The following is a 72,089-nucleotide window of genomic DNA, read 5'->3' as shown; positions in this document are numbered from 1 at the left end:
ACTTGCAGGAACAGAGAGTTTGCTCAGACTAAAAGTGACTAATAGTTCCCTTGAAATATGAGGGAATCATGTGGCTCCTCCACAGCCCCTATTTACCACCAGCCCCAGTCTCCCTGGTACCTTCTGATTAACAGGGCCTTTGAAACCACATTGTATTACAGGAAAATATGAGTGTTGAGTCCTTGAGGTTCTCTATAGCTGAAAGTTGCAACTATAAGGGGCAAGTCCTGCAGTTTTTGTCAGGAAGTGCAACTAACATGGTATTTCTGGAGCAAGCCAGATAGTTCTGGTGCAGAGAACCAATTTGTGCTGGTGTCATGCAAAGAAGGGTTGTTTTAAAAGTTTTTCCTGCCTGGAGCCATGACTTCGACATGCATTTTAACTGGGTTCAAGAAACTACACTTGCTCAAAACTTATTTCAGAGTTATTTGGAAACTCAACAAACAGTTTTGGTTGAATAGATTCTTTAAGGTTTCATTTAAGGCTGGTGGAAGTCATCTTCCTGGCTGAAAGATGCAGCATCTGAATCATACCTTACACAGAGGAACCCCAGTTGAAATCTCATCTCCCCTAGAGAGAGGGAAATGCAGAGGTGTCCATGTTATGAAGCACTCTGAAATAAAATGTTTTCAGTTCCTGCTGCTGACCTTCTTTCACTGTATTCACACAATTGGTGTTTTAATTTTGCAGGAAATTAGACCCTTGAGAGGTCCACTTAATTAGAAGACATAAAATTGACTGAATTATGCTATCATTTATTTTTTAGGAGAAAGCTTTAGTTAATTGAGAATGGGGGAGAAACGTAAAGCCATGTTTGACAGCAATGCATAGACCTAGAACTGGTTTAAAATCAGATCTTTCTTGTAAGCCACCAGGTTCTATTGCAATAAAAAGGTAACCTATTACAGTTAAAGTAGAACTGGTATAATTTTTATATAATATATAAAGTAAACAAACTCGATGGGCTAATATAGCAAACAGTTTGGAATTAATTTGGTAAATTCTGAGAATATGAATACATAAGTAAAATAAGAGAAAAAGGTAGGTATTGGTGCTTCTTTGGAATTTTTTTCCAGGGAGTAGCTTTAAAACTTTCTCTGCCATTTGCCAACCTTGTAAGCAAGGGTTTTAATGCTCTGTATTTTTAAATCTCTGTCTTGTATCTGAAGTAAATCAATTTCAAGGACATGAAGGCAGAAAAATTAAATTCTTAGAGCTGCATGGAGTATTTTGCATGAAATAAATAAAAAGGTTATTTCAGAAAGATAAAGCATTTGTAAATCCAATTCAAAACAAAGTAAACTAAACCAATGTTTGTGGTTTGTTTTGCTTTATTTCCTGTTTGGCAACCAGATGGAGTTATTTGCACAGGACAATCTGGTGACAGTAACTCTCCATAGTTACATCAAAGCAAAATCCAAACTAAAAATCCCATTCTGTTCTAGGATGTCCACAATCATTCTTTGCATCACAGTGCATGAAATAATCCAGCTAGGCAGTATAGTATGGGAAAATGAAGGTATTCATGATAAGGAGAAATGTAAATCTTTTTTTTTCATTTTTACAGTTGCCTGTGAGTGATTAGCTGAGAAGTCTAGCTTTACTTAGTGGACAGTCAAATAGCAGATAACACCTAGATGTGAGATGTACTCCACCACACCACTAGTTGAATTATAACAATTTTCATTTTCCTAAAAATCAGATGTTTTGGAAAAGGAATCCAGAAACAACTTTTTTTTTTCACTTTAGGCTTGCATTTTATCTCTTCTGCCCTACTTTTGATAGCTTTTTTTATTCTCCTTCTATCTGAGCATCTATGTTTAGTTCTGATACAAAAAGTATTCAGTGAGAAACTGAAGCTATTTTCAATGGAGTTCTTACCTGTCTTTTAATCTATAGTACTAGACAAAATTTAGAGTCCTGTAGAAAATTTAAATTCAAAAGAGAAATTGGTGTTAGATACTGAATGCAACAGCATTTGGATTTCCCCCTCCCACACCTCAGAAAATTACAATAGCCTGTCTTCTGAAATATAGCAGACATCAGTCTACATGAGACTGCTTTCTTGCTCACAGCTATGAGCTTCTTTTAGTCTCTGTCAATCAAAAGTAATGAAGAGTGGGATGCCCTTCTGTTTCAATGTTTTCATGTACGATTTTCCCAACTTGGCCCACTCTTCTCTAGCAGTACCTGTCAGAGCCACACTGTCAAGAGCCTTCTATTCCTGAGCAAACTGATATTTCCCCTTCATTTTTGGGAAGATGGGAAGGAAGTACTTGATGGACTATTACAGCTATATTAAGTGAAGACTGGTACTTAATCCCCCAAATTCTGCACTGGTAAATAGTAAACTAGCTGTGGGAAATTGTCTCTCTGCAATAACAGTTGCCATATTGATCACACACTGGGTGTTATGGCCCAGCCCATCTGATCCCATCTCCCAAGAGAAATTGATACTTACTCCCTATGGAGGAGTTCAAACAGCACCTGAAATACTGGGAACAATTTAGCTGCCTACATTGGTGCCCTGATTGCCAATACCATTCTGGGTATCCAGAGAAAGGCTAAACCAGCCATTGTACCACCACCCTTACATGGAGCAACTGGACTGCACTGGTTGCCCAGTGAATTCTTCTGGAAAGAAAAGTACACCTAGCACTGGTAGAAAAAACTATCAGTTGTCTTGAGGAAGATCTATGAAACAAATCCCCATCCAAAACACAGCCACCAAAGGACCACCCTACCACGGACTCTCATATAATAACCAAAAGTACACTCACGTCACTGACGTTACTCCAAATGGGACAGAGGCTGTGGAAAGCAGCATTGCAGAGGTCCCTCACTCACTGCATAGCTAATTGAGTGAGTGGCCAGTTTGCAGAAGCCAGAACTACACAGATAGTGTTAGAGGGGGATGAAGGGAAAAAAGTGACCTATAGGCCATATCTATACCTACTCCTGAATGGCAGCCACAAGACTCTGTGGGAATGCATAAAACAATGGAAAACAGCAAAGGTGGAAACATTAGGATAAACACATCAGGTCAGCTGAGGTATGTCAGTGGGTAGTCACCAGACATATTGAACACCCATGTGAGTTCATTATGTGTATGCACCCATCCCAAATAACAGAGTCACAGGAGAAAAGCACAACACAAAGTCAGTCGGTGTGTCAAGGGAAACAGTGCAGCCAGTATGGATTTTGTGCAGGAAAACCCTGAGTTGTTGGCCTTCTGGAGTTCTCTGCGTATATTAAATAGGCATGTGGCTAAAAAAAATTCATCAGACTCTTCATAGAGATTTGAAAAAGAATTTTATTATTAAAGAAAACATTTGCCACAGGACTGGAGGGAAGAAAAAAATCTTTCACATCTTAATATGAATCAAAACACAAGGCTTAATGAACACTTTTCAGGATCAAGAGGAGTCAGCAGTCAAGTCCCTCAGGGACTGATGCTGATTATTGCTTCATTCAGCTTCTTTATCAACGATCTGAAGAAATCACTGTACTGTGAAATCTGTGAACCTGTAGCCAATTCCACTCTTCCGGGTGGCCAAAAGACAAGTCATTGGCCCAGAATGCTAAAAAGTCTTGACAAATTTGTAAGTGGGTAAAAAGGTGGTAGATGAGTTAACAGAAAAAGCTACAATAAGGAAAAACTCTCCTAAAGCTTGCATGCACAGTGTTGCACTTATAAAAACTTGGTTATAATTAAGAAGGATTTTAGATTCATCGCTTGTAGTTCTCTGATATCATTGTACTGCAATAGCCCAAACAAGCCAATCAGATGTTGGACATCAACAGAAAGGTGTTCAGAGTAGGACATCACTGGGCCATTTTAAGAAATTTTGACATGCCCACACTGGGACTGCTATGCCTAGTTCTGCTTTCTGCATCTGAGGAAGGAGACAGAGCTAGAGGAGGTGCAGAGAGGAGCAACACATACACAGTAGCAGTAGAGACTAACTGTTCTAGCTTAATTTTCATTTCCTCTAATTAAGAGAATTATTATCTTATTTTTGACATCTTCCCTTGGTCAGATGAAAGAAACAGAGATTAGTGTTTACTGATTTGGATTTTAGACTGTCTAAATTATATTGTAGCTTTAAGCATGTACTGTCTGTTTTCAGTACACAAATCTATTCTGATTAAAATTAACTAAGTGTGGTAGAGAAGCCTGAATATCAGTGAAAAATGGTGGGATTCAGCCTCTTGAGTCAATCAAGTCTGCTTTTTAGGTGCTCTTAAATGCTGTATAACAAATTAAGACTACATCATTAATTGTTTTAGACATAAATGTCTACAATTTTTAATTATGCAAACATTTAAATTAAGTAAAATATAAATGCACAGCAGCAAAATCTCAACATACCTTTGAAAAAGTTAGTGTTGGACACAGATTTTCAGGTTAATTCATTTTTTATATTTAACTTTCTGCTACAATGTCAGGAGGAAAAAATAATAACAAGAGGTTCATGTTTGAGAATGAAAAACTGTTTTAAACTTCCCATCTTTATATTTTAATTTCCCTACAAGCATTAATTTTTCAAGAAATGGGGGTTTGTCTCTTCCCTCGTATTTTTCATATCAAAATTCATTTTTAAAGTTTGACAGGAAAGACCTGGAAATATTTTTTTTTCCACAGCTTGCATGTTATAAGGCATTTCCAGCTTCCTGATCTTCTAACCCATGCATTCTAATCTAAATCTGGTAAGACTGATAAGAAGATAACAATTGTCACCGCTAGGGGATGCTGATGGCAAACCAACAGAATTGTTTTGTCTGATACCAGTGTCATTTTATTTTCTGTGTAAAAACTTGAGTTTCAGATTAGAACTTTATCCCAAAAGACAACATGTTGGCCAGATATGTTTGATCAAATTTTGTTAGTGAAGTCCTGAAGAAAAAATATTTTAAAATATGGTATGTAAATAATGACCCAGAAGTTTCTTAACTGTGTTAGCACTGTTTCTCATAAATTCAGATTTACATTTATGTAGTCATCTTAAAAAAAAAAAAAATTCTTTCATTAGTTCTAGGATCTGGGTGAGTGGGATGTACAGAGGAGGAAGAAAAACGCAGAAACTGTTTTGGGGGAAATGAAAAATAGAGCTTTTTTTCTCCTGGCAATTTTCATTTTGGAAGCTCTTTAATACTAAAATTAGGTCAAAACCAAATCAATGTAACTGAAGAAGACAAAGATAAAATATTGTTTTACTATTAACATGAAAACTCATCCACAAAAATCAAGTGATAAAATGAATATCAAATATCTCAATAATTTCTGTCCAATCACCAGTGTAGTTTTGTAGTTTGTACATTATTGTGGTGTTCAGGAAAGAATAAATATTTAAAAATGCTATTTTTTGGTGAAAGAGGCCAAGATGACTTTTCTCTGGTTTTACCATTAAGATCTTTTTCTTGGCATTCAAAAGAAAAAAAGTCACCTATATTCCATTTATATTAAAGTATTAGAGTCATTTATCTTTGCTACTACAATGCTGCTTTCACTTGTAGTTTATAGTCTTTGGAGCCAGTTCCTGAGAAACGCTGACTTGATAGTGGAACTAGCAAGTTCTCAAAATTAGGTCAATTTACACGGCTGCTTAAAAAAAGGAGAGAAAAATAACTTTAAACCTCTAACTGTGTTAAAGTTCATGCTTTCACCTAGCAAACATGGAAACCATCCATTGGAATTGAATAAACATCACATGTCACAGTAGAGCTCATGGTTGAGCTGCAGGTTAGCTCTCCTGCTTAGTACTGGAATACAGAAAGAAGAAACAGTGTAGTGAGACACAGACAAAAGTGAGATTATTAACAAGACAAAACTACTTCAAAGTTACGCAAGACACAGCAGTAGCCAAAGTGCTAATTGTATACAAGCCTATTCAGAGACAAGTAAAGACAACATCGTAGTGGTTTAGGATTTACTGCTTTATACCACTCCAAACACGTCATCTACCCTGTTTCACTTGGTACACCACATGTTGAAATGGGAGCAACACCTTCCTGGTGAAAGTAGAGAGAGACAGGTAGGATTTACTAGTAACTGGCATGAGGGTTATATGAATATATATGATCTGAATTATCTGGGTATGTGGAAGTAGACTAGTTTGGCTGCTCTGGCCATTTTTATTGGGCTTTGATAGCAGCAGATGGAATTTACTAAGAAGTCTTTTTAAAATATTGAAGTCATTTCTCTTCCCTGCTGCAATAAAGTTTGGATGTGACATTTACAGTCTATAGGGCAGATCCTGAGAGGTACAGTCACACACTTGCAAGAACTTCATATCCGGCCATTTCACTGTATGAATAAAGAGCCCAGTTCTATAAATCTTGTGAAGCTAAAGTCCCTGTCGGGAGTTCCTTGGCAGCTGCTTTTAAGAATGAAAGACATTCTTAAAAGATTGGACTAGTCTTTCTCTTTTGTAGGTTTTGAACTTCCTATGGAAAGAGAACTTAAATCTCTAAAGCTGTATCTAAAGTATTCCACATTTCTAAAGCTACCATTATATACTAATGTTTGTATCACATTTTTATACACATGTCATATTCATTTAGATTTGCATCAGACTGGTTTTCTTGACAAAAATTCAATGGAACTGATTGAACTGAGCTGTGCGAGACCAGCAGTGTTTGGGAAGTTGCTATTCACAATGTAGTCATCATTGCAGTCTGCTCAAAACAAAGTTATAAAATTTTGAAGACTGCAAGCAGGATTGAAACCAGTAATGAATTTGATATTTTTATATGCAGAAGTATACACAACACATATACACAGAGTGCATCAAAACTAAACATCTAGTCTGTATCTAAGATGTTGTATTAATGGGCAAAACCACTTGTATTTCTCATAATACTGATAACAAAAAAGTATAACGATACCTTATGTAACCTTTTCACAGCTGATGTTTGAGGAAACATAGGTCTTTCACCTTTCTTCCTCTTTTCTTCCAACCTGCCCTTCCCATTCTGCCCCCATTAGGGAGGATTAAAAGAGCTACAAAATGTCTCCTTTATTGCTCAAGGTTTTGGGACCTCTTACCCTGCACAATCCTTTCCATTGCCCAGTCTCACTGCGGGATTTGCAGCCTCCCAATAGCCTCATATGTGTTGTACTTCTGCTCAACCCTGATGCAGGGTTTTCTTAGGAAGGCATAGGAGAGGAGACAAAGAGTCATACAGCCCCACAACTCCCTCCTCCATACTGCTGCTTCAGCAGCAATCGAGAGTGAGGAAAAGGGAAGAAGGGGATGCTGTACAGAAGCAAAAATATACATGGCTTTGCAGTGCTGCATGGAGTGGTACTGATAACATCAACATTAATGCTGACACCTCTTCAGTAAAGTTTGCATTGGGAACAGCGAAAATACATGTTGAGCATCAACAGAATAATGTAGTAGTGTATATATCCACACGAGGAAATCCAGAAATTTGAATCACCCTTTTTTCACATTGCAATAGATTTCCATGTATAAAATTTATGCTCTGTGCACTTCTGTAACACTCTTGAGAAGGTAGAGGGGACAACAGTAAAATGAAAAAAGAGAACAAACTCTCCATATATAGTAAGCCTGATCATAACCATCATTTCTTTTTCTCTGTGTCATAAACAAGTGAGATTCCAAACAGATATCTTTAGCACATTTCTGTTTGCCAATATGTACATAAGCCTGCTAAGGAAGGATGTAATTCACCATCTCTTTAGATTGCTTCTCTTAGACTACCAGTTTTTCCCACTTACATTTCAGTTCAATCTCAGACAGGTAAGTCTGAATTTATCCATTCTCTCCATTTTTTTTTTTTTTTTAGCTTGTAGAATGAAATGGAAGCACAAATAATATTATTTCTGTAATCCAATCCAAAGTAAAATAAAACGGAACACTTTTATTCTAGATGCATAACAATTTATTGTACAATTGTAATGAATTAAGTAGTAAGTTACGTAATTTTATTTCCAGGATGCATATCTATGTGAATTGATCTGATTTTTTCTTCTAGGGCTGGGTATATCCATAACAGTGATATATGAGTGACACAACAACAAGGATAATTCTCCTTACCTGGTTGGTAGTACATACAGTTCTGGTTATGCTAAATAAAAAAATCATCTGGACTTCATCTATTTTTTTAAAACCTTCTATCTCCAAAGCAGAGTGAATGCAATTTTCAGAAGAAAATTAGTTCCCTTCAGCTTTCTAAACTAAAATATGGCCAGAAATTTTTTGCTTGATCTCCACTAATAAACTCTACCACAGGCACAGCCATATCACTGAAAATACTTACAAATCATAGCATCATCCTGATCCAGCCCACCTGAGTTACTCATAGCTGCCTAGGTGCCTTAGAGGGACATCAGAAGGATATCTTGAGAAAACCAAGCCAGCAAACCTGAAAGACAAACATTTATTTAAAACAAACAAGCAAAGAAACCCCCACAAAACTGAAACAATCATCCAAACAAAAATATACACCTCCAAAAAACCCCCAAAACCAGCCCAAGAAAATCTTGACTGGGACCTGAGTTGTGAGCAATGTGATATGGGTTGCCCCATTTAGGTTCATACATGTAGAATCTTTCCCCAGTCATGCCTGCGCACTACAGACTCTTCCAGATTTTGAAATTTAATTCATTCTCATAAAAGCAAGGAGTCAATATGTCTGTGTAGCCCCAATTTCAGAAGAACTTTTAGATCCTTCTGATTAGAACTGAGTTTTGTACTTAGTCTTAATAACTGGGAGGCACAATCCTTGATTGTCTGCCAGAACAAGAAAATTAAGACATATCGTGAGAAGTTTTCAATTGAAATTATTAATGTGAACCTAATTAAATAATAAGGAACATTTTAGTAATAAATGGATGAAGGGGGAAAAGGGCGCAAAGAATTAAAGATGGAAAGATCATACGTGTGAAACCTAAAGACCTTAACAGAAAGGAAGGGAAAATGAAACAGTGGGAAAATTCATACCAGTAATAGCTGCCAGACCTTGCAAACAACATGGGATTTCAGAACAAGATCACTAATCTTACCTAGAAGGTAGCCTCTTTCACTTGAACTACTGTTCATACATGATCATCTTGCAAGGAGTGCTCTTTGATTTTTGAATCAAAGAACTCTTACCTTGCCCGTCTAAGAGCTTCAGGATACTGCACCTAAATTATACCTATTCCAATGCAACTTTCATCCTCTTCCAACTTGCTAAATCTACCCTAAATTCAGGTATCTTATTAAGCCATCACATCTGGAGATTTAAGAGAATAAAAGCCACTTGCAGTATGTGAACAGTTTTATTCCTTGTGGCTCTACCTTGCCAGAGGCAGAGGCACAGTTATATAAAGAGTGTTCTCAAGTGTGAAACAATGTCCTCAACCACCAGTTCAAGCTGCACCTAAGCAGCAGTCTCCCGCTGTTTTAGTACCATGGCTAAATGTCCACAAAGGACATTCTGAAGCTGAAAATTGAGAAAAAGTACAACTGAGGATAAAAAAAGGCATAAATTGCTTTCCGATTAAATGCTCTTGAAGTTAATGGAGATTTTTTCCCATCAGTCAAGGACTGGAAATATTTTCCTAAATATTTTCTTGGTCCTTATTCTTACTAGCTCTTTATAGAGAATAACAAGAAAATATAGAAGTATATCCAATAATGAATTTAACTTGCTTTTGTTAATACAGTTTCTGCAAGAAGTTAATATCTTTGAACATATTCATTTAATTAAATGTATTTATTACTTTAATTTGCTCAACAGAAGCTGGCAAGAATTATTTCATTTAATCTCTAGGCTGCACACCCACACACACTTTGCTGCAAGAATTTTAGATTTAATGTCAGAAATCTGAGTTCTTTTTAATTGCAGAGGGTCATGAATATTGTTTCTCCCCTTTAACTGGTTCCCATCATCAAAGAAGTGTTAAGGAAAGCAGCTGGGACCGCAAATCTCTCAGGAATAGAAAATCAGTACTAGGGAATTGTAGTGAATTTATATTTCTGAGTGATTTGGGGGTAGTAAAGACCTTCCTTTTAAGACAGCATGAATACATAGCTATATCCAGAATTTGATTTCTGAAATGGATTTTTTCATTGCACAGTCATGAAAAATTTTGACCTCTACTGTTTAAAGGTTCTGGTACAGGGACCATTTTGCTTTTCTGATCATTCCTTGCACAGATACTGAAATGTCTGTCATTCTCTGAAACATGAATTTTCTTTGTGTTCCTGAATATTGTCTTTAGGCGCTTAAAAGCTGAATCAATCAATGCTGTTCTACTTCATGGATACATTTTGAGAGGGTTTTTTTAACATTATTAAAACTTTCTACAATGCGAGTATTTATGTTCATTTATTAATTAGTTTGACTCTGTCCATACCATGGCATTTTAACAGCCTGTTCTCAAAGCTGTGGTATTATATTATTGGCTGATATTTCTACCAGTTGTAGAAAGCTGGTGGAAATGAATCCTCAGTTAATTTTTAAATACACTTGCTAAAAGCCTTGCTTTATTTGCAATTTAGAAGATAGATTTGCATCTGACAATTAGACAGGTCAGGTACCTGCAAATGCCTAGTAAACATCCTTATGGCTCCCAGAGGAAGATCCATTATCAAAGAACCTTAAAAAGGAACATTCAAAGGGCTCTGTCAGTGACCTAGGGTGGATTTCACCAGACTGTGCTCTGCTTAGTGCTCCTGGGAGGCTGTGCAGTAACCTTGACAGAGAAGCAAAAAATATAAGCAGCAATTCCTTTTGTGCCATGGGAAGTAACTGTGGCCCATCTGATAGAAGCAAGTCCATAGGACTGCTGCTTCTTACATGATATAACACAGGCAATGAAGGGGTTACATGTCATATTTTTTCCTAGTTGCTGTAAATGTGGTTGGCTAAGGATTCAGGAAATATTTGCTACAGTTCTATGCCAGCACCTGATTGTGAAAATCTGATTAGATTGAATTACAGAATGTATTGTCTGATTTTCATAATAAAACAAAGAAAGGACACACCCTTCTAATCCTATACACACTTCTGGAGCTGTGCTGCATTTCCACACTGAACAGATTTGCACGTGTTCTACTTTCATTTTCTGCCCTTATTCAGTGAAAATATAAGTTGTACTTAAAAAGCATGTCACCATATCAAGTATGACTTTAGCTCTAGTGCTATTTTCTTCTAGCCAATCCTAAGGTTATCTACCCCCAAGCTATCATGTTCTTACACATCAATGCACGATTTACCAACAGCAGTGTAAAACATCATTCTCCCAGCCTAGACAACCCACACCAATAGCCCAAGAACACCTAACTAAACTTCAGCCTGGTTTTATTGTACCATGACAAAATTAAATATAGCTCAAGAAGAAATCTGAATTTTGTCAACTACGGGGAAGTCAGAAATAAATTGTGAAAAGACTTTACTTTCTGGTTGCTTTCAGCCTCTCATTCTCTCTTGCATGAGCACAGTTGGAATATGTTTTCACAGACAGGTTTTCTGTTTGGAGTCAGTTACACGTGAATGTATCGCACCAGTTATTACAGACATGTCTCATGCTCTGGGGAGTTGGGCTACAGTGTAAAAATGGTGCTCTTTGGGACATAAACCTATCAGTTATTTGATGAATATACTGAGCCTGTTAGTCCATCTTGTAGTTTCTGCTGCAAAGTGCCATGCTATCTCAGTGAAGCTGTTACTTTTGTCCCTCTCATTTGTTTAATGTTTCTTGCTTCCTGTCTCGTAAAGGCAGAGCTGTGTCTGCTGTGATAACACAGATCAAACATCTTTGAAACAATGAAGAAACCTAAATGTGCAATGATTTATTTTCAATATATGTGATTCATAATCAAATAACTAGGAAGTGGCAGGTACAACTGTCAAACTGTAAGATTTGAAGTGTAGTCTGCTTTATGTAAATTGAATACAAATAACAAATGAAGCTGGGAAGCTGCAGCATCCTGGAATAATTACCACAAAGCCATTTACAAAAGACAGCAGTAAAAACCATAAATGGGTGGAGACAGGAAGAAAATCCACTGATGTGAACAGAAGAATGATGTGCTTTGGGGCACTGAGGTCATTTCATCAGTTCAATAGGACAGAATCAAACCAGCGTGAGAAACCTTGCAGGAAACTCATCATAACTGTAAAAATAGGATCTCCTGTAATGAAGACTGATACAGGCCAAATTACATCAGGGAGGGAGGAAAGCAAATGGGATTGGTGTCACCTGTCGTCAGTCAGCTCTACAATAGAACCAATAATTTGATTTTTTATTTTTTTTTCCAATGGACCGCAACTTAAAATAACCATGGAAGGTCTGACAGACTTACAGACAATAGAGCTGTACTCTATGGTCATAATTGCTCGGTTACCATATAATACTCATTTTTAAGGTTCAAATCAAAAACTTACAGGATAAGCAGCTTCTAACATTCCATTGAAAACTTGTAAGGGCACAGTGGTTAGAAAGAATCACAGAATCATTCAGACTGGAAGGGACCCCTTGAAGTCATCTCGTTCAACTTCCTGCTTAAAATAAGTCCACTTAAAGCAGGTTGTTCACGTTCTTGCCTAGCTGAATCAATCTCTAGAAAAATAGAGATTCCACAGATGTTTTGGGCAACTTGTTCCAGTGTTTGACCACCCTCATGATTAAAAATAAATAACCATTTTTCTCACATAGAATCATATGTTGCATAGAATCATATCTTACAATCCTCACATCTAGAAGAAAATTCTCATCTACCAACACGTGCCTCTCATCTCAAAAACCACGTGTCTTCAAGAGGAGTCTCACTCCATCTTCTCTGCAAGACATCTGCTCCAGATAGCATTAAGAGCTCCTTCTCAGTATTTTCTTCTCAGAGCTTTCAGCTCACAGCTGGATTTGTTCAAGCCCAGTCCTCTCAGCTTTTCCTCATATATCTTGTGCTCCATCCCCTTGAGCATCTCACTGGTGAGCCCAAAATGGATGCAATACTACAGAACTGGTTACACCATCAATTCTTCACTTGGTTTTCTGGCTACAGCCATGCTAATACAGCCCACATGCAAACGGCCTTCTTCAGTGTAAAGGCACTGGCTGGTTGATGGTCAATTTGTTGTTCAACACAATTCCCAGGGCCTTTCCTCTAAAGCTGTATTCCAGCTAGTCAGCCCCAAACTGTGTTGGTGGACAGCATTATTCCATCTCACATGCAGGACTCCGCACCTGGTAATGTTCGACTTCTTGCAATACCTGCATTTCTCCAGCCCACAAATATCATTCTGAAGAGCAGCTCTGCCTGCTGTCATTTGCTGAGAGCACAGCAAATGTCCTATCTCCGCCTCATCATTCAGTTCATTAAGGCTGTATTACACAGAATCAGCCTTAGAACTGACCCCCGAAGGATATGACTTGTAAGTAGCTGTCAGATGGACTCTCTCCCATCGATTCCTCTGAGATGAGAATGACAGGCCTAAATGAAAAAACGGGCAATTATGGTTCTTTCGCTGGCTGTGACTTGTGAGAGTGGACGATCACATTGGTGGTTTGTAATGCTGACAGCAGCAGGCTGTCCCAGGGCAGGAGCTGCTGGACAGTCCAAGTCCCCAGCTGTGTGTGAGGGAATGAATCACCCAAGAATGATGAGAACCACACCGATCATTCATACAATGCCACACTATTCACTCAAAAAAACTAGCCCCAGTTGAAGCAGTGAAGCTTTCTGCGAGCTGTTACCATTTCCCAGCAGAGACCCACTTTTGGGTTACATCATGTAATGCAGCCCTGTAAGTTGCAAGTGTAACCACCTCTGACCAGAGAGTGTACTGGCAGCACAGCCATTCCCATGGGATTCTAGGGGAGCACTGCTGCAGCAACACTGATCACAGGAAAAGGGATACGTCAGACCTGAGATACCCACATCCTAGGGGTATGCACAGGGAAAACAACATTTTACATAAAATGCTCTTACAGACCCTGGACAGAGGCCACCTAAGGAGGAGCTAGACAACGGTCTAGGCGTAACAATTCCATAGTTATGATAAAGTCCTGCACTTTGGAGAGATGTTTCTGAATTTTAACACACTTACTCTTTGCCAAAAATAACAAAATAAAAGACCAAATAATTCATTGCATGAAGGAGAGGGAATTGTTTTAGTACAACAGACCCACAAAACAGGGAATCTGAGTTCTGTCCCAGGTTTTATAGTAGACTTCCCTATGTAACATTAATCAAGCCTCTCTTGAACCATATACTCTGTAAAAATCTGTCTAAAAATGCTATCATGACTTTACTGAGAATTCCAGAAAGAGAGATAAAAATAGAAAATAGGATTACCTCTTTCGTTACATGTTCCACGTTTATTAAATTCTATTTATTCTTATTAGTGAACACTTGTGAGTCTAATGGTATTTGCAAGTGTTTTGATATATTTGGCAGAAAATGCAAAGTGTTACCATTGTTTCTTAATCAAGTAATGTTAATTCTTTCATAGGGTATTTAGATAGAGGCATTGACAAATCTCCAAACCAACTTCCTCCACACCCCAGCTCTTCCCCTGATGGTGCAGGGCTTACAGTGCTCCCATCAACTAGGCGGATCCTCTCACCAATAATACGAGTGAAGCCATCCAACATTTCACTTTGAAAAAGGAAATGCATTTTCCTGAATATGTGCCAGAATCTACTCCACCCCCAACTCTCTGCACTGCTTAGTTACATATAGTTAAATAGCATGAAAGCTGCAGAATTAGTGATCCATTACTACTCTATCACTGCATTTTCTGTGACAATGACTCACTTTATTGCATTATAAATGAAAGTATGAGAATGGGTGCAGCAGTGAACCGTGTACATAAATGAGCCCATGAATCCTAGGAGATTCTAAAACTTTCGTTTGCACCTGAAAAATAGAGAACCAATAGCGGAAATGAGATAGGCTGTGTTCTAAATATGAAGTATTCAAAATAATGTGTGGAAGAACCACAGAAAACATGCTTTCTATATATTTGTATCTAAAGATAAATAACTTATCTATGATAATAGCTTTGTGAGCTCTACAAAACTAAATCAGTAGACACAGCAGCTAAGACGAATATCATTATATCCAGGGTAGTCCCTGTAAATGGCATACAGCAATGAAATACTTATACAGATCCATGATAACATCTAGTAAATGAGAGACATAAATGCATCTGTCATAATTCCTCTATGTTAGTAACCTTCTAAACAAAACTCAGTAAATCTGGAGAAGTTATTCAAAGAAATTATAAGAATAGGTAGCAAAGGAAGTTACCACTGTCTCTGAATTTACCTCTCTTGTTTACCTAACAACTAAGCCAGAAACTTTCTGAAAATATCAATTACTTGTACAACAAGAGTGGTCATTCATCAATAATGAATACTATTTATGACTACATTTTATTTCACATCAAACCAAAATGGCTGTTCCTTCTGAATTATTTCAGAATGATGAAAAAAAGAATACTTGCCTAAACATTTAATTGAATGTGCTATTCACCCTATTTTTAAAACAGTACCAAACTAAGTTTCAAAATGAGAAGGTTAAAAATTTCATTTGGAGAAGAATGACAAAAAATATTTTTATATTCTGAATTTCTTCCCCTCTGCCACAGTGTTTTTCAGATAAAACTGCATGCCAGATTCAAAATTCCTGAAAATACAGCCAGAACACTTTTACCATCTGGTTTTTGCCCTCTGTTGAGGTAACATCCTTTATGCAAATTTATGTCAGCAAAGATTATATTAAGACATATGCTGAAAAATGTAATAGTTAATTTTTTGGAGATGCTAATCTTTAAAACATTTCGTAGTAAGAATAAAATTTAAGTTAAAAGAGGTAGGTTGTATTTTGAGGTCTCCATATAAATAGAAAAGGATTAGTATGGCACTATCTGTCTGGGGCACTATTGTGAAGTTCCACTGACTGGGTGTTAGGAACATTATGTTATGAGCTGTATATTTCCTCCTATAAGTAAGGTTTCTAAAGAATAATTGCATGGGAGAAAAATAAGAGAGGCTAAAAATAATATTTTTAGTAAAATATCCTTAAGCTAAGTACACACCAAAAGGTTAGCTATGTTTATATCTTAGATATATTTTAAATTACAAAAACAAATTCCAGGTTTTTCTACCAATTATTTATGAATTCAGAAAATTTTCTATTGATTGAAAACTATTTTCTCTAGGCCTTCTCACCAGATGCATAAGTATCTCTTGTCTTAAGGCTACGTGATTTAATCAGGAACTGTGTGTAATACACTTCACAGAAGTAATTAATGCGCGATCAATTTTGTAATTCAAGACTTCAGCTCAGTAATCCATAACACAAGAGAATCTAAAAGAAGGCACTTGTAAATGAATTCTTTGCTTGGAACACACCTGAAATTACCACATTGTTCAGCATCAGTTTTTGTGGAAGAAAGACCAAGAGGTTTCATTTGAATTTTGCTGAGTACTTTGTTGTTAATTTTCATGCACAGACATTTTGCTCATGAGTTTAAGACTCAAAAAGTGTCCTAAAGTGTGGGACTGGAGTTTTCTAGTGGTTTAAATTCCTTGTCCTTCCTGGACAAGATCCCGCTTTCAATTATTGGGGTATGGATACAATGAAATTTAATTGATTTTCTCTTTTGTTCAGAAGATACAAGGCTACTAATACCTATTTATGTTTCGGCAGATGTGTCCTCTTCTTCAGACCATATGGGATTGGAGGACTCTGGACACTTCAGGTATTTTTTTCTGGCATCAAGTAATGCCATCATATCACGTGTTTGAAAAATCATAGAATGTCTCTTAGACCCACCTTGCTGCAGTGAAAATCTGCCCATGCTTTTATCTCTGGAAGTAGACATTCTCAGTGATTCAGGCTACAGTTAACACAAATCATCTCAGGACTAAAAGCAGTAACATTTTATGTACATGGCAGTGGACTGCATGAGCTTTGCACAGATCCTGCATTTCTTAACTTCATTTACATTGTTTTGTATTATCTGTGCTTTTCTCTTGGGCACCAAAATCCTCCATTACTCAGAAAACTGAGTGTTAATTACAATTGGTTCTCAAAGGAGATTTGGTTTTCCAACTCACAGGCACACCAGTGGCAGATCACCGCCTTCATCTCCCAGAGCCTTCATCTCCTCTGACCTTTGCATCCCAGGGATCCTAAGTAAGCATCAACATTTTCATCCCAAAGCAAATTATAAATTTGGTCTTGTTGCTGCAAATTTTACATATTTAGATCATTTCACAGCTATTACTACTTTCAAGGAAATTGACAGTTGCCATTGTCCCTTAGTAGCACAGACAAGGCCTGAGTGACTCCAAGACTCAGATACCACAGGTTGGAGGCAACTCTGAAAGTGACTGAAAGCATTAAGTCACTTTGCAGAGTACAGAATACCATTGCAGTTACTAATGCAAAGATAAAGCATGTGGTTTGCTATAACTGCAAGACTCCTGCCACATAAAGACATTTGCTGTTCTTCTCATGTTACCAATAACAGGAGACAGGTATATGACAGCACTTACCGCTGGTTGAGGGGACAGGTAAAAAGAGATAAAAGGGAGAAAGACCAAAAAATCCAGCTATGGAAGCAATGTTTGAAAGAGGTACAACTGCAACACTCTTCTTTCTCAGAATTTATCTTCTTTGTTTAGAAAAAAAGTAGTAGCAGCAAACAAAACTAAAATAATTCATAGTCAACTATGTTTTTCCTAGTTTTGCAGTTTTCTTACCCTTTCATATTCCCTGTGAACAAAACCTACATAAAACCCCCAAGAAACATTAGTGACAGTCTTTGATGGATGCAGTTATGAATTATAATAAATAATTATGAAGCAGTCTAGATTTGAAGGTTTTATGTACACAATCACTGCAGAATACCAACAAGGTCATTATTAAGGTCCTATTTAATTTGATGTTTTCATTAAGGACTTCAGAGAAAGAGAGCATCCCACACAAATGCAGGGTTAGCTAAAGGCCCACTTATGAAAGCATCTGGGAAAAGTGATCCAAAGAGTAAAAATGACATTTCTTTCAAAGAAGGAGTGAGAATCAATTCTACTGAGCAAGCCTGATTTGAACCTCATCAAGTCAAACAGCTTCTGTCTTAACTTCATACCCCTCCTTAAAAGACTATGTCAAAGTTCTTATTTTCTTTCTGTTTCTTTCTCCCAGATTTTGATATTTGCATACAGTCCCATTAGGAACATTTTCCCTAAAATTTATAGGGACAATTTAAGAATGAACAGAAGTTTATGCTGGATCTTTGACAAACCTTTTCCTTATGATGCAATAACTAGCCAGAATATCACTCCCACATTTCATTCTGCTAGCACTCAGAGACGTTAATAATTAAGGGAAGAAGGATAAAGGAGGCAGAGTTAATCTTCTCTTTGATATAAAGTATGTTTTATTCTGATTTCTCCTTGCACTTAGCAACTGAAACGTTGTCTTGTACAGTCACTTAATGCAGAGACTGGTCCCAGCTACCCTTCATAACACTTTAGGTGTGTCCCCTAAGCCTGTTATTCTACTTCTGTGCACAGGGTATGAAGAACTGACATATTTAATTAAAAAGTTACAAATTCCTCTTTGCCGTCATTTCAGCCAATTTCCTGCCTGATGATAACTCCTGTTTCTTCCACAGCCTATGCAAGTGTAGTAACAAAAATATGTTTTTTAAGATATGTTTGTGAACTTTAAAAAAAAAAAAGATATTTTTCCCCAGAGAGGATGGGTTGTGTTATTGCTGCATCAGCAGGTACTTGCTTCCTGTGATCACCAGGCAAGAAGCAGCAGCCACAGGCAGAGTAGCTCCCAAAATCAACAAACAGTTAAGCTGATGGTTAGGATCTGGTTCGTCTGGTTTTAAACTAAGAGCAAAGAATGGAGTTGTGATTTAAATCAGAACTAGCAATAAAAACATGTGGAAGATCAAAGGGGGATGGGAATAGACTCAAATATCTGGGGACCACTATAATAGCTTTCATTCTAGTGTGTATTGAAAAGTACCAGGTCAGCTGATAACAAGAAAATATATTCTAATCTCATTATTGCTGCTGAATATTGAAGTGGGAATAAGCTAGGTAAGCCTGTCTCAGCCTTCTCATTTTGTGTCATCTTAACATGCCAAAGACAGAAGAATTAAGGGCTTGTCCTTGAATAAATTACCTCTCCTACACATAAAGAAATGCTGTATAGGTTACTGTCTCTCTCATTTTCTCTTCCAACCATTCTTCATCACAGTCACAAATCTATGGCTAATCTATAGCTAATTGTCAAATGACATCCTCCATGACTAATTAACTACCAGGGAAGCTAACACTCCCAAAAATAAAATGTTTGATGGGGTGTTTCCCTCTATTTCACATTCAAACAGCCTGTTATAAATTGATGATACCCCAGCTGACTTTTCCTTCAAATGCCAAAGCCTCTCCTATGTAATGGAACGTGAATTCTAAGTAGAAAGACATTATCCTTTATGAACCATATCACTGCAAAACCATAAATCACTCTTCTAAATGATTTCTCTGTGTTACATGAGTAAAATGCTGAATCTATCAATCCCTCTTGCTTTATGAGTCTTGGGACAGCACAAAGGCGTGAAAGCTGAAAGAGTGCATATTAATCCTTCTGAAAACTCAAGACTCAGCTAATGCAAAGAAGCAAGTATGCTTGACACTGCTCATTTGAAACCTACAAAATGAATAACCCAAATGGGGAAGGTCCCACCGTCACATACTGACAAAGAAGCATAACAAATGGCAATCTACTGAGTATATATCAACAAAATCTGATAATACTAGTAAAAACATCTATTGTGGACCCATCAGCATAGGAAAGACATGAATCTGTTCAAGTGGGTTCAGAGGAGTTCACAAAAATTATCAGAGGGCTGGAGCACCTCTCCTGTGAAGACAGGTTGAGAGCTGAGGTTGTTCAGCTCAGAGAAGAGAAGGTCCCAGGGAGATTTTACAGCAGCTTTCCAATACCTAAAGGTATAAGAAAGATCAGGACAAACTTTTTAGCAGGGTATGCTGCAATAGAACAAGGAGTAAAGGTTTTAAACTGAAGGAAGATTGATTTAGATTAGATATAAGGAAGATATTTTTTTACAGTGACTGCGGTGGAACACCGGAGCAGGTTTCCAAGAGAGGTGGTGGATGCCCAGTCCCTGGAAACATTCAAGATCACGGTGGATGGGCTCTAAGCAACCTGATCTAGTTGAAGATGTCCCTGCTCATGATGGGGGGGTGGGACTAGATGGTCTCTAAAGGTGCTTTCCAACTCAATGATGATCCTATGATCCTGTGATGTTCCTTAATATATCTAAATGGATACTCTTGTTTTGCCCTTTCTATTAACTGGTAATTGTACAATGCTGTCAGGCTCTACAGTATTTAGAAAAGATTATTACATCAATATTTTTAAATTGTTAGCATTTTAGCATTGTTACTAAAATTGATTATCCCATAAATTCCTTGCTGCAGTAAAATTATGACTATACAAATATTTCTTCCCTGACAATGAGCTTTCATAGTGCCAGGAGAGTTCTTCAGAGGGACTTGGACAAGCTGGAGAGTTGGTCTGATTCCAACAGGATGAGGTTCAACAAGGCCAAGTGCTGGGTCCCACACTTTGGTCACAGCAACCCCATGCAGCGCTACAGGCTGGGGACAGAGTGGCTGGCAGGCAGAAAAGGACCTGGGAGTTTGGATTGACAGGAAGCTGAACATGAGCCAGCAGCGTGCCCAGGTGGCCAAGAAGGCCAATGGTATCTTGGCCTGGATCAGGAACAGTGTGGCCAGCAGGTGCGGGGAAGTGATTCTTCCCCTGTACTCAGTGCTAGTGAGGCCATACCTGGAGTACTGTGTCCAGCTCTAGGCCCCTCAACTCAGGAAGGATATTGAGGTGCTGAAGCAGGTCCAGAGAACAGGAACAAGGCTAGTGAAGGGACTCAAGCACAAGTCCTGTGGGAAGAGGTTGAGGGAACTGGGTTTGTTTAACCTGGAGAAGAGGAGGCTCAGGGGAGACCTTATCACTCTTTACAACTACCTGACAGGAGGTCGAAGCCAGGTAGGGGTTGGTCTCTTCTCCCAGGCAGACAAAAGGACATGGTCTTAAGCTGTACCAGGGGACGTTTAGGTTGCATATTAGGAAAAAATATTTTACAGAGAGAATAATCAGACATTGGAATGGGTTGTCCAGGGAAGTGGTGGATTCTCCGTCCCTGGGGGTTTTTAAGACTGGATGTGGCATTTAGTGCCATGGTCTAGTAACCACGGTGGTAGTGGATAGAGAGTTGGACTTGATGATCTCGGAGGTCTTTTCCAACCCAGTTGATTCCATGATTCTATGATTCTAGCCTCAAGGCTTGGGTCACCTCTTTCACCCAAAAGTGAGAGAAGGAGATGCATACCCCACAGCACCTTTGCCTCACTGGAGAAACCTATTTAAACCTCTTACCTATGTTTCAGAGATACCCCTTGGATATTAGCTACACCAAAACCACATCAATAGTGGAAACCAGACTTGTCAGCCAGCAGCTATTAATGGTTAGCATACTTTAAACACTTATTTTAAATATGCCCTTTCCTTCCTCCAAAGAGCACCCAAGGTTGAGTGAAAGGTTTTGCTTTTAAAAGATATTACCTTTAACATTCTAGTATGTGGAATCAGCATTTGGTCAACTGCCAACCAGCTTCACAAAGCAGTTCCACTGGTGTGTAACTACATCTAGAATTGAAAGAAGTATTATCCTTGTACCTCTTTCCTCAAAGAACCAGAAGACAGAGCTGACATTTTTTGAATGTTTCATTAAGTTTAATAAAATAAATATCTAGATAAATAAATAAAACAATGACATGTTGCTGAGCAGACATTTCTCTTGGTACACTACAAAAGCTGAATAGAGCACTCCACAGCCATGTAAATTGCAGACATCTGTCAGAAAGCAGTATGTGTGAATAGTTTAATTTCAAATTGGAAGAGTGATACCATGTATCTACAGATCAATAGCAATCTGATAAACTGATGAAGTTATTTCAGCTTCTAAATTACACAGTAAAAAAAAAAAAATAGACTGTATAGCGAAATTTTAAAAAACATTGAGTGATATTCTAATGCCTCTGAAAGCAACATGATTTTGATTTCAAAGTAAAGAGAATGTGAATTCTCTCCTGTGGTAGTTTGGTCTAGGCCTTCCTTGGTGACCAGTTTGTAACCAAGGAAGGGCCCAGATTTACCCAGAATTCCCTACGATTTTTACATAAGCCAGACTATAAGAAGAAAGGAGGAGAGGCCTTCGCTCTCTTTTCTTCCGGTGGCTTGGAGGTGCAGGTTCCCTGCTCTTGAGTCTGCCGTGTTGGGGAGCGAGGCCTGGTAAGGCCTTGTCAACCTTGGGAGGCGGAGGTTGCCGGTGATTGTTCCAGAGCGACTCTTGGTTGTCGCAAGAAGAGTAGTGAGATATTTCTTTGTTAACTCTTTTAGTTGCTAGATATTGGGCTACTAATAGGGATATATATATATTTTATTTTGGTTTTGTTCCTTTTCCTTTCCCCCTTCCCTTTCCCTTGTGAAATTGTATATATATTTCAATTGTATATAACTGTAACATCTCCATATTGCTTTCTAAGAACACACATTGTAAAGTAATCAATCCAGTTACAAATCTGTTTATCAGATAATTTCTAAAGCATAGTCTCATTTACTGCCCGTACCATCACAAACTTTGAAACCTCTAGTAAGGGACAAGACTATCTCATACTTTTTTGAGTTTCATCTTATTTTTAATGTTCAACAATCTGGAAAAGTTAAAATGATAGATATAATTTTTATACTTTAAAATATACAAATAAGTGTGCTGTTTATTGATTTTCTTTTCACCTCCACAACTCATCTAGAATAATTATCAACGTACTTAGAGAAATAAGAGTTGACAGAACCTAAGAGACAAGTAAGCCTAGTAAGATGAAGAAAAGAGTAATTTGATATTTAAAGTTCTTAGTAAATTCAGGTCCCCTAAAACAAGTCAATATCTATCAGCCTCGGAATATTATTTAAAAAAAAAACTCACGACACAGACATGAGTAATTTCTTATACTCTCACAACACAGACACAAGTAATTTCTTATACTTTCTGACAAATTATTGCTTCTGTTTAGTTGGCACAAGCATTTGGATTGATTAAATTCCTGGAAATATATCCATTACAATTTGATGTCCATGGCTGAATAAATCTGTCCCTTAAATAGAACATACAGATGAGCTACTATCAGTATACACAGAGGCATAATTGTCTCCAAAAAAATCTTGACTAACCACAGCTTCTGAACTCTGCAGTGCCCCATCAATGTTTGTCAGCTTATATTGGCTTGCTAAAGCATTTGGAGTTTTTTGTAAGAATGTTTGTCGTTATATGAATTGCTCCTGATTTTCTAGACAGAAAGGTCAGGTGAAACTGCTTATTTGCATTTACAGTTCAAATTAATTTTAATTGTATTTATACAATGCCAATTGTATAAATTTCTTCAGCATCCTCTCCCACGCAGTCATATGAATGTGCACAACCATACATGCACAGTAATGGATAGGCGGATTGTATTTCAAATAAAAAACTCAGTAGGATTATTGCTTTTAGTAGGTTGGCTACCTGGATAGGATAGGTGATCTCTTTGGAGTCTGCATCCAATCCCTTGCTTACTTCACTCCCTCCCCTTAAATTACTCCCCTCAAAACATAGTGCTTTGTGTAAAAATTATTTTCCTTACCCATATGTTTTATCCAGTGGTCTTCTGTTCTTTTCTAGTTGTTCTGCCAAGCTTACTGAAGCTCAGAGAAATTAAACAACTGTGCAAGGTCACATACGTGTCAGTTCAGCCAAAATTAGCAGCAAGATTTAAAAACAGATATATAACTGCATACAAAATAGGGAGAAAAAGGTGAAACTTTATCACTTTGGGGGTTGTTTTCTGGGTTTTTTTTGCTAGGCAAGCTTAGGTAAATCATGGCCCTATCAAGAAGAGGTTCTCTTCTCTCCTTTCTCCTGGTGGATCCTTGATTGTGCCATACAACCACCTTTTTGCAAAGAAAGAGCAAGGTTCATAACTTTCCTCCTCTTGTAGCACCTCTGAGGGACAAGCCGTAGAAACAGACAATACTGTATCCAACTTTTAAAAAGGGAAAGGTATAAGTAGCTGCTGGTACCTATATCAAACCCTCTGCTGGACAACAGTGACCCAATATTTGTTATAATCCTTTTTGGAAGCTGAGAGAAAAACAGTACACTACTTCTTTAAAGTGAAGAAAATTAGCCTCTTTTTCTGTCCTGACTTTTAAATTTTCCTGCTTTATACCTATAAAGAACTGCATTTAAGAGAATTGTGCAATGTATACTAAGAAGACAAAGGATTTTATGAGGTAATGAAATATTTTCTGCATTAATATTACTGTGTGCCTAAGAAAAAAAGTAGTACATTTGAAAAAAAAATGGAAGTAGGGTCACTGAGTGAGGCATGGGCAAGCTTCAGTTTTGCTCAAAAGGTGTTAAGATATAGTTCCACAACAAAAAATGCATTACTATTAAAAATATATGAGGATATAATAATATACTATCTTCCTACTAAAGATAGATGAGATTTTAATAATATATCACCTCCATATATTATATGAAGGATTTTAGTTCTTGTCATCTTCCCAAGCTGCATGCCAACTGCATCATGATTATTTAAAATATGTGTGGTTTTAAGTCCAAGGTTTGAAACTTGTCAAGGTCTGCAGAGGAGAAAAAAATTGTGCTCATTCTTAATTTCTTTTGTATTTCCCCTGCTCTGTAAAATAGCTCTTGTTTAAAATGAAACAGTGGCTATCACCTTCTATCAAAAGCATAAGCATCTGTTCCCAACAGATTCCTACAGAAAGGCAAGGATTTGGGTTGATTACCATATTTTCACAATATCTGCCCTCTCAAACTAGAATTTGAGATTAAAAAAAAAAAAGTAATAAAAATTACTTCTTTTACTACATAAAAGATACCAGTTTTTTCTTCTTGTAATAGTATTGACAAGCTGAGTTCCAAATATGGAACATTTTCAGTTTTAGCCTTGAAAGGGAAGAGGTGATGCATAGGCATTTATGATTCTATACGCATGAGGCCCCAGATTTTCTTACACCTCCCAGTGCTTCACATTTTTCAAATATCCTTTTAGAGTTCGGAAATCACTCATTATGCACTTACTACTTTTAATTACTTCCCACCATTTAAAAAAAAATCTTTGGTCAAAATCCCTGGTGGTTTTCAGTTTCTCTCCTCAAGAAAAAAGAAAAACAGTATTTGACATGCCCTTCAGCATTAGTACTTTTGGAATAAAATACATCTTCCCTTTGTTCGTTATCAAAATCTATTTATATATTTCCATTGGGAAATATCTGAGACTCATAAAGCAATGAGGAAAAGCACTAATCCATTCATTAGCTGAGTATTTGATCTTTTCCAAGACTATTCAGGACAGAAAAATTAGACTTTGTTATTTTTCTCCTAAAGCAGTATAATCTTTAAGAGAAATGTAAGAATCAAAACCCACAAAGCTGGTTTCTGATAGATCTTTGAAAACATAGTCTCTGAAAAAATCTATAGAAGCAAGCTGCAAAATGCCTCGGAGAAGAAATAGATATACGGGCATCAAATTATGAAGCTTAGACATTAGGTACATGGGTATTATGATCAAATTCAGCCAAACACACAGAGAAAAAAAAAAAAAGGACAAAATCCTTATAATGTAGTGTTAATCTTTACCCAAGATGTCTCCAACCCCCCAGTAGTATTTCTTCTCTTTTTTACTTGCATATAAAAATTGAAGGATGAAAGATGTTTTCCTCCTTCCCCTCCTCCCTTTTTTTCATTTTCCCCTAGCTATTTCATCACCTTAGCAACTTAAAACAAACAAACCAACGTCCAATACAAGAATTAAAATACAATATGAAATAAATACATCAGTATGTTACCAATCAATTATAATGATTAGCAGATCAGATTTTCTTCTGATATAAACTGATATGCAGATATTTCTAATATTTTCTATGCAGTTAAATATGCCTATGAAGCACTGCTTTGCAAACACAGGAGAAAGAACATAATTTCCGATTTGCTCTTGTTCTTCTTATATGTTGAAATATTTATACTACACAGACTCTATGTTGGTTCAAATAAAATGTCTCTCTCGGATATATTTTTCAAAGCTTTCAGTGTTAGAATGAATCTGAAGCAGATCTTGAATTAATTTTAACACTGGCTTTGCACTAAAAAAAGTACAGAAGAGCTTCATGAAAAATATGTTAGATGCTCCAGCTGGGAACAATCCTTTGCCTCGAAAATGACAAATTATTCACTGTTCTGTTTAATGTTTCACTAAAAAAAAAAAAAATCAACACTTTCCACAACATTGAAGAAGGTACTCATCCTTAAAATTCCTACTGACCCCAGAACACAGAAACAAGAATTCTTAGACAGGATTTAAAAATTTACAATTTCTCACCCAGTGTTAAAACATATAAGTATAAACAGAGTCAGATTAAAGACCCTCACAGCTCAATATTATGTTTGTTCAGTTAGAACCCAACCCTGGAAAAGATGATGAGCACAGTAAAAACATAAACAGTCTGCCCAGATACCCTCCTAACCATCCAGCATTATCTTTGCATTTAGCAGAACCACAACAAGTATTTCTAACACATGAACTTACTGTGTTCTTGCTCGCACACATTCTTAGCACCTAAAAGGTCCCATGAAAAGGAGCTTCCCACCTCAAGACCAACTGCGTGAAGCACATCCTCCTCTTCTTTCTTTTGAACCTCTTCCTCCTACTTTTCCTTTTTCTCCCTTAGATCTTGTTTTGGGAGATACAATGACAGGAATCATAGATCCCAGTTCACACTCAGTTCATTAGCCACCTGAAAAAATTTCATTGCCCTTGGCCAGCAGCCTGGGGCAACAGTTGGCTGGTTGTGGTGATCCTGCAGGTTAGAACTCAGGGCAGGTAAAATGTGATTAGTAGCATCAGCTGTAAATGGAACCTCATTTCTCTGACATATTATTCTTATTCTTGTTATGACAACTCTTGAGAATGCTTGTCTTAAATCATTAAGACCCTTAAGCATTAATACCTGCATGGAAGATTTCTACAGAGACTTCTAGAAACAAATACTTCATCTGTTCTCACTAATTTTAGGATAACTTCCTTCAGCTTGCCAAGCAACAACCATTACCACATTGCTGAAAATAGACAAGGATTTAACCCAGAGGCCTTGCCTGGAGCCTCTTCATGGGGCTGTACGAGCACTGGAGCAGCTGACAGCATGTACAACACCGGTCAAATGATGTTTTCATTGTTGCTTCCTCTTCTCCCACATAAAGGGACAGAAGTTATCTTTGAGTCACATGGCAGGTTTTAATATGAATATCCCACACAGCAAGCCATGTCAGAGATGCCACAAGGGCAGCTGGGGAAAATTACACCAAAACAAGTGATTAAAGTGACAGGAGATTGAGCTGTAAATGATCAGGCTGGGTAAAGTGTGTGGGGGAGGAGAAGTGTCAGGACTAAGAGTCACAGTGATGAAGAACACTGCCATCTCTACACACTGGTATGCCCTCAGGTAGATAGGTGGATAGGTATGCATGTGAAGAAGTGTCAGCATCGTAAGGCATAGTTTTCTTCCTTTTTTTTTTAAATAAAATCATTATAAAATCATTATAAAAACATTGCTAATCGTCAAGTAGATTTCCTTGCTCTTAAAACATGTATTTTATGACAGAAAATAAAAATACATCACAGTACAATCTCTGTTTGAAACGAAAATTATAAACTCCTTTCTTCAAATTTGTCTTCTAGAAGCTCAAAGCTATTATTTTTGTAGCTATTTTTCCTTGCTTTGCACTGTACATCACATATTCTACGCTACCAAGTATTGACAGTTTTACAAGAACAATAACCTTCCAATGACTGAACACATCACCTAAACTTTAAAAAAAGCAAATTTATATGAAACTAAGCAGTTTCCTACCTCAGCCTGTGTAAAATGTAACTAACACTACTGGAGAAGCAGAGATGACAAAATTGGAAAAAATTCTACCTCTCCCTCCACAAAAAACCCTCTTAGATCCCACCACAAGTTTAATTCTGATATATTATAAGTAAATTTATACAAAGTAACTAAGTAACTTGAGTACCAGCTAGGAGGCATGATATCTAAAAATCAGTCTCTGCTGAATAGAATTGTAACTAGTTCCTAGAAGGATAAATAATTCACTGAAAAGTTACTTGAAGCAAATTTTTATGTATGTTGTATGCCTTTCTCAGCCTCATTAAAATTGTTTCTATATTTTCGTAATATATCACTTTCAAATGACACCATCATTTGTGTATTAAACAACTACACCCTAGGACAATTTCTTATCTTTAGCGCTGATCTGTTTGGACATAATATATGCTACTGAACTAGATGAGCTATACTTGAACAGATCTCAAGTGTTGATTATTTTGTTGCAGTTCTTTCACAATCCTTTTACATTTACAGTTGTGCAAGATGATCATGTATAAAATGAAGGATTTGGGACTTTGGGGTGGCTGGAGGCAGGGATTACTTCATTTTCTTAGGACAGACATTTTCTGTCTTCGAACTATGCTGTTAGCTGATCTTAGGAAGTTTCCAGCTCATGTCACCAGTACACTAGGACATCAGTGAAAGTAATACTTAGTATGTATTACAGCTGGAAGACCTTTTATTGTATAAGAATAAAGCAATACATTAAATTCATACATTGAATTTTTAGAGACAGAAAGTAGTCTTTAATGATTACAACAGCAATTACTGTTTCTGAAACGAATCTTTCAATCTAACATTCTGCTTCTTGACTATCCATAGGAAATTGTCCCAAAATTAATTAAACCTGAAAATTTATTGAGGTCAATGTTAATTTAAAGATTTGACAGTGCCTTTTTTTTAAAAAATGTAAGGAAATGCTTTCCGAAATTTAAATAATTTTTTTCCCCAAATACCACTTTTGGAGAAAAGTTGATGATCTAATTATGAGAGGCCACGGCTTTTATTCTAAGCAATAAATTATCTTCATAAGAAACTTGGATATACAGTAAATTAAGTACCAAAAGATGACAGTAAGGTTATCTTCACTTTCATTATTACATTAACCCACAGGAGTACATGATTCTTTGATGAACCATCTTAACAGTTAACTGGTATGAAGTTAACTATGTCAATATTAAATTTCATGTAACTGCCTGATACCAGACAAAAAAATTTCTCACTGAAAATACAGCAATAGTAACAATTTCTACGCTTTTATAATTTTTTTAATTTGGCTTCATCCACTGAAACTGAAATGACAAATGAAGAGAAAGAAAACTTAAGGGGAAGTTAGAAAACTTGAAACTGGTCAGTGATTGTCACAAACGACTGACAAAAAGGAACAAGTCTGCCATGGACCTGCATTTTGGTATCGTTTACCTTCACCATAGTGTAGAAAGACAGGAGTTTCTCAGAACACTGCATTTCAAAACTTCGTACTCATGAGAACTACAGGGTATCTTTGAATTTGTTGTACAATAAAGTTTTGAAACTGAGACTTTTAGAGATTTCAGCGTCGTGAGACTGACTGAAAACACTGCTGGCATAAAACAGTTTAGGTAGCTTTTCCATTAGCACAAAATAGGACTGTTTAAACCAGAGACAGTTTGCTTCAGACAAGATCAGGTTTAAGGAAGGTTAGAACATTCAAAGGTTTGTTTATTTTCTTCTTGGAGTGATATAGGGTAGACAATCAGGGAAGAAAGGTGTTCTGGAAGAAAATAAAGTATGCTTTTCAGTGGAAACCTGAGTTTGGAGTAGTGGATACACCAAATAAATTCCAACTAGAAACTGAACAAGACAGCTGCTGTTTCCTGATGGAAGCAGAAAGCTGGGGCAGAGGAAAAAGGGAGATATTTTGTGGGAAACCAACACTGCCAAAAATCTCTTCAGTTTGAGAAAGTGGTGTTTTCCTTTCTTTCTTAGCTTAAAGAAGTATAACTGAAAAGACATGTGAATTAAGAAACAGATATGATTACGATCACATGATGATAGATGCCCCAGTGGTTTCATGCAGAAATCTGGAAAACACATTTGAATTACTTTCTCCATCTGTATAAGCAATATTTCCTATTTAAATAGCTGAAACCAACAGGGGATGCTTTTAAAAACTGCTCTTCTTACTGCAGTAGGCTCAGTGAGAAACACCCCATCACAGGGACAAGAAAACTGGATTGCAGCTTAAAAGTCCTGTAAATTAAAGAAAATTAGACAGAAATGTTGAGCAGACGAAGACATAACATACATTTACCATCACACACAGTTGCTCCAAAGTTTTACAAAAGTTGTCTTACCTCTGCTACAGTTCCTTTGAGCGGATGACGAGACTTCCCTCAGCCCATAACTGCCCAAATGGCCCTTGAGCTGTCAGTGTCAGGAGCAGTCCAGACTCTGTCACACATACTTCCTCTGTGTGCATCTAAACTTACTCATTGTCACCCATCAAAAATGAAACACACCACAAGTATCTTTCCTTCCTCATTTTGTGCATGCAAACATTCCTTTATTTTTAAGCTTCTTTCATGAGGGCTGGTACCGTGCCTACCCAAACCCTCAGCAGTACCATCTCCAGAGTTTCCACTTGAAGAGATTCAGGATATGGACCTGTTGGAGCAAGTCCAGTGGAGGGCCACCAAGATGATTAGAGGGTTGAAGTATCTCTCCTACAAGGAAAGTCTAAGAGAATTGGGATTTTTCAGCCTGGAGAAGGCTTCAGGGTGACCTAATTGTGGCCTTCCAGTACCTGAACGGAGCCTACAAGAAAGATAGAGAGGGACTTTTTACAAGGGTGTGTAGTTACAGGACAAAGAGGAATGGCTTTAAACTGAGAGTAGGTTTAGATCAGCTATTAGGAAGAAATTCTTCACTGTGAGGGTGGTGAGGCACTGGCACAGATTGCCCAGAGAAGTTGTGGATGCTTCATCCCTGGTAGTGTTCAAGACAAAGTTGGAAGGGGTTGTGAGCAACCTGGTCTAGTGAAAGGTGGCCCTGCCCCTGGCAGGGGGGTTGGAACTAGATGACCCTTAAGGTCCCTTCAAACCCAAGCTATTCTATGGTTCTATCAGTTTGGACTGAGACTCTGATCTGAGGCAGACCACCACCTATTTCTCAGTCATTCCTTAAAACCTAACAAAAGACCACTGTTGCCACTCCCTACAATATCCTATTCCTGCTTTACATGGTGGTGACAGGATAGTTATTACCTTACCAGAATAAACAAAGAAGTGCATATTGATGTTGCAAGGGATGATAAAATCCTTAGCTGAACCTTAGCCTTTAAAAAGGCAAAAAAAAAAATAAAAAAAAAAATTACAGACTGTAACCAAATTGTATGTGTTGGAAGAAAGTGATAGAACATTGTTTCCTAAACATTATGGACTTCCACTGGATCTTACAGTTTTGTAAGTTTTGAGGTCTTGTCTTAATTGCAGAGGATGACTTAATTCAGCTCTCCACTGCTGAAGGTACCAAGGTACCACTACCTTGGTACCTACCTTGGTATTATCAGAAATACAGCAAGCTTTCTGTATCAGGCAGTGCCTTAGTCTTTCTCTTCCACCCACAACTAAAAAGATGATTGAATGTAAGGCAGAAATAATTACGACTGTAGGCATCTTGACTATAAACATTTCAGCCCTGCCTGGATCATGCTAATTTTACAGGTGGTTGAAAAATTAATTCTTACTTTCACTACTTACCATGGAACCATCTTAGGGTAAGCTTATTCTTCACCAAATTTCTGGAGTGAATAGAACAAACAAAGAGAAGAATATCAAGCTGACCCAGTAACAAAACTCCTGCAAGATCCCCTGTGCACTAGGGGAACAACCAAAGAACATACTGAGCATAAAGCAATACCAGCCCCAGCAGTAGGAAACAAGAGAATGTAATTTTCTCTCAAACAGCAGAAACTATGAATTATTTCTGATTACTGTTTAAGGACTAAAGTTACAGGATACATAGAAAAGTACATACTTGTGGACAATATGAACACTAGTGACTTCCTGCCAGGGCTAGGTTTTTAGTTTGGTTGTTTTAAAAAATGAAACCAAACAGCCGCCCTCCCTGCCACCCGTTTATAACCAACACTTAAGGAGCTGATGGTATTTACTTGAACTTGAGTAGTGAGTCCAAGTCCCAAATACATGAAAACACATGAACAATTGTGCATTTCTTTTGTAACATAGAAACTGTTTATCTTGGATCTTCTGGTTTATTTGTGTGACTTCCCAGGGTTTAAAATTTCACTCCCTTTTTAAAGTGAATCTAAGACAGCATTGAGAGAACATCTGAAGATCAATACCATATATAACTTTCTCTTTTTGAGCTAAATAAGAACTATTTGCTTGCTTAGAAGGCAAGAGATACTATAATGCCTTTGAGGTACTTCTGGATGAGGTGGAGGCTTTTGTTACGAATTCTGTACATTTTTAATGGAAAAAAAGCCCACGTAAAATTATCAGAAAGTTAGCTTACAGTACTTATGCAGACCTTTCAAAAATTATATTCCAGTTAAGTCCTGGCAAATTTTTTTTGTTTTCTTTGAAAAGTAGAAATTAAAATAATTGGTATACAAAAATATTTTGAAAGTCAACAAGTAAAGTTTAAAAAATATATAGTTTAAACTGTAACCACTAAAATTTAAATGTTTTGAGTCAGATGCCCAAATTTTACAATGTCTCTCAGGGTTTTTTTTATTTTAGAACATCATTAAAGTATAGAACACTCCACAAATCATTTTGTGAATGAAATTTTTATTTACACACTGTATCCAGAAGCAGATACATAAATCCTTATACAATTATTTTTCAAAAATGTGCAAGAAATTACTATAATTTTGTTTACAAACCAAAACACATTAAAATCAATGGACTTTGGATAATTCACTCTGTGGTGTGCTTAGTACAAATAGTGCACACCAGTTCTGAAACAGAGAAAAGTGTAAACTACAGCAATCTGGATTGCAAGTATTAACTTCATGGCACTCCATCATCACTATAAAAATTCTTTAACCCAACAGGTATTCATAAAAAGTTCGTTTAGAATTTTTCATTATCTATGTAGAATTTAGAACACTTTCCAGATACAATAATGCCATACTTTTCATATTATGACCTATCATCTGGCCCATTTTTATTTATAAAGAATGCCTGTAATTTTTATTCTTTGCAGTCATAGAAAGATTTTATGAAATTAAATTGGCAATCATTAATGCATCCACAGCTTAGCTCAGAATTTGAAAGTTCAGTAATAGAGAAATGCTTCTCATCAGAATCATAGCCCATATATTGCTGGTATGCTGTTTTAAATTTATAATTCCAGTATTCACATAGATGAAATGCATCAAAACAAAAACTGCACAGATTTTCCTTAGCCCAGCAGTCAATATTCACAGAAAGAAATTGGCTTTAACAAAATGCAAAGTCAGTTCATCTGAGAACAATGAGTTTAATTAATAATTGCATTTCTGATCCTTCTGACAGAATTACACTTTGATAAAAAGATGGCATTCACTATGTCAACAGCAGGATAAGTGCTATATCCTTCAAACAGATCAAAGAATACACATTACTTTCAGTTGTTTATAACACTGGCTTACAAAACAAACAAACAAACAAACAAAAAACCCACAGAGGAAATTGTGCAAATTTATTATTTCCAAATATGTGTGGTTTAACTCTTCTAATTGGTAAAACAATGTTATCAATAATGTCAATCATTTCAGATGCTCAAAAAAAGTTTTATTTCAAAGTTTCCTTTTTAAAAATATTTTTCCATAATTCAATCATAAAAAGCATACTTTTTGAACCCTTAAACTGTTGTGCTGAATAAATAGCCATATTTCTAATCTGTAAGGATCACAGTCAGTAAGCTTTTATTCCTAGTGTATCTACTTCCAAAGTTCCCCAAAATATTCTCAATCATTTTCCTTTTATTTGTCAAGGACACTTTGTTCCTCTAATTTTCATGAAGCAGAAGTCAACACAATTTTTGTGGTTATTCTGACTACTTCTAAATGGACTCATAACTGTTACTGTGTTTCTTTTATATTAATCTTTATTATAGGAAATTGTAAGTATCTTTAATGTTTTCGAAGTATTTTTTCTGGGTTCCTTCTCCTGGCTGGCCAGTTACCTCAGCATAAAAAAATACAGTGAGGTTCTGATTAAAGAAACCTGAAAAATAAGTATTTGTGTCTACTTACTACTGATTTAAAGTATTTTGAGCTTTGTAGAAATATCAGCGCCATTTTTTTATTCAGAAGCAAAGTGCTATGTGGTTCTCACATCCTATACCTCAGCCACTTTAAAGTGTTCCTTTTGTGGTAGTTTTATAGGGGGGTGGGGAAATGACAAAGTTAACTTGACCTGATTAAATTCACAGATGAAGAACAAGCAAGGAAGGCAACTCAGAAACTGGATAGTTGAAAAAGAGTTTAAAGAAAAAAAAAAAGCATCAACATTTATGAGTGAACAAACTGAAACTTATAGAGGCATGAGCAAGAATTTTGACATGTGTGTTCTTGCACCTTTTTCAATTCAGCAGTAAGACCAGGATATTATAGCTTCAAATATTTAAGTTTCAATGCAATGACTGCTAAATTAATGCATGTGGCATAGTATAAACATATGTTTAATGCATTCAATAGTGGTATTAAATGGCAAAGAAAATATTTAATATACTATAATCTTTCAAAGATTCCGTAGAATGCATAGGCCCTTTAGTATGGGGAAAGAATTTTTAAAGTGAAGAAAATGCCAGAGGCTTTCTTCCAAAAGTATGCATCTGAAATCCACAAAACTTATTTTCTTTTTCCTCCTCACAGACAGAATCAGAACACTGTACCATACAACAGGTTATTGTGCCTTTTTGAATAAATTTAGTGATCCTGATTCAGAGGAGGGGGGGACGGGGCATGACTGGATAGGGGGAGAAGTCAGTAGAGATAAAAAAAGAAAACAGAATTCACACTTTCATAGATATATCTCCATGGCAGAGCCAACAAATTACATGTATAGACTGTTCTAGATTATTTCATTTTTAAGTTTAAAACTTTATCAGACTAAAGAGGAAATCCTTATTCTCCCTCCCTTAAAAGCAAAGGCAGTCTTTATCTACCTTTGATTTTCTTTTTTTTATTTTTTAGTTAAACATTATGGTCAAAAAAATAAATTAAAAAAATATAAATTTCGTCTATCAATTCAGGCAACCCAAGATGCAGTGCTACTGCACCACCTTGCAGCAATGTATTCATTCCTAAAGACTCATCTGAGGGGACCAAAAGGCTAGATTAAATAAGGAGAAGAAAATGACCTAAACAAGAAAGCTGTATCCAAAATGAACATCACCTTTTTCTAAGGTGATGTTTACTGATTAGCCACTCCTACCAGAGACAGGGAATATGACATTCTAAAGTACAAAACAGGGGGGCAGAGGAAGACAAAGCAAGCCTCCCTTCCAAATTAGCTATGACCCTTTTAACAAATAACTCATAAAAGTGATTGAAACATAGGAGAAAGAGAAAAAAAACCCAACAACTAAAACAAAACAGGAAAATGCCATGGGTTAACCTTGCATGATGAAAATACTACAGTGTAGAACCTGTACTCCCCATTGAAAGTCTTTTTTCCCTACAGAAGGTTAGAATAACTGTAAGCTTTTCAAATGCCAGAATTTTTGACAGATGTCACAAACATTTACTTAATTGATTCAATATTTCATATGTCAAAACATATTTCATGACAATAAACTGAACATTTTCTGTGGTCACTGTATATCCAAACATCTTTTCTCAATGATTTGAAAGACAAGAATAGAGTTTTAGAGATGCATTTTAAGCATCTTCCATACAAAATGTTATCAGTCCATTCCTTCCTCCCCAAAGGATATACAAAAAAGGGGAAAATGATCCAAAGGACATTAGTGTATTACTGTAATTTCTGAAGTGAAAAAAAATGCAGAAAAATGAAAAAGGATAAAATTTCCAGTAGCTTGAATATAAATAAGGTAGAAATCATCCTATTAAAAGTTTTATCCCATCCCCAAAATGGCTTATAATTTATGTTCCACAATAACAATTCCTAGAGTCTTCCTACAAATCCAGGAAATTCCACTCCCCTGCTCCCCCAAGATGAGGCAGGAAGGAAAAGGCCAAAAAGAGGAGACCTGGTAGGTGTTCATTTATTTAACTGATGGTATGATTAGAAAAGGTAATATTTGACAAGATCCCAATATCACAATTTCCTTACAGGTATTATATATTGACTTTCATTGACTTTTTTTTTAAAGGCCATTTTTAGAGGACAAAACACTGAGACGAGAAGAAGGCTGAATCAATCTTCTTGAACACAAGAGTGTACAGACAATACAAGGCTTAGGAGGAAGGCATTTGTTTTTTTTTCTTAAAGATATGCTGCATAATCATGTTCTCATCACACAGCTCTGTCTATACATTAGGGCATATCTCTATAGGAATTTTCTAATTAGGACACTAGGAAATAGTTATTACTATAGGTGTAAATGCAGTAATTTAGAATACCAATATGTTCCTTATCCATGATAGTTTTTTTTCAAGAGGTTGTTTTAAAGGAAAAAAAATTCCATTCAACAAGTTTCATTTGACTTTTACTTATCGTTGAATACACATGAAATGTGCTTTCAATGCATAAAAATCACAGTGGATAGCAGCAAAGGACTTGGGGGAAATTAAGGAGAATTTGATCATTCACATTGTGATTAATCTGCACATTGATGAAAGATAGCTATTTCACACTTCTAAAAATAAACTGAGATCATTCTTTCCAACAAAACAAAAAAGAAAGCCTCCCAAAATACACAAAACCCCCCAAAACAAACATAAATCCAAATGCATTACTTTTCTTTTACACACAAAAATGAAATATTTTTATGGCAGCAAAAGATTTTGATAATAATGAAAGTCTGTAAACTGTAATTCAATCTCTTTTTGTTGTTGTCGTTCCCAAAGTGCAAGATGCAAGATTCCCGTAAGCTTTCAGTAGTGCTTTTCCTGTAAATAATCCTTCATTTTGTTTGGCAAAGGCAGTTTTTGAATCAGGTCTATTCTGGTGTACTGACGTATTACAAAACGACACAGGTACTGCAAAGAGCGCACCTGCATAAACCGAGACACTGGATTTGTCAGTCTCACTGGGTAAGTGGCAGATCCAGGCAGCCGGGATCTCGAATAGCAGAAAGCTCCATTTTCAGAGTCCCTGATTGAATGTTCAATTAAGTCAACTATAGATGTATGTCCCTCCACATCTGGCTGTTCATAAAAACTAAACCTACCATTTGAGTGTTCAATTCTAGTGTGAAGAGTTTTTCCATGGGAACGAAAACTCAAACTTAAAAGATAACGATCATCAGAACTATCTCGAACGAGAAACGAGCCATCAGGCACATTAGCTAATTTTCCCTCTGCCTCCCAACGTGTAATGGGGCCCCAGTACCATCCTTGTTTTGCAAGTTTTTTCAGTTCTTCTGTCAGACTCGTCACAACCATAGGACCACTGTTCTGTACAGAATCATAGACTCTTCCAACTCCTGGGGCAGTGTTAGGATCAAAATTCAAATGGCAGCGCATACTTTCAGCCACATGGGCATCTGTGCCATTTAATCCATTGAAGTTCCTTTGGATTTGATTATTCTGCATTGGAGGTAGCAAAGGTGAGAGTGGAGGGACATCGCTGTGATTAAGTCTTGGGCTTTGCAACATGACTCCTGTGGTACCAATCAACAAACCATTCACCGTCTGGTCCACAAAGATATCCGGTGCAACGACTACATCCTGTTCCACTTGGCTCTCGTCTTCATGGAAAGCATTTCCCCCCACTTGAGAAGAGACAGTTGAAACTTCCATAGGTGAGGAACTATCCAGACAGTAACTACGTGATCCTTCCAAAGGATACATTCCCTCATCTAAAGGCACAGTATACTGAATGTAGTCCTGAGGCATTAATCCAATAACTACAGGCACATGTTCATCAATATGAAGATGCAAGTCTCCGTTCTGAGATTCTGTATTTTTTAATGCATTGTTTTGTTCCTGGAACACATTTTCTGACTGCAACTCATGGAAGTCCTTTCTAACACCATTCAGTGCTGGGCTTGGATTAGAGGAATGGACCAAGGCCTTGACTTTCACTTCCATTTTGATGCAAGTCTCTTCCGAATTTGTAGGTCGAAGGGGCCACGGAGTTGGACTGTAATGGTGATTACGGAGGGAAGTAGATCTCAGAGGTCTTTGAGCTCGCACATCTTTGAAGGTTATTGGAGCAGATGAGGAAGAAAAGGTGTCATCATCTGCAGAGCTTACAGATGGTGTGCTGCCTTTGCCTTTCTGTTTTTGTTTTGCTGAAAGCCTCCTTTTTAATGTACCCATTAAACTTTCACTTTTTGATCTATTTTTGCCTCCTTTTTCATCTTCACTATTGACTTCACAGCTAGCCAAATCTTTACCATAGCAGCTGCCAAACAAGGAGTCATCTTTTCCAAATTCACTTAAGGATGGCTGCTGAACCACTACAAAGTCACTTTCGTCTTTACTTTTATTTAAGTTAAAGGACTTGCGAATTGTTTTCAGACTAATTTTCTTCATTATGACAAGTTAGCAAATCTGGCTGATCAGCAGTGCTTGCGGTGATATAGCCCTAACACATGCAGAGCAGCTTCTGCTTCATTTACGTGTCTTATACAGCCTCATTTAACTTCAAGAGCCATTTCCTGGAAACAAATAAAAAACAATTAACTTCAAAGAAATATTTCAAAAATTATCTATAAGGGTTTCCCCCTCCCTAAACAATACAGCAGTCGCAGTACTAAAACAATGGGCATCAAATAAAAGCAAAGATAGAGAGCTGACTTAGAAACCAATCAGGTTCAAAAAATGAATCTGCTACATCTGCCTTGGAGATTTCCACAACTTTTTTCTGCTATCAGTAGGATATTTTTTGAAACATACACACACGCTACATCACACTCACAGGCACATATATTTAATGCATGTATACATGTTTTCAAGCACAGAAACACTCCTCTCTTTTCCGAGGCTCCTAAAAAGTCCCCACATAAAAAACTACAGAAGATAAAACTACAGGAGATACTCATCAGGATTCCTACAAACCAGTTAAACAGTGATGGGTCCTAAAATAATGGTCTTATAAGGTCATATTTTCTCTACACAAGTTGAGTAATATTCAAAAGGTTACATAATTATAGGAAAACTAACTCTAATGAAAAAATAGAGGGACATTAATAGTAAAGTAACATATGTTTACAAGTCCCCTCCTGAACTTCTTTGAAAGAAAAGTAGATTTCCAAACTGTTTTAGGTACAGAAGACCAAGTTACAGGCTCTAACTGCCTGTACTTCTGCCAAGACCTAGTGGACACAGCTGCTCCAGTCCCAGCCAACTGCTCCCACCTGGCATTTTGCAGAGCCATGTACCCACAAACTTAACCTTTTGGCTTGTGTTTTTCTTTGTTTCAGGTTTGGCTGTGCTTGGGGGGGAGCTTGGTTTGGTTCTTTTTAATGTTAGCTAGACCTTTCAAAGTAAACAGCTCTGCAGAGAGAAGAACACAGGAAAGAGAAGAGAGAGAAGTTGCCACTGCCACAGAAGTAGGTACTACCAGTAGTAGTAGCCATTATTCCACGTACCTCCAAATACGTGTGATGTTAGCAGCACTAACTGCAGCAGCAAGCCTGGCTCCAATCTAAGCATGGCAAGCTCAATCTTTCAAGAAATCTTCCAATCTTGGTGGACTGAGGGGAAAGTAAAACAGTCCTTATGTACATACTTCCCACTTCTCTCCCATGGCATCACAATACAAGCAACAGAAAAAAGCTGTGCAATAAACTGAAATAAGTTTTTCAACTAAACTATACGGTTTTCTTAAATAAGCATTCAAAAATTGCATAAAAACATGTGAGAAGAATGATTACTATAATCAAACAGCAAGCAGTCCATTGGCTATTACTCTTGTCCTGTCCAACTTTTGTGGTCCTCAAGTACACAAAGGCTAAAGGATCATATTCAAAGCAAACTAAAAGGCAATGTGAGGTATCTGTGGATTCTTAACTTCAAAATACCCTGAAAAATTTGACGTAAATCCCTGCTGCTGGAGGTTGGACACTGCTTCATAAAAAGTAAAGCTTGATTTACTTAGATTTGTACCCTAGTCCTATCTGCAAATTCCCTAGACTATCTGCATCTTCCTGTTTCAAAGACCAGTTTTGACTTTGTCATAACCTCTGATATTTCACAAGTCCATCTTTAGAGCATGCTCAGTTCCTCTCATTTCCTTTTCTTAATTACCAAACTAAATAGCACTTTCCTTACTTTCAATAGGGAGAAATTAAAAGGTTTCTGTAAACTGATATACTTCCTATCAGCAAAGAACAAACATACTCCCAAAAATCGTTCCCTAAACAAATAAAAGGCTAAGAACCAATTTCTTGCTATAAAATAAATATTAAAACCTTAAAAAAACAGAACCAGTATTTTATCAGATGTTCAGATTATTTTCCACTTTTAACATGATGCCTGTTGTACCAAGAGTCATGAAACCCTAAGACAACATCTTCCACATAAATAATTTGAAGTAGATACTGAGATACAGGAATAACTTTTCAAAGGTTAAAACACTACTTTTACTTTCCTGCAAGTACAGATGAAGGCAGAGTTACATGTCAGTTAAGAGGAGACTCAAAATGTCCTGCTGACCTATTCTTAAACCATTTGGATTTTGCCATCTTACCAATTTACAGTACTCTTTTCATCATAGGTAAGTAAATGAACCTACAAAATGAGTGAAAATTACAACTTCAGGATTCTACGCTGCTCCTAAACCAACAGAGTGTTGGTTCATTTGATAAATTTAACTGTGCTTTGGTGTATGTAGTACTGGAAGCCTGGGAACCCTCACATCAGCTCCACCTGTGAAATCCACAGTGTTTTCCAACTGCTTCTGACTGACATCCACAAGCTGACACTATTTCTACTTTTCCAGAAATGTTCCCCCATCACTGTGGAAACTATATTAAACTGTTGGCAATTCTTAACCCTAAAAAAAAACACCAAACACTAAAACCCAACAAAACAAAAAAACTCCAAAACAAACAAAAAAAAAAGAAAAAAAACCAGAAAACAAAACAAAAGAAAACAACAAAAAAAATAATTTAAAAAAAAAAATGAAAAAAAGAAATCAAAACAAAACCAAAACAAAAAAGAAAACAAAACAAAGGGAAAAAAAAGAAAAAGGGGAAAAAAAAAGAAAAAACAAAATAAGAAGAAAACAAAAAAACAAAATGAAAACAAAACAAAAGAAAAGAAAACAAAACAAAATGAAAACAAAACAAAAGAAAAGAAAACAAAACAAAAGAAAACAAAACAAAAGAAAAAAACCAAAACCAAAGAAAACAAAAGAAAACAAAACCAAAACAAAAGAAAACAAAACAAAAAAAACAAAAGGGAAAAAACCAAAACCAAAACAAAAGAAAACAAAAGAAAACAAAACCAAAACAAAAGAAAACAAAACAAAAAAACAAAAGGAAAAAAACCAAAACCAAAACAAAAGAAAACAAAAGAAAACAAAAGAAAAGAAAAAAGAAAACAAAAACAAAACAAAAGAAAACAAAAGAAAAAACAGAAAAAAAGAAAACAAAAGAAAACAAAAGAAAAACAAAAGAAAAACAAAAGAAAACAAAAGAAAAACAAAAGAAAACAAAAGAAAAGAAAAAAGAAAACAAAAGAAAACAAAAGAAAAACAAAACAAGAACAAAAGAAAACAAAAGAAAAAAGAAAACAAAAGAAAACAAAAGAAAAAAGAAAAAAGAAAACAAAAGAAAAAAGAAAACAAAAGAAAACAAAAGAAAAAATAAAACAAAAGAGAAAAAACAAAAGAAAAAACAAAAGAAAAGAAAAAACCAAAACAAAAGAAAAAAAACAAAAGAAAAGAAAAAACAAAACAAAAGAAAAAAAACAAAAGAAAAGAAAAAACAAAACAAAAGAAAACAAAAGAAAAAAGAAAACAAAAGAAAAAACAAAAAAACCAAAAAAACCAAAAGAAAAGAAAAAAAGAAAAGAAAAAAAACAAAACAAAAGAAAACAAAAGAAAACAAAAGAAAACAAAAGAAAAACAAAAGAAAAACAAAAGAAAAACAAAAGAAAAACAAAAGAAAAACGCACCCAACCAAAAAAAACACCAATGAAGGACAAAAAAGTAAAATCTGTCTTCCAAGATAGGGAGAAATTAAAAGAGCATTATCACATTTCTGACTAGGGAAAGAAGATGCCCCAAACTGTATGATTCAAACATCTTTTGTCATTGATGTGTTTCAAAACAATTAGTTACCTAAAATTTGGCTGAAGGAACATTGTTTTAGCTTTCAGCTTTTACGTAACTAAAAGATTAAGCCAGTCACTTGAAAGAACAGGTTGTTATCACATGCTAGTCTTTCTGTACAAATGAAAATCCAATATCTAAAAATAATCTGAACAGATCAGTCTCTAAGGCAGCACCCAGAGTAGTCAAAACTTTTTACTCAGAAAGCAACTACTGAGCCTGTTTGAGCAAAAAAGTCTTTTACATCTGTCAGCCCACCTTAGTAGCCAATATCTTTATCAAAAAAATATGTGTGACTGTCCAAATGGGACTCTTCCAAGGAAGTCAACTGCCCTTGTCCCTGTGAAGGACTTCAATTTGCCAGAAATCAACTGGAAGCATCACACAGCTGCCACAACCCCAGTCAGAAGATTCCTAAAAAACATGGATGACAACTTTATGGAACAGGTCCTAAGACAGCCGACTCAGGAAGATGCCCTTTTTGATCTGCTGCTTGTCAACGGAGAGGATCTCCAAGCAAAGTGGAGACTGGTGGTCGTCTTAGCCAAAGCGACCACAAAGTGATTGAGTTTAAAATTTCTGTTGACAGGAGGAAAATTGCCAGCAAAACCTCAACTCTGGACATGAGGAGAGCAGATTTCAGGCTGTTCAGGGAACTAGCAAGTAAAGTCTCCCGGGAAAATGTTTTTGTAGGTTTTTGCAGTTTTTAAACATCACCTCCTAAGGGCACAGGAGCAGGCAATCTTTTCTTGGAAATAAGGCAAAAATGGAAGGTGTATGCCCAGTGGAAGCAAGGTCAGGTGACATGGGAAGAATACAGAGTTTCTGCTTGCCGCTGTAGGGAGAAAATTCGTGCAGCCAAAGCTCAGCTGGAGTTGCAGCTGGCCAGAAATGTGGGGGACAATGAAAAGAGTTTTTTTCAAATACATTAATGGCAATAGGCAGTATAGAAATACCGTTGGCCTGTTACAGGGTGAGAATGGCCACTTCCCAACCAGGGACAGAGACTACGCAGAGGTGTTTAATGCTTTCTTTGCCTCTGTCTTCAACACAGATGATGGACCAAGGGAGTCTCAATGCCCTGAGCTGGAGGACCATGACTGCAAGAATGATCAACTGATAGTCAACGCTGAAATTTTGTGGGATCTGCTCTTCCAGCTGGACCCCTACAAATCTATGGGGCCTGATGGGATTTGTCCAAGAATCCTCAAATTGCTAGCTGATGTCATCACAAAACCTCTCTTGAAGATTTTTCAGTGGTTTTGGGAATCCAGACAGGTCCCAGCTGACTGGAAGCTGGCAAATGTTGTCTCAGTTTTCAAGAAGGGAAAGAAGGAGGACCCCAGAAACTACAGGCCTGTCAGTCTCACTTCAGTGCCTGGCAAAGTCATGCAGAAGATTATTCTGGGAGGTACTGAAAAGCACCTGGAGGACAATGCAGTCATTGGTCACAGCCAGCACGGTTTCATGAGGGGAAAGCCCTGCTTGTAAGACCTGATTTCCTTCTACTTCAGGGTAATCCACCTAGTTGATCTAGGAAAGACAATAGATATAATCTTATTGGACTTCAGTAAAGCTTTTGATACTGCCTCCCGCAGTATCCTTCTGGACAAAATGTTATGTGATGGGTGAGCAACAGGCTTACAGGTTGAGCACAAAGACTTATGGTGAACAGGGTTACATCAGACTGGTGACCTGTCACTAGTGGGGTTCCACAAGGCTCCATCCTCAGCTCAGTGCTCTTCAACATCTTCATAAATGACTTGGATGCAGGACTTGAAGGGATAAGTTTGTTAACTACACCAAACTGGGAGGAGTTGTTGACTCCCTCAAAGGCAGGAAGGCCCTGCAGAGAGACCTTGATAAATTGGAGAGATGGGCAATCACCAACCCTATGAACTTTAACAAGGGAAAGTGCCGGATTCTGCACCTGGGATGGGCAACCCTGGTTGTGAGTATAGATCAGGGAACAAAAGGCTGGAGATCAGCACTGCAGAAAGGGACCTGGGGGTCCTGGTCAGTGGTAAGTTCAATATGAGTCAGCAGTGCCCTGGCAGCCAGGAGGGCTGGGGGGCATCAGGCAAAGCATTGCCAGCTGGTCGAGGGGGGGGATTGTCCTGCTCTGCTCTGCACTGGGGCGGCCTCACCTTGAGGTGTGCAGTTTTGGGTGCCAAAACATAAGAAAGATATTAAGCTCTTAGAGAACATCCAAAGGAGAGCCACAAAGATGGTGAAGAGTCTGAGGGGGAAGCCTTATGAGGAGTCTCTGATGTCATTTGGTTTGTTCTACCTGCAGAAGGGAAGATTGAGGAGAGACCTCATTGCAGCCTACAACATCCTCATGAGGGGAAGCTGAGGAGTAGGCAGTGATCTCTTCACTCTCACAACCAATGACAAAGGCCCAAGGAAATGGCATGAAGCAGAGTCGAAGGAGGTTAAAGTCTGGTATCAGGAAAAGGTTTTTCACCAGAGGATGGTTGAGCAATGGAACGGGCTCCCCAGAGAAGTGGTCACAGCACCAGGCCTGACAGAGTTCAAAAAGCATTTGGACAACGCTCTCAGGCACATGGTGTGATTCTTGGGGTGTCCTGTGTAAGGCCAGGAGCTGGACTCAATGATCTACATGGGTCTCTTCTAACTCAGTATATTCTATGATACGCGTGACTCATTATTTGTACCCTTGAAAATTCCATATGAGGATATAAGAAAGATTTGATGCTCAAATATAAAGCACATAAACAACATGCATGTATCCAGAGTCCAGTTCATTCACACATGAGAAGATGATAAAAATCTAGTGAGTGACAGTCCTGGTCAAAGCTCTCCAAAGTAAACTGAATACACCCACCAATGAGAGCAAGTCTCTAAACAAGTCTTCCATATGAGATACACTCTATGATACCTCCTACACACATTTTATCCAAGACAGGAGAAAATAAATACACCCTGAAGTCAAATACCCGAACTGACCCAGATACTCTCCTTTCTTTGCACATACTTAAAGAATATCAGTAATTCTACATTGCATATCAATGTGTTTAAAAATGCTGTATAAACAGCCCTCAATAGATGATACTCTCACACTTGCAAGTATAGAATTTTCCACAGTCTACATATAAAAGAGCTGAAGCCAAAGAGCCCAGCATGTACGCCTTCCTGGAATACATTAAAATGAACTACGCAACTTCTTCACAACCCTCAGCACAGTAACAGCTACATTAGTATTTTGCACAAATTACGGCATCACTGAAGTCTCCCACTGATGTGCTCTTCCAGTGCCATCTGCTGTACAGTGAATTTAGACAGCCTAACAAGCAACACCTCTAAAAATTTTTCTGGCAGGCATTTGCCACTATAAACAGACTGAACCATGCCAACGTACTCCCAAACCCTTGTGGCTATGTACGCAGAAACACCTGGAACACACAGACTGAAAATGAGAGATTAATCAAATCCAGAAAGAGAATGAGATCTTAACACATAGAATAACAAGGCAGAATGAGATTCTGACTTACGAACTTTCATAAGAAAGTCTGCATCTTGGAATCTTTAATATTATGCAGGTTGACAAAATACAGGCCTCTGGATAAAAACTATCAAATTACTACCCAGCAAACTCCATGCTCCCTTTCTGCATATAAAAATAATGAAAACTAAATTTGTACACCTCATTTTGAAGAAGAACAACATTTATTAATCACACACACATGTGAAGTTATTAATTAAGATAATTAAGGCTAAGACTTTACTTTACAGGCTGCTTCTCAGAAATCTGAAGAGCAGGTCATGCAATCATATATTAATTATTATGGTGGCCAAGCACTAATGTATGAAAAATTATGAAAGTTTTAAAAATATATACATATAAATCAGTTTCTGCAAATCTAATTTGAATATTCCAACACTTCAGAGTAGTTTCAGTTTGATGTTTCAAAACAGTTTCAGCAGACTGTAATCACATAGCTATCTGGAAACAGTGTTCACAAAAGTAGATCAGCAAAAAGCTTCACTATATTTATAGGGTTTTTATTAATTTCTTATCTTTTTCACACTTTTAGGTTAGGCATACTCATTTCCTGAGATAAGTACTATAAACAGTGCTGCCAAAATGCACTAGTATAGAAATAAATCAGGATTAACTTTAAAGAGTTGTGACAGAAAACATCGTACTGGAAACATGAAGCAAAATACAACTCATGGTTGAACAAAAAATTGTCCTTAAAATGTTTAATAAAAATACCATCACAAAAATTACTTGGAACTTTTATTCAATGCTATTTCAGATAACTTTCCTAAAATAAATGTTAATCTGCTTACTTATTTCCATAAAGTGAAACAGTTGAGCATTGAATTTGATTTTTTTGAATCCAGAGATGCATCATTCCTGAAAAGTCTGGTTGTCCCTTAGAAATATATAATCTTTATTCTTACCATATCATAAAACTTACACCATTTACAACTTCAATTTATTGTATTTTAATATAATTATTAAGAAAAAAACTAAAAATATCTTGAAAGTAAAAAGGTTTCTGCATTCCCGGGCATGACAAGCACCAGTTTCTCATTTCAATCACATAATGAAGCCTAGTCTAATTATCTGCAGAAGTATGAGGTGTCATTCTCCTGCTGCCCCCAAATTCCCACTGAAATATATTCAAGCATTCTTTGGAAGAGCATGTCAAAAACAGCATCTTAATACAGATTTCAAGTGATATAATTTGGAAATTCATAAGTCTCTAAATTTTCTCCAAAGTTCATATAATTATTAATATGAATTACTAAGAAGTTGTTCTCCATACCTGTTCCCATCAAATTTACTTCAATACTGAGGTCAGTATCACTAGAAGTTGTCTTCAAACCACTACAGAAAATACCAAACCAAGATATTTCCTTCTACATATTTTCAGTTTCAGTCTATATGAGTACAGAAACTACACATAAAATACTCATTATGTAAAGAGAGATTCAATATCCATTTCAAACACCATCAGTTTCTGATAGAACATACACACTACATGGCAGCTTTTGGCTTTTTCACTATACATGCCCTTATCATACTGAAGATGGTGAGGTTTCTCCCTTCCCTGAGCTTCAAGTAAATTCCTACGTTGTATTGCTTTTTAGTAAGAAGAGTCTTTAAATGAAGCAATCTAAATTCCACTACATACTCGTATACCGTGAAAACAAAAAAAAAAGGTAGATTGTTTTAGCAGTGGTTTGCTTACTAATGGATGAACACTGTCCTAATATGATTGCAAATTTTATAAAAGCCCTTCTGACTTGCATACCTGCTTTTCTAGTTAGTGAGAAGCTCAGATGTACACCTTCACATAAAACTGGAACAAGGAAAAACAGATGAGAAGTTCATCTGACAGTACATTATACTTACATCATTATGCTTACATACTTAAAGCCTCCTATTTTTAAGCTAACTAATCAATGACCTTAACACAGAGTAGATGTTATTCACCACAGATTTAAATTTTTACCATCTAAGATTTGAACAGCTGAGAAAAGTATGGTCAGCTTCTCTAGAGGCCAATATACTTTAACAGGTTTTACAGTGATTACGATTTAAAACAAACTAACCAACAGTATGTCAGATAGTCATAGAATTTCTCCTATTTTTTTTTCCTCTTTTTACAAAGCTTAAAAAGACAACAGTCCACTGGCACTAATGTTCTAACACAGTGTACAGTAACCCTAATCATGACTAGCAATCTTTAGCAGAGAATAAGCAAAGTACACCTTTGGAAATATGTAGGAAAGGGGGGTAAAATAATAAAAACTTGACACAAAGAAATTATTCTTCATCACCATTAGTGGAATTAAATGTATGTAAAAGCAGGAACAGAGCCACTGAAAAAGTCTAAACACCCTGACTGCTTGTCTCTGCCCTGCTGTTGAAAAAGGATGCTCCTTAACATCTGGATTTCCCTGATTTATTTTTTATTTTTTCATTTTTTTTCTTTGAACACTACTTAATCCATGGCTGCTTGCAGTAAGTCCTGCTCTTCTTTCCCATATTTGGTTGTAGGGCAGAATATTTCTATCTGATTGGTAGTTTTCCTCCGGGGAGTAACTAAGTGTTAAATGGCATCTCTGTTATGGCTCATATGTGTATATACAGTCTTGTAACTACAATAATTTCATCATGACAATAGCTAAAACCAGTTACTAATAGTAACAGACCTCAGCCAAGGTTACATCTCCCCTATCCAAGGACTGAGATGCACGTCTACTTCCGAGTTATTGCAGACACCCTAGCCTGGGGTGTGTTAAACTGAAGTCAGCACCAGTTGGTACTGGCTCAAGAATACATACAGCATCACAATACTAGAGTTGCTGTTGGAGAAGGAAACTCCAGAGGAGCTGGGTGGATGACAGCCAGCAAGCACTTCAGCCATTCCTGCCAGATCTCTCACAAACTAGGAATCAACAACCAAACAGGTAACCAAGTAGATTGTACTTTTAATACACCTACTAAAACATGGGCACAAGTACCACTTTTCATCACCTTCTTTTAAGCAGACATATGATAATAAAGTATACTACTAATAAATTTTTTCAAGCATGCTGAAAAAATACCAGGAAAAAGAAAGCCACAATTTGGCTCTAAGACCCCAATGAACTAACAGTGAGGAGCAAAGGAGCAAAAAAAAAAATAACCCAGCAGGTCAATGTATGCCAAGCCACTGAAAAAGATAAAAGTGGAACATTTTTGATGAATCAGTTGAGAGAAGTCACTAAAGAAACCTGATGTGTGCGTGTGTTTCATTGCAGGGGATCACATCCATTGAGTGCAAATAAACCCTCACTTACAGTGTTCACAGAGCTGTGCAGAAGCAGACGAAGAAAGAGAATAATGCTCAGTCAGTCTCTGTTTTCATTTTTTACTATTTTGCAAGACTGTAGCAGCCAGCCTTGCAGCAGGCTGTCTGTCAGCAAAAATTTAGGTCCATAAGCAAAAATTAGACTTCCTGGGAGGCGATGCATACGAGAATTCCATTCGGAGTAAGGGTCCATCCCCCTTCTCCATCCTGACGGAAGTTGGATACACCAAAATGTTTCTTCTCCGTTGTCAGGTACAGCGGTACCCTCAGCATGGTAACAGAGAGATTTTATGCTTATCCAAGATATTTATGCAATCCTCTTAAACCGTAACACAGTTATGTTAGGAGTCTGAAAAGTTGTAAAACTACAATGCTCTACAAACTATCATGCATTTAGCAATACGGACCAACATCACATTCTGTAAAAAGGAAAAAAAAATTAAAACAGTTTTGCTCTAAGATTTGTGTAAAGCTATTTGTAGAAACCAGTACACAGTTTACAGTAATAAACTGCCTTCGGCAAGGAACAGATTCTGTGCCTACGTATTTGAGAACAAGAAAAGCATTTGAAATTAATATAGTGAAAATGAAAGAAAGAATGGAAAAGACACTCAGCAAAAACAAAAAAAAAAATTGCATTTCTGTGCTTCTTTCTACAAAGACGTATGCACAAATGTCTAAATCCTGGAACATGTGTTGAAAAGAACATAACCTATCTAATTGTATGGATGCACTAAAACCCAGTTCTGAATGCAGCTTTGTTTGTGAATGCCAATGCATTTCAAAGCATAAGTTTAAAAATGCTGTCCATTCATTCAAAGCAAACACCAGAAAGACAGAAATAACAAAGCAGACCATTTTCTCAAAGTGACTTTTGTGGTCAGCAATAATCTGACCATTTTTAATATTAGTGACTAACTAATATAATTGTGAGAAAGAGTTTTCCAGTCCTTCCCAAAAAAGGAAAGAAAACACTCGGCAGACATGCAACAGCTAAATATTACCTCTTCACATTGACTTATATTGATTTTGGTTTCACTTTCCAAGTTCAGGCTAGTATTTCTACAGCAAGCAGAGAAACACTGTCCACTGCGTGCAATTTCAAAACACGAACAAAAACTATGAAAAGGGAATGCTGCCAAGAGAGATTTTGATGAGGGAAAATAAAACAGGTACCATGAATGATCTTTTCTACAGTGCTATCAGAACAGATATTCAATGTCTCATGCCAAACCTCTGTCACCGATCAACTCCACAGTACACAGGGCATGTACCAAACAGGCGGTACAGAAATACATCACTCAGTTAACATGTGTACAAGTTGCATTATATGTTCATTTCCTGCATCCAGGGGAAAAAATGCCAGAAAAAGAAGGAAAGACACTGTGAAGGGAAAGAGAAAAATACAGGAAAAGTAACAGAAAGAGAAGCCTTGTACCATATGGTACCATTGTGGGCATGATTATTCTGTGAAGTATTGAAAAACACCTGAAGGACGATGCAGTCATAAGTCAAGCACAGCTTCATGGGGTGAAAGTCCTGCTTGTATAACATGATTTCCTTTTATGACAAGGTAACCCACCTAGCTGATCAAGGGATGCCAGTTGATGGATTTTTTTCTGGATTTCAGCAAAGCTTTTGATACTGTCTCTCACAGTATCCTTCTGGACAAAATGTCCAGCTCACAGCTGGATAAACACATCATGTGGTAGGTGAGCAATTGGCTCACAGATTGAGCACAGAACATAAGAGTGAATGGGGTAACAACAAATCAGTGACCTGTCACTACGGGAGTTCCACAGGGCTCCATCCTGGGCCCTGTGCTCTTCAACATCTTCATAAATGACTTGGACACAAGACTGGAAGGGATAGTCAGTAAGTCTGTAGGTGACACAAAACTGGGAAGAGCCGTTGACTCTGAGGACTGGGCAGTCACCAACCCTATGAAGGTTAACAGGGGAAAGTGCTGGATTCTGCACCTGGAATGGGGTAACCCTCCTTGTATGGGAAAAAAGATGCTGGAAAGCAGTGCCACAGAAAGGGACCTGGGGGTCCTGGTCAATAGCAAGCTGAATCTGAGTCAGGAGTGCCCTGGCAGCCAGGAGGGCCAACCGTGTCCTGGGGGGCATCAGGCAAAGCATCACCAGCCAATCAAGGGAGGGGAGGGATTGTCCTGCTCTGCTCTGCACTGGGGTGGCCTCACTTTGAATATTGTGCAGTTTTGGGTGCCTCAACGTAAGAAGGATATAAAACTATTTGAAAGCATCCAATGGAGGGCTATGAAGACAGTGAAGGGCCTTGAGGGGAAGTCATATGAGGAGCAGATGATGTCACTTCATCTGTTCGGCCTGGAGAAGAGGAAACTCAGGGGAGACCTCACTGCAGTCTACAACTGCCTCGTGAGGGGGAAAAGGAGGGGCAAGCACCAACCTCTTCTCTGTGGTGACCAGTGACAAGGATTCAAGGGAATGGCTTGAAGTTGTATCAGGGGAGGCCTAGGTCAGATATTAGAAAAAAGTTCTTCACCCAGAGGGTGGTTGGACAATGGAACAGGCTCCTCAGGGAAGTGGTGACAGCATCAAGCCTGACAAAGAGTTCAAGAAGCATTTGGAAAACTCTCTCAAGCATGTGGTCTGATTCTTGAGGTATCCTGTGCAGGGCCAGGAATTTGGAGCTGGATGACCTTGTGGGCCCCTTCCAAATCAGAATATTCTGTGATTCATATTTCTGCTGAAAATTATAGTTTTACACAGCATCACCACGTCACTATCCTACTAATTTTTGAATACTGCCAGTCTCCCTGAATTACGAGTTGTTAATTTGTTATAGTCATCATGCTTGCTTCTGCCTGTCCCAGTTACCTGACAGGAAAATGAAGACAGAGGAAGTAGCTTTTGCACATTATAGCAGCAAGCAAGCATGACTGATACTTATGCTTTCCTTAAGGTGCAACATGGGATACTCTCTTCTTGAGCAAAAATGAAAAAACAATGTATCAGGAGAGCTATGAAGTCACATTCACAGGGGGAAAAAAAACCCAACAAAACCTGACTTTTATTTTAAACACTTCACTAGCCAACTATCTAGCCAACAGGTGGCTTCATAGCCCATGTTTGTAAAACAGCTATCTTGACCAGCAAGTGGTAAACTGATCACCTTCCCACTTACATTTATGCTTATCTGACAGACAAGCAAAACCATATGTAATTGCCCTTTATTCACATAACATCCACCTGGCATGAAAAACATAAAAAACAGAAAGGAAAAAAAATCGCACAAATTATCTCAGGGTAATACAATTATTTTCAAAATATCCAAAAAGGAAAAAAAACCCCACCCTTGTAAAGATACCCCAAAAATCTAGTGATTAAATTCTTCAAACAATAATCCAAATTTAGTTATCTAAAATATTCTACTAGAAACGAAAGAAATATTGTTAAAATCTAAAAGACAAATATATTCAACAGATATTTGTCTAACAAATACACAAGCTGAAACGAAAACAGTTGAAACAAGTTTTCGAAATAGAGACTGGCTTGAAAATTCACTATACAGAAAAAGAGGATTCCATTTTTCTGCTATATCAAGCACAATCATGTAGTACAACTGGAGAACCTGTGATTGAAGGAAGATGCATTTTCCTATTTTTCAGCTTTCTTAGAAGGCCTGAAGAAATAGCAGTACACTGCAGTCGTACACTTCCTTGTACCTACCATTCTGCCTTGGATCTCAAGACTGACTCTGGCTGCACCTGTGGCTTCAAAGTAGCCTCCTCTGGCATAGTTTCTGACTGAGGATGAATGACCCTTTAAACTTTTATGAGCAGGTAGAATCTCTGATGTTTTTGCAGCTATCACCCCACCACTTTCACCATGTCATTTTCAATAAGAATAAAAGCTCTCTTTCATTAGAAGATAACATTCTATCCTCTTAATTTAAGCTAAGATGCAGCAATCCTTTATAATGCAGTTAACCCTCTACACAAATGGAAGGATTAAATGAACCTATTTATGGTCTGAAGGTCAAGAGTACAGTGTCTTGATTAAAGTAAAAGAAAAGTGGAAAGCTATCTCCCACAACATCTGTACAGGGCTCACCCATGGCAAGAAATCTCCAAGTATGCTGAGGAGGAAGAAGCAGCTAATAAAGGGCAGTCCACAGAATCACAAAGAAGGGACTGACCTTTGTTTTGGGACTTTCTTCACTAAATTATCAAAGAGAAATACAATGTATTTGCTACACAGATGTCAAAAGATCCCTCCATTCTCCTCCAGACCATACAATAAGGTTTAAGGTCAATACTTCATAATATTTGCCTTGTATCAAGCTCTTTGGTTGCCATACAACTCAAAGATTTAATATTTCAAACCTGAAGACTTCTACCTCTATGGCTTTGCTTTTTTGTGTACATGAAATCAGTTCATACCTTTAATTTCTAACAGTAGAAAGTTCTGACAGAATACAAACACCAACAAGCAATATTATTCAGGTGTGTACTGTAAAAAAAAAGTAACTTTGTGAAATTCTCATAGATTTCATTCATTCATTTAATTCATTTTTTTTTACTAAAGACAGTAACATTTTTCCAAAGTGGCACACATAACATACATATAATTTGAAAGTATATGCATCCATTCTGTATAATTCATTGAACACAGAAACAGACATTGAGTGAAATATGGAAGCTCTGGGATAAAAAGACATCAGCTACATTTAAATAATAATTACATTTAGGCAATCAAGGTCATTCTAATCCCTGAAATAACAACTAGGAAAAATAATGTAATATAGCGTCTCATATAAAGTACAGGCTACTAGTCAAGAAATCAAGTTCTCTAGTGACTTCTCAAAAGTTCAGAGTTAAATTCACATCCAGAGACTATTGTTTGTTTCAGCATTACTTCCTATAGAAACAAAGCTCAACCATGCAAGGTTCTGTCTGCATGCCCTGTAGACTCTTTACGTTTTATCAAATAAGAAGATAGGTAGCGTCCCAATTAAGGGAGCAGAAATGCCAAAAATTCTTATATTCTTACACATAAAAAAATCCAAGGACATTTCTAAATTCAGGAAAAGCTTTCTCTGGAACTCAAAAGTATTTCGAAAACAAAGGAAGAAAGTCGCATGAAACAACAACTCAGAGAGACACTTTTCACAAAACTGTTTCATTGTAACATACAAATGTTTACCTCCAATCTTCAAGATACCACAAGTGTCATTAGAATCAAAAGTGGTTTGTCACTGTGACTTTTCCTTAATTTCTGCTTAGGCTTACAAAATATTTTTTATATCACTACAGTAAGAAATCACTAGCAAAAAACATAAAACCTAAAAAACATTTTCTATGTATCATGTTAATTAAAAATTAGAGAGTCTTTATTCCTGAAGTGATCAGCAAATTCTACTGACAATTTTACTTCCTGGAAAATTTAAAACATTATCACTAAAATAATCAGACAACTTCTCTCAGTAAGTAAAGTCTCTTGTGTTTCCCTTCTTGAACATACTGAGAAAAATAATTTTAGAACCTTTATCTGAACCATTTATATAGGAAACATAGTAGATGATTTCATTAAGGTTCAAAGCCTAAGAACACAGAAGTTGAGAAAAGCCAGAAGAGATGCCTGACCAATTCTCTTTCTTGTCTCACACATGGAACGAAAATGTTTACATTAATTCTACTCTCCAACATCCTTTAAAATGTATGGTCCTACCACTTACTTACAGTATACCAATCAAACTCGAAATTCCAGACAGAATTATTGGCTTCATTAAGGAAATTTTTGCTGTCTCTATGTCCGACACTTAAATGTTAGTGCACAGGCACTCGATGCTCTATTCAACACTCAATGAGTCAGAACATAGAGAGCTTAATTTCCATTTTTTTAGGTGCATTAATAAGCTGAATAATATGCACCATAAGGTGAAATTAAGGTCATTTAATTCTGAAACCTAAATTCTGAATTTTCATAAAGTGGAGTGATGGGCGCAGGCAGGTGACCTGTTGGGGTTTTGGGTAAATACCTACCTACTTAAATCTGAAATCTCCCCCATCTCTCTATGATGGCAACAGAACAAGCACAAGTCCAGTAGCTGACTGCAGCAGCAAACTGCCACATGCTGTGAGAGTTAAAGCTTGAGGTCCCTTTTAGGGGTTTGCTGACAATGGAGAAGTCAAACACAAGACCTCGGGTTTCATCATTCTCTTGAGACATACTCAACCTTTCAGTATACCTTCTTATCACTGTCCTCTATTTAGTCATGATTCAGCTTCCTGAATTTCTTTAAAACTTCACAATTCAGCAGATATTTTACAAAGTCCTTTCAGCCCAAATGTTTCGTTTATCAAAGCAACAAGTGAATGAATAATCCATGTTACAGTACAAAGATGTAGCAGCATAAGGAGCAGAAGACCCACAGAGGTATATATCTAAAGAAGTTAAAAATACGCAGAAAAAAATAAAAGCAAAACACCAAAGTTATGGAGGAAGGTAAAAAAAACTAATCCCCTCCCCCCCACCTAAAGAAACACCCCAAAACAAACAAAAACCACATCGTCAAACACCCTTCATGGTTAGTTCTAAACCAATAATTAAAGTTTGACCTGCAAAGAAAGTAAATTCAGACTAACAAATAGGCCAAGGCCCAGACTTTAAGCTCTGTATGACACAAACTCTGAGTTGGCTAAACTGGTGTCTCTAGAAAGGCACAAAGCATTCTCACAACCCCTATCACATTTTGCTTGCAACAGAACAGATCTGCGGTTCATGGCCTGCTTTCCAAAAATACAGTTGAAAGCAAAGTACATTCTGAAAAACTGCAAAGGTCAGAATTACAATTATCTTACCTACAACAGACATAAAAGATCTAACTTTTGTCCAAGTTAAATTATTTTTTTAATACTTAAGCATAAGCAATCCCTCTAAAAATCAACAGGAGCTGCAAGTACTTTGGGTATACTAGAACAGTCAGGTTCCTTAAAACTCACAGACATGAGGACCTTAAACTGCTTTCCATCAAAAGCCTTTTCCCTTCACATACCAGGAGCAGTTTAATCCAGGAAGTACCAGAATTTCAGAGGGACTTTTTTTTTTTTATTAAGAGCTTCTCAGTAGCCCTTAGCCTTATTTTTTGCATATAAAATGAGAAATACTTAGTGCTAAAAGAACAGTATCAGTGGCTACCTCGTGGTTAACACCTTCACCTGCTTCCTCAGGCATGTTCTAAAACTGTCCATCATCACTTCACAGAGCGATGCCGCACAAAATTCAGTGGCAACCGCTTCTTTTCATGGACATCATGAGAAGCAGAAGAATGATCATAGCATCCCTCCAGATATAAGGAGCTTGCACCAATGGAAATCAAGCTACAAATTATTTGGACAGTGGTCCCAGACACTGTGAAAGGGAGATTCTCACTTATTCTTAAAATACACTACTGTGCAGCAACAGTTTCAGACGCGGGATGAATTACACAAGAAAGTCAGTCTCAGGTTTTCCCTTGACAAGGCAGTTGCTTCCTCCACTGAGATGAGAAAAATATACCATCTCTACCTAGCCCATCCCTTTTCAGCTCTGTTTATCTTCTATTGAACAGCTTTAAAAGAAGGACTAGAAAACTTTTCACATTATAGAGCAGCCAAAAGGCTGGTGTTCAAGGTAGTCCTCATACAGAAAGGATAGAAGCGGAAAATTACCTTGGCTATCTCACACTCTGAATGAGGGCTCTACCTAACAAGCTGTTACATCCTATATTTTACATCACTGGGAAATGCAGCCTGTACTGCTTGCAGTTTGTGAAACCTGTACATGCAATGACAAGGGAATTTTTAGCTACATACTTTTACATTTAATTTTGTATTTCATTGCAGATACGTTTTGTCCATCACATCGATAGGCCCAATGTCCACCTATTACATGTTTCCAAATAAATAACAGTGACAACCATTATTTCACTCATGCACACTTGGGAATCCATTTTAAAGGTAAAAGAGCATTTAACACAACAAGTGTAAGGAACCTACCCTTACACAGTTTTATCTCATTTTTATTCTGGAACATCTATGCTATTTAACAAGATACAATTCAACTGAGATTGTCAAACAGTATCAGCTACAGAAGATCAGTCGTTCAGGATCAGGAAAAGAGATCCAGTCAGTGAAACAGAAAGTAAGGTTTATTTTGCAGACATGCCAGTACAACACAACAAACCAGAAGGTAGGAGGTGGAGAGATGGGAAATGAACTTCCTTCTCCTTGTTTAAAGATTGGGTGATCTTAAGGCAGGTGGGTGGCCAAGGAGAAATCTTCTTCCTCACTGTAATTAAGCAGTCTCTCCTGGAACATGCTCCAGCAGCAGAACCTAGATCAAGCATAAGTCCCACCTCGTGTGTGTCCATTGACCCTCACACGTTCAGCCTGGCTGCCCCTCCATGGTCTTAGGACCCACTGCAAAGAGTAATTCAAGTTCTGCATTTTGGAAAGTGAGAATGTAAAATACAGCTTATTTAAAATATTTCCCTTCCCATTTTCACTGGTAGGAGGCCCAATAAGAACAGAGTAAATTAATTAGCCTCTTTATGGTTTAGAGTCTATCCATATATGGGAAAGAAGAGACAGTTGTGCTCAAAGTACTGTCAAATAAACAGAGTAAACACACCTATAGAAAGAATATTATCTCCTAATCTCACAAAACTACCTTAACATTTTGTTTCCCCTAAAACATACAGTGAAATATTAAATAGATTTCTAAATTCACAGTTCTTTTAAGTCCAAGGAGTGCTTTTAAGAAGGCACATACAATAACTGCACAACTCGGACACTGACCAGAGTGTGAACAGAATTTTGACTGCATAGGCAAAGCTGCTTAGCCATTCTTTTTCATGAAGTCCTGACTTGTCAGAATAAAACCTTTTTACAGGACTATACCAGTTCTGACAAAGCTAACTCTACATGCAAATTTTCTCATTTTGGGTCAAAATGAGAGAGAGACTTAATTATTCATGATTAAGATCGGGAAGTTCTTTTTTTCCTCCTACACCTACGCTCTAATCACCTGCAGACAGAAACGGCTCACTACCCCAACTAGCAAATCTGATGGAGAATATTTTAATTAAAGTTTTTAGACAGACACTGTTTTGTCCTGATGTACATGGGAAGATGTTTGGGTCCAAGGTTCTTTTGCGGTGGTCGGTTTTTTAAAATAATGTTCCACAGAAGCAGAAAATCATTTTTGACTTAGCCCTAAAAAATCTGATTTTGCTAATATTCAGTCCTAACCCAACACAGACTAATTAATTAATTGTAAGCAGACATTTAACTCAATGGGACTGCTCATTGTAGGTTATGTTCAGCTTGCACATAAAAGAATTGGGCCTTACACTGAGTAACTTCCCATTGGTGTATAAATTCTCATACGCAGGACCAAAGATAAAATTTTCACTGTCTCTATGAAGTAATGTGCTCTATGAAATTTACACGAACTCAGAGCCCTTAAGACAGCTATCTCCAGAGCAAGGTCAGATTTCTGCAGAGCCAGGAGTATAGAAGCCCGGCTGCAAAAGCTAGCTAAGCTTCAAAGTTCAAGCATGAAAAAAAGAGCCACGTACAAGCACACCGACTTTTTTTTTCTCCTGTTCGCTCTGACATAAATTTAAACACAAACTATAAATAAAATGAAAAAAAAGTATTAGCCCAATTCAAAAAAAAGGGAATAGAGAGAATAGATGCGTACTTTTCAATGCTGATACACTGAAATTCTGTTCCTTTTTTCTCTGTCAAACAGCATTTAAAATGCTGCAGATTCCAAAAGCACTAATTTTTGTAATACACAGGACATCTGAGTCAGTACTGATGTAACAACTTCCCTTCACTGTCTTCTTCTGATCACCACTGGATTAGACTGCAATTAAGACTGGTGTCATTGGTCAGTATAGATTCTCTTTGATCCCTGCAGTAAGGGACTGCAGAGTATTTACACTTATATGTAACTATTTTCCCAAGTAACTATATTTTTTGCACAAAATCATGCCAAAGGCCTATGGCTAATACTTTATTACTTCTCAGCATTACTTACTACTAACCAGCAGCTCTCTTCCTTTCAAAAGCCAAAAAGAGGAGAAAAGTCAGTGTTTCAGAGTGCACTGGATCAGAACTGGTTTTGCCTCTGCTTTCCACTGAAGAGAGAACAGGGAGGGAAAGGAACATAAAAAGCCACCAGGCACTTACCCCACACAGACCAAGATTTAAGCTCTCACACATAACTAGTGACTCCTACCTCTGCATACACAAACCGACTATTCTGGAGTCAGTCTCCTCGGGCTGACCAAAATTCCAGCTTGGAAATCTTCCCCAGCGCAGGTTTCACCCAAACCGGTATTCCTGCACAAACAGCTTCTGTTCACTGAATACAGAGAGAATTCCTCACTCACTCAGTTCCCACCAGCTCCTGAAAGAACATCAATCTGAAAAGCTGCCTACCCTGTTTTTGGAGTACAGCTTCCATATATCTCATCCTCGAAGGCACATCTTCTGTAATCAAAAACCTTTACCCCGATGCCATTCATTTCTGTTTCTCTATTTTATCAAAACTCTTAATCTGATACATGATTACCAACCCAAAGGGATTCCAAGGGTATTAAAATCCATTACTGATGTCAAAAACACAGTCAACATTATAGTTTGTAATTGCCCAGTTCTGTAGCACTTACTGAGGCAAAGCCAGGGGAGACAGGATTCCCTAAATCAGAAGGAACAAAGAGAGAAAGCAAGCTTGACCACTGTATTGGAGAAATCTTGGGACCAAATATGCTTCAGAAACATTTGGAATAGCCTACTACTATGTTCTCAACATATTTGAGGAATGCAGACTGCTTTGGAAAAGGAAAAACAATCACCTACTCAAGACTCCTACAAAACTACTGTTTTAGCACATTTACCAGAAAACGTCAAGACTAATTAAGAATAAAACTACTGAAGAAAAACAAGAGATCACACACTGTAAAACTAAGCCTGACTGGAACCTCGTTTCCAACAATTTTGTCATCCAGAGTAGAACTCAATGTACTGTTTTAAGCAATACAAAATATCCTTGAGGAAAAATACCAAAGTTATTAAGTCTGCAATCTCAAATGCTAAAATTAATCAATCAATTTATCTGCCAGATGCATTCACCACATTAACTCAAGACCATGAAAACCTTATACAACTCCACTTACAGTTCAGTATCATATATATGATACAAAGACAGTTTCTGATTATACATTGCACTGAGAAACAAAGAAAAATATCACATATCTGTATGATTTACTTAACAATACGCACAGGTTCATTTTTATTATTTAAATTTTTAACTACCAAACACTTAATGAACTCTGAAAAAAATCACTAACATCCATTATTTATACCTTCACCACCAGAGAAAATGGTTCTCGTGCAAAACTATTTTACAGCAGTTTACAGTATGATTATTTGGTGTTGATAACAAAAACTCACATACTTTACAAACTTGAGAATTTTTTACACTGCCAACCTATTGCACTTGGCAGATTATAAAAAGAATGTTTCACAGAAGACAGAGCATGAGAGGTTTCCTATGTGCCCTATATATACGCAAAAAGAAGCAATGTTAGGGGAGCAGCACCTGGACAGAAATGCCAATATACAGCATCCTTAGCAAGATACCAATATACAGCATCCTACAAGCAAGACTTTTTTTTCAAATTCCTTCAATAGTGTATAAAGTCAGAGGTAGAACAAGTCAGCCAGTGTCTCCACATCCATACTAAACAAATAAAGACTTACATTTAACTTGCACAGTTTTTTTGGTGATGTAGCAACCAAGGATGAATTTTTTAGGTAACATGTGGCTTACATCCTTGTCATAAATGAAGCCAACTGAGTTCCTCAGAGCCCAAAGAGTTATGTGAACAGTTAAGGACACAGAAAAGGACCAATAATTTCCAAAGTATTTTATCTTAATATTTTCCAGAAGAAAATTTCATGAGAGATAACAGTTTATTAATCTTTTAAAAAATAAAAATATGTAAAGATAGGTTCTTAAATCCACATTACAGACTAATGAATAGCAGTCAGATTTGCAAAGCCAATATACCTCAAAGCTTTCTGAAATTGTCTGGAGTTGCAGATGCTTCTTGTTTGCATGCCTGTACATGACAAAAGCAGGAGTCAGAAGACCATGAAAACTGGCAAAAGAAAATATTAGGAGCAACTTTTATTTTAGCGAGCTTAAGGAAGCGGAGAACTAAATTTCTGATGCCTTGATCAGAAAGTTTTAATTCTCACAAAAAGTAGACTAAGCCCAATTCTGCTCCATGTGGCCTTTTTCAATTCAATCTGTGGAGACACTAGCAAAGTTTGTGTACCCTTCTTCATATATTTGACATATCAGTCAGTACTTTACATACAGTCAAGTTTCCATTTTCATCCAGGGCAAAAATTCAAGGCCAGCTTGTTTTGGTTTTGGTTTTAATCACCAGGAGAGGCTGAAGTAGGTGTCAGGTTTTTGTTTCAATAGCTTAAGATCATTCAGCTACTGTGGGGGAAAAAAACTACTGCAACAAAAACCCCAAAGCTGTGAGTTTTTAAATGTCTATTTTAAAAGTAATGTAACTATTTTTAACACAGAAATTTATTCAACTTGCATAATACAGTTTTAATTCAGAAATCAATTATTTCCAGAGGAAAAAGCAAAAATAATAATAAAAGAAGGAACCTATTGTGTATCATGAATGTTTATACACTGCTGTATCAAAAACATATTTAAGTGGAATGAAGCTGCTTTTTAAACCTGGACAATAAATATCCCAATCTTCTTCTTTTCTAAAAAAAACGTACTCCTATATGTAACTTGTCATCTGAAATGGTCAACAAACAATTTCAAGAATTATTTTCTTACAAGAATACTTCCTTGTCTGCTACTACAAATTGACTAGGAGGCACCGGGACCAAGGCTGTGAGAACTTGGGGCCTTTGCATCAAGTATAACTATTGTCTTCTGAAGACTGGCATTTATTTTCAGAAAATTCAGTGTACACTAAAATGGAATGAAATCAGATTTTGGAATAAACATAAGGATAAGGAACATTACAGATATAATTATTTCTCTTCTGAAAACCAAAAAACATAAAAAAGAGGAAACTCTAAGTTTCATATTTCTTTTCAGTTTACTACTTGACAGTACAAAATACACAGTTAAGTCGCATAACAAATTTCCATTCTGTTTTTCAGTCCAAATCCTATCCAACTTATACTCAATATATTTTAGTATTTGCATTCCTAAATTAGATTAAATTCACTTTTATACTACTTGTATCTTATTTTCCTCCTTGGAGCATCACAACTGCTCAAGCTATCCCCCCTAAGTTATTGCTAACACACATTAAAGCCCTGTCAACAAAACAGTGAGAGACACACCAGCAGAGAACAGTCTCCTTTCTATCTACTTTATGTTATCATATTGTGCTACCCAAACACTACCAAAATAGTGCTCTGTAGTCCCAGGAGGGTAGTAAAGTGACAGCAAATAAGGCACTTGAGTAAGGGATTACCCTGGACTGTGGCCTCAGTTTTGCCAACAACAGCATAGCAAATATGTAGTGAACTCAGAGCAAGGCTACCAAATGAAGCCTTTCAAACATTTATGTTCAAATTTCTCTCTGACTATAGAAAATTTCATAAGAAAGAGAAGAAATAATTAACTTGCTTCATAAGAAAAACTTTTAGTTAAGAGTTCACTGCCTCACTCCACCACTTCACCGTACCAAGGAGAGTTATGACTTGTTATCTACTTGCAGAATAATGCAGACTAGTTACCATTTCTTCAAACCATCCCTCTCCAAGACTAACTGAAGGTTACCAACCAACTGCACAAGCTAGGATCAAAGAAGTTAATACACACATTTTATAGATATCGGTATGTCAAGTTCTCATGAAGTTTAGAATTACCCATCACGTCTCCTGAATCCATGCAAACACTTTGATGCTGCATACACACAATGACATGAAGTGATGCTCACAAAACCTCTGGAAACAACCCAGTGCTTCTCCCTTTCTACTCCATAGCCTTCTAGCTTAGCAATTGCAGGTATCTCCATATAACACTATAGTGTTGTTATTCATTCTTTTAAATATTAAGGCTTAATTTCATTAAATTTTAATTTTAAAAAAATCTACTTAAATCTCAAAACTCAGGACATAGGGGATACGTGCCTGATATAGCATACAACAGATGAACCTGTTTTAAGTAAAAGCTCAGTTCCAAGCACAGTGCAATGCCACAAATCCAAGGAATATCAAATCGGAAGTGAAGACTCCATTCAAGTACTGTTTAACACTTCATAAAATCAAGCATTTTGAAAAAGCTGAAATTTGCCTTCCATAAGTTACACATAAAACTGTGAGTTATGACTACCGCCTTACTGCAGAAAACTCCAAAAATACCTACACATTCTCCAGTGGTTTAAAAGTCTTCCAGCCAAGCTAAGTGACATTAGGTAATTTATTTCATAACTACACCAAAGCTTCCATATTTTCTACAATCCAAAGAAGTGGTTGTTAGCATAAAACAAAACTAGTGCTATTTTTTCACCCAGAGCAGAAATGCCTTATTCCTCAAGCGCTTGTGCAGACATCAGCTCTCTTAAGACAGGAGGCCTGCAGCACACATCTTTTAACCACAGGTGTATTAAGAGGCTGGACATGGTGTAAACGTTCCTGGCAGGTAGAAAAGAGGGGTTGGGACCCAACGGTAAAAGGCCACAGGAATTAAGTGGAAGAGAAACTTTCCCTGACTGAAGTATATCCTGGGACCAACTTCTTTAACTCAGTAAGCTACTCCACAAAAAAATCATGCTCCAAACTAAGATGATTTTGAAAACACAGGAAAATAAAAGAAAAAAGAAGACAGGGTAGCCAAAATACCTCACATCACAGAAGTATCATACTCTGCACTTCTCAAAAACATCGTTGTATTGTAAAGGCTTTTTTCTTAAGCAATCAGGTTGGCACGGGCCAGGACCAGTTGTTTACTGAGAGAAGGGGCATCATTAAGGAAAGAGAGTGTAAGAAGCAGCTTGAAGAACCACGAAAGAGAGTAAAGTTTTGGGATATGGTGCTGCTTTTTGTTTAAGCCAAGTTTTTAAGTGGTACCTGTCACAGAAAGGCGCCTTTCTCTCGCTCGCCCCTCCGGGAGCCCTTGGTGCACCCTCACCTCGCAACTACCCTACACCCGGGGCTGCTCCGCCGCCGCATCAGCCCCAGCAGCCCAAATCGACACCTCCGCGCACCCGCCCCGCCGGAGACAGGGACCCCCCCAAAGCCTCAGACGGAAGGCGGGTCCCAAGGCGGGCTAAGGGGAAAACAGCCCAATTCCGCCGCCCTCGATAATGGCACCGGCAGGCGCGGGGTGCGTTCGGGCAGCGGCCCAGGGGAGGCGTGGGGGAGCCCGGCCGGGACTGGTGCGGTGAGAACCAGGCCGGGCCCCGTCCTGTCCCGGCGAGAGCCGGGCAGCACCTCGCCGGCCCGGGCCCGGAGCCGCTTCCCGCCCGCCCTGCAGGCCGCGCCGCGGCCCCGGTGCCTCCTTGGGGCCTGGCACCGCGGCGGGCTCGGGGAGCCGAGCAAACAAAGGGAGAGAAGGCCGGGGCCGCGGCTCGGGAGGAGGGCAGCGGGCAAGCCGCGAACCGCGCCAGCCCCTTCCTCCGGCTCGCCGTGCGCCGCACCAGCCCCCCGCGGCCGCCGGGGCAGGGCGGGGGAGCGGGGCCCGTTGCCCCGGGGACGCTCACCCAGCGGAGGCCGCGCTGTCCCGCTCCCGGCGCGGGCCTCTCCTCGGGCACCTCGGCCCGGCCTGCGCCGGCACCCGGGCTCGGCGGCGAGCAGCCTCCGGGGGCGGCGGAGCGGTACTCACCGAGGAGGAGGAGAAGGAGGAGCTGGCTCTGCTGTTGCTTTCGCGGGGCCCGGCCCGGCTTCGGCTCTGGCTCCCTCCCTCGCCGTGCCGCCGCCTCCCTGTTCCTGGCGCCGCCGCCGCTTCCTCCGCCTCCTCTGCCCCCACCCCTCCGTCCTCGGAGGGGCGCAGGGGGGCGGCGAGCCCGCGATGGCCGTCGGCTGATGCAGGCTGGGCTACGGCTGCGGCGCCCGCGCACGGCCCGGCGGGGGCAGCAGGGCCGGGAGCATCCCCGCTCTTTCCCCCGGGCCGCCCCCGCCTCCCGCCGGACACCACCGGCCCTCCACCTCCCGGGCCCCTTCCTTTCGCCGGCCCTGGGCGCCTCACCCCGGGCTCGTTCCCGCTCGGCGGCCGCGGGAGACCCGCGGGGGGCGGCCGGGAGCCGCGCTGGGAGCGAAGGAGGAAGGCGGTCGGGCTTTGTTAGCCACGGCCCTTTCCTCCCTCCCCCACCCGCTCTAGTGTGTGACCGCTGCGCCCTGGGCGACAGAAGCTCATCAATAAAGTTCATAGGGAGCTACCGCCCCTTTTCGTTCTGGCGAGGGGCAGCCCCTCGGTGGTAGCGCTCGGCTGGAGGGGTCCCCTCCGCCGCCCCCCGCCCCGGAGGCTGCGCTGGGCAGGGAGGGAAGGGGGGAGGTTGTCTCCCCCTCCGCTCTCCTCCGTTTCACCTTCCCTTACACCTCCCTTGGCGTGGAACCGACGCGCCAGAACAGGCGTATTATTTTTGTGCTTAACTTTGCTTTCACAGATATCTCCACGAGAAAAGTGACACTAAACTTCAGACACATCAGCTGTGCAGCAGCAACTTCAGCCAAGCAGGCTGCCTCGCTTGCTTATTCTCTGTTTTTTTAAAAATAAAGTGCTAAGTCGAGAGCAACAAAACAATTCTTAGTTTAGGATGTGTGAGACTGACGGAAGTGACTAGCAGGGGGTGAAGAATTAAAATCTTTGGACAGTATGGCTCTTAAAAGTTGTCACAAGTTGTATTTGCTGATATGGAGACTGATATGGAGATAGTAAAATACTACCTTTCTTTCCTTCTTTCCTCATGCAAACCCAGTATCTGAGTTGCAAAGATATGCATAATTTGCTTACCTATGTAGTCACATGAGAGTCAGTGAGATTATTTGTATGACTCGCTATGAAACTACTGATTTCAAGGTTAAAAACAATCCGTTGAAATTCAAGATTATGATAATATCATACAACTTCTGCTTGAATTCTTCTACTGAGATCAAAGGTATTTGTGTGTTGAGGTCAGTGAATTGTTTAATTACAAAGGTTATTTGAGGTCAGAATGTGTCCTGATTTCATTTACATTTTTGTATCTCAGGCATTTATCAAGACTTAAAGGCTTTTCTTGAGTCTCAGCCAAGGCTCATACTCTTCATCTGATCAACCTCAGTTTCTGACAGTCCAGGACCATTTCAGGAGATGATAACTCTAATCAGAGTTGCAAAAAGAAATTATTTTTTTCAAATATAAAGTTTGGCTTTTTCATTTATGTGTAGAATGATTTATGTTTTTGTTAAGTGGTTTTTATTAAAACTGTTTTACAATTATGATTACATGTTATCAGTGGTGTATAACAAACAAAGCTAAGAATAGCTTCAAGTGGATCATTTTGGAAACCTTATGGATTTTAATTTTTGTTTGTTAAGTCAATACTGTTGGTATGAAAAATACCAGTGACTTTGTAGGTTGGCAGTGGTGTTCAAAGAAAGGAACAAAATTAAATAAATAACAAAAGACTAGCTTGCCTTTTTTTTTTTTTTAACAACACAGTTGGTTCCTTCTTTCCTAGATGAACTGTTGTAAGTTTAGCAACCTTGTCAAAAAGAGGAATAGGAGAGAGCCAAGTAAGCAAAAATGGCCCTGACTGGCAAAGTTTTAGTTTAATTTTTTTGCAGTTCAGTCATTTCCTCAAAACAAGAGCTTTTCTTTATGTGTATGTTCTTACCTTCTTCTCAGGCCTCCTTTTCCTTTGGATACATGCATTTGAACAAGTAATTATTCTCAGGATCCAACCAGTACTCTTGCTTGACACATATATGTAGTAGTAACTTCAGCAGTGTTTTCAGCAGCAGTTGCAGGACAACAGCAGAATGTGAAGAAGCCATCTGGGCTAAAAATGTTTTTCCACCCTCAGCTAGCTTTTACCATAGACAACTTCTGCAGTAGTCTATATTGCATATGAGACAAATTTTCAAAACGGTCTTAGAAATCTTATTCTACAACCTCCCACACTGTTAAAAGAAATGAGGTTTTCCAGCCCATGTGTTGACCAAAGGTTTCCATGTGTCTGAAACTGCCCCTTGTCAGTCTTATCAACCAAACAACTTAGCTTTTTGCAGAAAAGGGGCTGACAGACAACCTTACAGGAAGATTGAAAGAAAGTAATGCAAAACACTTGGTAGCTTTTTCCCCCAGTTTGTCTTCCATATCTCAACTTTCTCACGAGGGATAATGTTAAATATGGCTTAAATTAGCATCGCTACTCCGAGTAGTGACCTTGCTCATTTTCTCTCCATCTCCTTCCCTCTTCCTGCCCATACACGCCTTTCATTTTTTTCAGAGTGACTCCAGTCCTCATTGGAGTCCTCTAGATAGCAAAAGGTAGCTCAGGTAGCAAAATATCTTGAGGTTCATTTACCTAACAATAAATCATGACACAAAGTAGAATAGATGCCTTATTTCTCACTCCTTTCATTTAGAAAGTGTCATCTCTTGCTGTAAGAGTTCACAAGAACAGCATTTTCAGATAGTTTTAAGCAGTTTATGAGAAACCAGAATCTTTCAAGGCAGACATGCAAATGGAATAGACAAAACCAAACAGTACTTTCCAGCTGGATAAGTAGCTGATGTAGTTCAACCTGTTATGAGGTGAGTATCGCAGCCTACACAAATAAAAGAGGTAGTTTGTGTATTTGGAGTAGTATTAGAGGAAATGGAAGGAGGATTGAGGGTTGCAGCGTGCAACCAGTTGAGGTTACCAGTGTGCTGTTTGCTTGTCTCAGTCTTAGCATATAGCTTCGTGTTTGGGATAGACTTTTCCCCATTGAAATGTGGCAGCAAAGAGCCATACCCCAGTAAGACCAACAATTTATCACCAAGTCTGAACTCACAGAAGTGTGCTACTGGTGTTGCATCTCGGATGGCAGATGAAGAGAATGGCAGATGAAGCAGGATCACTCAGATGAATTTGTGCTTGGCTTAAAAACACATATTGAACTAAATTGGGCTGTTCATACATTCGGACATCTTGTTTTAATGCTCTCTGTATGTATCACCTATCAGACTTGCCTTACGGTTGCTAGCTTTTGTTTAAAATGATGAGAACTATAAATTTGGTTTTAGTAATAAAAAATTTAAATCTTTCATATCTGATGTCCTTATATGTGGGAGCTTCTAAAATCAGGAGCTCCACACCCAGTTCTAATTACTTTGAGGTCTACATGTTGATGAGTTCTCTATTTTTATATGCTTATGTCTTTTTTTCTCATTTGTTATACTCAGAAGCATGATTACAAATTATTTCACAACTTTTAAGACCAAAATGTGTTTATACAAATCTGTAGTTCAGAGGGACAGGTTAGAAACCTAAAGTATGAGTGTTCATAGACAACAAAGCCAATGTTATGTTTACCATATCTATTTTTATCTTAGTGCTACCTACTTACCTGGCATAGGTTACCATCATCTTGTAACAACTACTCTGGCCTTGGCTCTTGGGCTTGAATTGCAGCAGGAAGTTAATGCCTTTGTCTTCTTATTGCTCTTTGCAGGTGTGTAAGGGTATGTGATTGCATTTTAATTGCATTGCAAATGCCTTCTTTTCCAGTTTTGTTAAGTATATTTCAGAAAGGGCATTTCTCATAATTTTACTAAAATTTTCAAATTATTGTAATGCTTTACAGGAACTTGATCTTTTAAATGGCAAATGTTCAAAAGGCCTGGGGACAACATATGCTTTTAAGGAAAGCAATTTATACAAAATCACTCTAGACTGCGATAATTTTTTGTAACTATGGCTTAATTTTCTAATTTTTTAATTCCTGTAGTCTTTTTTATTATGTGGATTTTATATATCCTGTGATGGGAACAGTTCCAGGCATGGAGAAAAACATACAGGAATCGACAGGATTTTATTATATGGACCTTACAGTTATTATATGGACCTTACTGTTATTGTGTGGTTTCATTGCATTCACACTACACAGTGCACAGCCTGGACATGCCCAGGCTTGCCATGAGTTTGCCTGCTGCCTGCTTCCCCCGATCCTCCCCCTTTTCCCCGTGTCCCCATCCTGATTTGTCCCCCCACTTGTCTGTCTCATGCTCTACCCTATGTTCTGGCCCTTTCCCCTCCTGAGCTGATAAAAGACCGCATGCACGTGTGAATTAAGGATTCTACTTGCACCCTCCTTCGTGTTCCAGACTCGTGCTGTGCCATGGTCCCATCCCCCCTTCGGACCACAGCATATTCCTTTATTTGTATTTTAGATAATATTGTGTATTTATATTCCTCTGTTATGTATTAGAAATCTTTATATATCACATCATCACATATAGTTTTTTGATACTGTAATTCCACTTTGTTTTTTCATAGATTCTTGCACGTTTTCTGTTGGCAAATTCCATTTCCATTATAGAAGTTAATTTATGCAAATATTTTCAAAGTTGGTTAGGGTTTTTTCCCTTTTTTTTTCAAGGGACTTGTCCCTCCAGTTTAATAGTAGCAAAAAAAAAGCCACCAAAATGAGCTGAAGTGTGCAGGAAGTTCTTTAACACACACAAACTCTTTGTCTCAGATTGACGTTAAATTGGCATGGTTTACTGGCACAGCTGAAATCAGTTTAAGGTATAGATGGCATTAAAACCTCATTATAGCTACTAAAAAACCATCCATGAAAGATACATATAACTAATGTGCTACATTTTAATCAGAATACTGCTATTGCTTCTACTTCATACTGTGGTTATGTTGTGATACACTATATCTGTTATGCTCATGCCTGAAAAAACAGTGCTTATGTACTTGGGGATTTTTTCTAAAATACACATATTTTGAGTGTCACACTCGCTTGTTTAATTTTATTTCATTTCAAGAGGAAATATATTTTAAAATTTTTGATGAACGCTTCTGAAATTAAATTCATTACAAAATTTTCAGTTGATTATACAGGTTGTTCAATTTTCTAGCAAGAACACAGCTTAATATTTACTTAGATCAAAGTTTTCTAACATTATATTATCGTAGACAACAGAGGATAGCAAAATGACATATCTAATAACAGCTCAAGAGGACTAACTTCTAATCTGCTGAGTAATGGAGAAAGGGAGGAGTCATTTTAATTGTTTATGGACCAAAAGCTGAATAAAGTTGGAGTAAATTGGGCCTCACAAATTGATTTCTGTTAAAGTCAGGGAAATAAAATATCACTTTTCTTGTTGACGAAGATGCACAATAAATCATGACTATAGTTAGCTGCAAGCAGCTCTATACAGTTCGTTCAGCCGAGGCATCTTACTCATTGATTGCCCATATTGCCTGTGCACTCGCTTGTAACTTATTTCATGTCTGCATTGAGTCATGTACATCTGGAGTTGCAGAAAGATAGACAAGGTGGAGAACTTGTCCCAGCTTAGATCTCATCTGTATAATCACTGTTGACAGAACAGTCTGAATTTCTTGGCACAGAGGACTTTGACCTGAAGCAGGACATAGCTAACAAAGACAAGTACTCAGTCAGTACTCTCAAAGCCAATGCACTGGTGTACATACAGGCTTATTTCATCTGTTTCCCCATACTAGTTCATCAAAATAATATCTATAGAAGGCTATGGTCATGTATTTTTCTTAAAACAGAAGAGCAGAAACTTCACAGAGAGTTCTTTCTTCAACTTGTAAAGTTTTTTCTGTTAAAATGTCAAGTATACATCCGGTAAGAATTTTTATGGCTACAGGTGTAACACTCTTAAAAAAAAATAAAAAGTGTATTTTTTTTTGGAACATTATATTCTACCCTGTAGCCAAATTAATTATATTCATTATCTGAATCATCCTTTAGAGTGCAGCTCATGAGCTTGGCTTTGCAGCCCTTACTTCAGTACTCACAACTGGCCTAAGGAGTATAGAGCTCAGCAAGAAACAATCATTTGGCAAAGAAAGTGCTGAAGACAAACCAAAACAACTCCAAATATCACTTTACTATACTTAAACATTTTGAACTTCTGGTCATGGGTTTGCCATAAGTCTAAAGGATCAAATGAAATTTGTGTGATTTGACTGAGATTGTGGCAAGGGCATGTGTTGCTCTATGTTTATTTTCTGGTTTCCCTGTTTGAGGGAGTGAAACTGGTCCACAAAACATTGCACTTCAACTGCTTTTTTCAGAGTAGAGTTCATGATAGAAGTTTGCCCCAAAACTTTCAAATATAAAACTGGTAATTTAAAAATAAAGAATTTTATTTCTCAGAATTTTATTGCTCTTAAGCAGGACTACTGAAAAGGAAAAGAAGTTGTAGTTTATTTTGTCATCTTTAAGGGGAAATAGAAGATGGAATAAAAAAGTGAAAAGGAGTTAGAAGATGACTTACTCTTAACTTTCACAGGCATAAATATTTTCAAAAACTTAAGAGGTAATATTATTCTGCATTTTTTCGTCAGCCAGCTCCTGTTATAGTTATATGAGGATCAAGCATACAGTTGTAGCTGGAATTTTATTGAAATACCTAAAAATAAAAGTTGGTTAGACATCAAGAATCATACTTAGTTCATTAGACCACATAAAAGGG

The 72,089-nt window shown here is 37.8% G+C and overlaps 1 protein-coding gene across 9 annotated transcripts; it reads right to left on the bottom strand.

Moving 5' to 3' along the window:
• Positions 1–32,876: 32,876 nt before the first annotated feature.
• Positions 32,877–65,831, bottom strand: SOCS6 (suppressor of cytokine signaling 6). Of its 9 annotated transcripts, none has more exons than XM_027650932.1 (4): positions 65,259–65,345; positions 59,629–59,631; positions 39,819–39,923; positions 32,877–38,885 (listed from the first exon to the last, which is right to left on the bottom strand). In XM_027650932.1, exon 4 carries the CDS (start codon positions 38,758–38,760, stop codon positions 37,156–37,158), a length of 1,605 nt encoding a protein of 534 aa, XP_027506733.1. In that variant the 5' UTR covers positions 38,761–38,885; positions 39,819–39,923; positions 59,629–59,631; positions 65,259–65,345; the 3' UTR covers positions 32,877–37,155. The 9 variants fall into 9 exon arrangements, with proteins under 9 accessions (XP_027506733.1, XP_027506735.1, XP_027506734.1 ...); XM_027650934.1 differs by lacking the exon at positions 59,629–59,631 and adding an exon at positions 64,277–64,383 and having other exon boundaries at positions 65,259–65,338; XM_027650933.1 differs by lacking the exons at positions 59,629–59,631; positions 65,259–65,345 and adding exons at positions 44,000–44,038; positions 48,698–48,891.
• Positions 65,832–72,089: the final 6,258 nt, after the last annotated feature.

The sequence above is a fragment of the Corapipo altera genome, unplaced genomic scaffold, assembly GCF_003945725.1.
Source record: "Corapipo altera isolate COAL_440 unplaced genomic scaffold, ASM394572v1 24, whole genome shotgun sequence".
Taxonomy (NCBI): domain Eukaryota; kingdom Metazoa; phylum Chordata; class Aves; order Passeriformes; family Pipridae; genus Corapipo; species Corapipo altera.
The sequence above is the reverse complement of the archived record's forward strand: the minus strand, read 5'-3'. Positions and strand labels throughout refer to the sequence as shown.

What these genes read in the sequence shown, in the direction of transcription:
- SOCS6 (XM_027650937.1), bottom strand. Translation starts at nt 38,760, where the DNA reads ATGAAGAAAATTAGTCTGAAAACAATTCGCAAGTCCTTTAACTTAAAT.